This window comes from Vigna unguiculata, chromosome 10, assembly GCF_037176805.1.
Source record: "Vigna unguiculata cultivar grain cowpea cultivar isolate G323 ecotype 2 chromosome 10, ASM3717680v1, whole genome shotgun sequence".
In the NCBI taxonomy this organism is placed as follows: Eukaryota; Viridiplantae; Streptophyta; class Magnoliopsida; order Fabales; family Fabaceae; genus Vigna; species Vigna unguiculata.
The window spans coordinates 5637953-5710041 of NC_140801.1; the positions used below are offsets into that span (position 1 = coordinate 5637953).

The 72089-nt window shown below is 35.9% G+C and overlaps 4 protein-coding genes and 1 long non-coding RNA gene across 5 annotated transcripts; all 5 read right to left on the reverse strand.

Annotated features, from left to right (window-relative positions):
- Positions 1-3242: 3242 nt before the first annotated feature.
- Positions 3243-6429, reverse strand: LOC114184024 (uncharacterized). The gene is made up of 3 exons (XR_014985241.1): positions 5985-6429; positions 3541-5190; positions 3243-3433 (listed from the first exon to the last, which is right to left on the reverse strand). It is a non-coding gene; the product is annotated as an uncharacterized LOC114184024 (long non-coding RNA).
- Positions 6430-7533: 1104 nt separating this feature from the next.
- Positions 7534-11392, reverse strand: LOC114166412 (uncharacterized). The gene is made up of 3 exons (XM_028051145.2): positions 8627-11392; positions 8170-8514; positions 7534-7985 (listed from the first exon to the last, which is right to left on the reverse strand). Exons 1-3 carry the CDS (start codon positions 11310-11312, stop codon positions 7954-7956), a joined length of 3063 nt encoding a protein of 1020 aa, XP_027906946.2. The 5' UTR covers positions 11313-11392; the 3' UTR covers positions 7534-7953.
- Positions 11393-35035: 23643 nt separating this feature from the next.
- On the reverse strand, positions 35036-39157 carry LOC114166845 (TMV resistance protein N-like). The gene is made up of 5 exons (XM_028051708.2): positions 38578-39157; positions 37401-38481; positions 37080-37304; positions 36241-36969; positions 35036-35562 (listed from the first exon to the last, which is right to left on the reverse strand). Exons 1-5 carry the CDS (start codon positions 39081-39083, stop codon positions 35113-35115), a joined length of 2991 nt encoding a protein of 996 aa, XP_027907509.2. The 5' UTR covers positions 39084-39157; the 3' UTR covers positions 35036-35112.
- Positions 39158-47085: 7928 nt separating this feature from the next.
- Positions 47086-51036, reverse strand: LOC114167537 (disease resistance protein RPV1-like). The gene is made up of 5 exons (XM_028052639.2): positions 50473-51036; positions 49314-50382; positions 48890-49216; positions 48043-48771; positions 47086-47783 (listed from the first exon to the last, which is right to left on the reverse strand). Exons 1-5 carry the CDS (start codon positions 50979-50981, stop codon positions 47337-47339), a joined length of 3081 nt encoding a protein of 1026 aa, XP_027908440.2. The 5' UTR covers positions 50982-51036; the 3' UTR covers positions 47086-47336.
- An 8165-nt stretch (positions 51037-59201) lies between these two features.
- LOC146882042 (uncharacterized) lies at positions 59202-60713 on the reverse strand. The gene has a single exon (XM_085667250.1). The coding sequence runs from the start codon at positions 60711-60713 to the stop codon at positions 59202-59204; it is 1512 nt and encodes a 503-aa protein (XP_085523376.1).
- Between the last annotated feature and the right edge of the window lie 11376 nt (positions 60714-72089).

The window sequence follows — 72089 nt, forward strand, 5'->3', positions numbered from 1 at the left end:
AGGCGCTACACGCTCTAGGGATTTCCTTGGTTACTCCTATCGCTTGATGACCTCCCTTGTGCTGCTAAGCACTATACCACTATCGTGAATTTACTGGTTTAGCACCCAAAAATAGGTTATAATCACTCCAATATTATAAAATGCACATCTAGAATCAAGAATATAAGCTCCTTCATATCAACATGACTCAAATGTACTATCTCAACTCATCTGCCTTTACCATACTTATACACACGTGTATTACATTTTAAAACATGTATTTCACCATTAAAGAACTCGTATTCATGGGATCACTTTAAAACAGCAGACCACAACTCATGCCCTTTATTCACAATATAATCCAGCCCAAACATATAAGTTATTCTCCCTTCCCATTTCCAAAGCCCTTTCATGTATAGTTCACCCTTTAAAATTAGCACTTAATCTTAAAAAAGAATAATCATGCTTGTGGAAAGGACACAAATCCAATATCTGAAAAATAGCATATCTAATGCCAAACTACATACTTTACCAAGACTGCACATGCACAACTTCTTCACCCAAGATCTCCTCCCAATTCAAGTTACACAATCATATTTAGTGCCTTAAACCCACAACATTATAAGTGTCCAATTTTATCCCATTACCACATGCTTAAATCTAATCAAAACTCACAGGAACCTCACTCGCAGCCAAACTAGTTAAAATCACAGAACTGCAACTGCTAAAGACTTGGCATCCCTTCGCTGCCACTAGGCGGGTTTCTGGGCAAAAGCCCAAAAACTATGAAAAATAGTGTAACACAACAAAATGATCCAGACATAGAAAAATAATCATTTTCACGCCAACAATGTTTTGAACTCACATCCACACAATTACCATACATATGGATACCCAATAAGCTATTACATGATTCTTACTATTTCATGCACATACACAATTATCAATGCACCTCACACGTTCATGCATCGTTGCAAAATAATTAATTAATTAAATCATCACAATAATGACATACATAGGGCTCGAACTCAAGACCTCTCAACACCACTCAACACACTCAAACACTTAAGCTACCATTGTTCCTTGTTATAATTGACCCAATTAATTCCATTAAATGTTTCACCATTTCCTACTTATTGGTAAATTAAATATTTATTTATATTTAATCGTCTCGGATCTTACAACTAACATTGACACGTGACATGATGTTGACATGACACGTGGACAATTTTTTAAAATAAAAAAGATTTAATAAAAAATTAAAAGAACTCGGAATTGACATGTTGCATTCACAGACGTTAACTATTTGAACACCATTAGCAAAAAGGATCAAAGTGACCAAAATTGACAAATTATGACCTAATTGAATGCAAAACAAAAATGAGGACCAAATTGAATAAAGGCAACGAAAATAACGACAAAAAAAGTATTTAAGCCTTCTGTTTTGCATTTAGCATTTTGACCATCATTATAGGGAAACCATTTAACTACAAAAGACTGATGTGAAAACCAAAACTAGTACTTTGCATGATATTATAACTTGTTATTTAAATTTTTCAGGTTTTTGTGGTTGTGATATGAGTTATTGTTTTGAGCTAGGGAGGAACAAATCCTTCGATTAATAAATGTTCAAAGTTTTAAGAAGGGACCTGGATACCTAGAAATGGAAGGAAGATGAGGAATGTATTTTTTCTGTCAGGTCGGCCTACAATAAGCTACAAGGAAACTTTTGAAGAAGAAGAGGATAAAGTTTTTAAAAGGGTTAAGTATGTTTTTAGTCCCTGAACTTTGATCCAAAATTGGAATTCGTCCATGTCTGAAACTTCAATATATTTTTGTCCCTAAACTTTAAAAATAAATGAATATAGTTCTTTTAACCTAACTACGTTAACTTTTTTTGAAGTGTTGAATGTTTTTCATGTTAGTATTGAAGTTGTTTACACCGTTTGACACATTCCCAGTTCAATATTTTTGATAAATAATTTTTCATTCACATATATTTTAGAAATTTGATTATTATTTTTTCCCTACCGTGTCCAATAGTCTCACTTCGCTCAAAAGTTGATGTTTATAGACGATTTAAATACTCTTTCTTCCTTCTATTCTTCGAAGAACATAAGGTTCCAATTGAGGTCTAAGAGAAATGACCGATCATAAAACTTAACGGAACCAATATATTGTTCACTTTTAGAGTATGTAGCTCCGTAGTTTTAATAATTTTAAATCTTGGACTTTGATAATTTAAACTTTCGTCTATTTAATAATTCACATAAAAGATAAACAACTTAAAAGATAATCAATCCTAGTAGAACTTAAATAAATAGTTTCATAATTTTCTCTTATAATCAACTTAAAATAATATATATATATATATATATATATATATATACACTACTAGAATTTTCCATATTTCATGGAGATTTTCTTACGATATTTTTACAAAAATTAGCAGGAAAAGTGTTTTCTACCATTTTTTCTACAAATTTTGATTGATAGATAATACCTTCGTAGGTAATTAATTACCGTGGAATTTGAAAATTCGCAAGAAATTTTTTGCAAATTTTTTTATGAAAAATATTCGCAGCAAATTCTCTTACAAAAAAAATCTGCAGCAAATTTTTTTGCAAAAAAATCAATTCGAAAATCAGCAGGTACTTTTTCATACAAATTCAAAATTTGCAAGTAATGTTCTTGTGTATTTTAAATTCACAAGTAATTTTTTGCAAAAGAATTCCCAAATAACTTTTCTTGCGAATTTGAATTTGTAAGTATATCTTTTTATTTTATTGCAGGAAATTCCGCAAGAACTTTCTATAATAAATTAAAAAATATATAATTCTCTTCAAAACCTAGTATTGTTATTTTAATATTTATATAGTTTTTAATTGTAATTTTATCCAAATTTAAATTCTATACATATTGACATAGTTTATTCTATACATATTGACATAGTTTATATTTTAATTAAATGAAGTATTTTTCAGTAAAATATTTTATATTTTAATCAAATAAACTATTTTTCAGTATACTATAAATGAATATAACAAATTTAAAATTTAATTGAACTATAATATAAAGTAAACAAAAAAATACAAATTTAAAAACATAAAAAAATCATGAGAATAAAAATATGAATTATCTAAAAATATGATGTGGCTTATTATTTTTGTAGTCTTACTTTGGCAAGTATTTGTTTTCTCATGATTGATTGAAACCAAACAATGTACTGTACTAAATATGAGATAGATAACTAAAAATGTCAATTAAAATAAAACAATAGTAGATTATTATAAAGGTATTTCAACCAATAACAAATAAATATTTATTTCCAGATATTATTCATTTTCTATCAAAATATTAAAAAAATACACTACTCATCATAAAATACACTATTCAATTTGCCTTTTAGACTTGCTGCCACATATCCACATAATTTCTCAGCTATTTACTCAACCTACAAGAGACAAAATGTAAAGAAAATTAGCAAGCTTGATAAGAGGAAAAAAAAATAAACAATTGATAACCATTTACACATTAATTATGTTAAGGATAAATGCATACCACATTTATGGTCATGAATATGTCCTTCAGAGCTTTCAAAGACGATTCCAGTTTTGACTTCTCCAGATGGCCTGGGCATAAAGATGCAACATTGGAATAAAGTAGTAATTTGTTAAACTTGAAATAAAATGCATGCTACTATGACAGGACTACAATATTTAGAAATTCAAATGCATAACTTTAACTCCACTATAATACTTCAAATTCTACAATATCTACCCAAACAACAAAGATACAAAAGTTTCATAAGAGAAAATTCATTTTTAACTAGATAAATACATAAATAAACTGGTAGTGAAATTCTGGTAAATCAAAGGATGTATGCTTCTTATGGACTAAATTTAAAGTACAAAGTTAATGCATGATGAATCAAAAATAAAAAAACACAGCCTATTGTTTGTTAGTCAAGATCATATTCAACTATGTATGCATCCAATTTAGGGTACCGATAGAATATTAGAAAATTGATGAAGTCCTTATATGCAACAATGACAAGAGAATCAGTTAAGTAGCTAAGGTTGGCATTGCTTAGTTGAGGTGCGTCAGAGGCATATAAAATAGAGTATTAGTTTAGGCCAATAAAATTAAATGAACCAGTTAGTAGTCTAGCTTACTCTGCAGTAAAAGTGAAAATTTATCCCAATCTCAAGCACTTGCAAAATCAACCTCTGTTTCATTTTCACCAATTGTTCACCTATTTCACCATAGCCGCTGGAGGCATTACAGTTTAATCAATTCATTCTTACCAAAAAAAGGAAAATTATAGTGTTATTGGAGTACAAACTTATATGAGAATGATCCTAGACCATGTCCTTGTGAGACTGAAAAATTTAAACTAATAATATGATGATATCAAGGGTCTAAGTAGGCAAAGAAACCTCTTCAATCTCCTTCATAACTCAATTTCAATCTTAGGAATAGGTTGACAGAAAAATCATCTTTTTTATAATGATTTTCTTATTTTACTTAGTAGTTTTACTGTTACTTTCTAAACAATGTATACCTAACCCCCTCACTAATTCTTAAGGGTACAACTCCACTAAAGTTGTGTAGTATAAACACATGTGAGTACTAGAATTGATACAAGAACAGAGGTACAATAATTCTAATATTAGATATAACTCCAAGGTATAACAAGCTTCACTACATAACGAGGCAGACAATGATGAAATTAATACTTATGAAACTTGAACTCACTTTTTTCCACTTTGCTACAAGCTTCTCTCTAGTCGCTGATATTTTTATTACAAGTCTTAGTTCTTTGTATTTTGTCCTTGCATATATTTAAAATAAAAACAAATTTATATGATGCATATTATGAAGTGAGCCATTAATTTAAAGTGCAGATTATTGCATATTATAAACAAATTCAAAGTGTAGAGCATTGCAAGTGTGAAACTAGTTTCTCTATGGTTCAACTGAACAACTATTTAGAAAAATTACAAATTAGCAAATTTTCTACTTCTAAAACCAAACCATTGCAATTTACAGCTGACTAAATGAGTGATAAAGCATATTATTACATTGTTACTAGCGCCTTAAACAAACTGAATCATCAAAAATAGTATTGCTAAAAGAGTGTAAAAGCTAACCTCAATTGACGTCTCTATTGAGCCAGTGGATGGTGCATTCCTTCGTCTTCTTTAGCCTCTGCTTGAATAACAGAATATTGGATAAAGGTGAGAAAGATCACCCTTAGGAAATTATAGGAATAAATATACCAAGGCAGGCAGTATTTGGTGGGCTTCTAGCATACTATGGTATAGGTGATTCATGTTTAGATTTTTTTGCATGCTTTGTCGTGCGGCAAATACAATTTTGTTACGCAATAGTTGTTCCAAACAAAACAGGTATCGATGATTTTCAAATAGCTTAGCTTTAAAGAAGCAAAGGTTAGTAACATGGACTACACAAGTTTGTCTGTACATAAGAAAAATTAATGAAACAAAGACAGACAAAACACATGAGGAGGTAATGAAAGGGTAACAGTTTTAGTTTCAGAATGAATTTGATAGATAATGTTCACTAGAAACATGCATTAGATAGTATCCAAGACAATTACATTCAATATGAAGTAATGAAATGGTTAGATCCTTTTGCTAGGCAAGCTGTATATAAGGAAATTTCTCGTTTAATTATTGTTTTTCACTTCGAAGATATAAGGAATTAATTTACTGGCTAAGTGAACTAGACAAGTGAGAATTGTGACTTTTGGAATATAGCACAAAAATTACAACATGAATAAAATTCTCATCAAACAATTAGGTATTCGAAAGCACCGCAAAACACAAAATCTATTAACAAATTTGATTAGAGGAAATGCGCGTCTAAGACATGTCAATAAATTTAATTAATACCACAACCATAAAATGTATCTCCTTCAAATATCAAAGATACACACAAATCAAACAACAAATACAATCGAAGTAAAAAAGAAAACCTACCTGATTCACCCGCTCCATGACGACGATATGCTGGAGTTCTCCTTGGCAGAGTTCGAGTCGATCCTCACACTGTTCATCAATGTTGTCGGCTCCGACATCCTCAAGATCGCCAATCTTGCCATTGACATCATCTAAAAGGTCATTGCGAGTGGCTGCATCTGCGGCGAGGCGGAGCCAGACTCTGCCACTGCGGCACCAAAGGCGAAGATCCTATCCAAGCTCTTTGAATCGATCTACATTTTGGTGACGTCAATTTCGCTCCACATCTTCTCTGACTTCTCATCGTGCTGTGCTTGCCATGTCGTATACATTGCAAACTTGCAATGGTTCCAGACTCTCTTAGGTCTTGAGTTTCTTCACCCTCTTATTTTATACTCTTTTCTATTTACTCATACAAACTTAACAAAAAATGTTGCAAAATAATTCATGATTTTGGATTAATTCAAGGGCAAGACAAAAATAATATTAATTATATTAATTAAATAATTATTAGTTAAATGAATATAATTTATATTTATTACGTATCTTTCTTTATTTAAATATGGAATAAAATTATCTCATAAAAATATTATATTTTTACAAATTTTTTAATGATATAACTAATAATATTTATAGTTTTTGGTCACTTTTAATAAAAATATTTAAATAAAATAAAAATAAAGATTATCAATTTTGATTAAATAAATATTTAACATAAAGAATATTTTTAAAATGTTTTGCATGTTTAAAATATTTAAGATTGAAATGTGTATTCAGTAGTGTATTATAACACTTTTAATAGATGCAGTCATAGTGTTATTGAAAATATAAAATAACGTAGTGAAATGAAATTTCTATAACAATAAAGGAAAGTATACGGAAAATATGAAAAAAATTACTTCAAAATTTATAAATAACTATAGTAATTTTTTTGCATATATAAATTTTTAGAAAATTTTCTAAAAAATATATATAAATTTATTTGGAATTTAGATCTGGTATGAAATGAAATTAAAAGACAAATAAGTTTCCAGTAATTTTTTCATGAAGTTCTGAAAAAAAATGTCAAGTGAAAATTGGCAAAAAAATATTACTACTTTCCTGCCAAATTTTAAAAAACATTTAATATTTTCTTACTAATTTAAATTTGCAGAACAGTTTTCATGAAATTCCTGCGAAAAAAATGTCAAATGAAAATCGGTAAAAGAATTTAGCACTTTCCTGCGAAATTTTAAAAAACATTTAATATTTTTTTACTAATTTAAATTTGCAGAAAAATTTGCAACAAACATAAAAATTTTGTGTGAATTTTTTCAGAAATTTAAATTCGCAAGAAAAGATCCATACAATGATAAATTCGCAACAATTTTTGCACGAAATTCCTGTAAAACAATTTTGTAACAAATTTGGCAGGTAATTGGTAAATTTCTAGTAGTGATATAAATATATATATATAAATATATATATATAAATATATATATATATAAATATATATATATAAATATATATATAAATATATATATATATATATATATAAATATATATATATATATATATATATATATATATATTTGTTTGGTTTTAGGAGAAATATAATTATTAAAAAAAATTACAATATTTTCACTGTAAGCATTCAATTAAAGGTAACCGTAACAAACATGGTAGGTGTTAATATTTTTAATGATTTTCAACATCCGGTAATAAACTTGGTTACTGTATATATTTATCGATTATCAATAATGGACAATAATAGTTAGTTACCAAAACAACTTGACATACATTTTACAATAAAAAAGTAACCTCTAACAAACTAAAATTTAAGACTACAAAAACATATATATAATACACCAACCTATAATAAGGAAACTCACTTCATTTAAACCCACATTTTCCAAGTGACTTCGGTACTAAAACATCATTAGCAAGTAAATATTCATTTGATGATGTGCTCAACCTTCAACATTATCAACACCTTGACTCAGTAAGAAGATTAAGGATCATTTCCCAACACAGAGCGTGGACCTAAGAAGTTCAATTTTTTGGTTAGAATACATTCATCTAAACATCCATTTTGTATTTCTAATATAAATCCAAATACGCACAAGACACATATAAATCCTTATTTTTACTAATTTACGAATTTTAAAAAGAAAAATTTGATGTAACTGTCCAATAATTATTAAAGGATTAAAAAAAATAAACTCACCAAAAAAGGCTTTTTGAATTCGTTGAAGCTCCCTGCTGACATCAACCACATCCATTCTTTCTTTTGGTGATTCCATGGCACAGGCAAGTCCAATCCTAAAAAGTGAAACTAAGCACTTCTCAACATCTGGATTCAGATTCCAATCATTATCCCCAATTGGAATAAGTCGAAGATCCAAAATTTGAAAAAGTTCACTGGCAAATGACATTGCAACGAAGTTACAAATATTTTGACCATCTTCAAATATTTCATCTGTTGGTCTTCTCCCAGTAAGCATTTCCAACATCAGAATTCCAAAGCTATACATGTCGCCAGAAGTTGACACTTCAGCACCCACTCCATACTCTAACATATATATACAAAACTATGAACGCATAATACTAAGAAATAACAAATTCAAAGCACAAAATTATGAAAATTCAAAGCAACTTAATCATTCAAAAACACAAGAATATACCTGGGGGAGCATAACCAACAGTACCCTTTATTGCAAGTGTACTTGATGATTGTTTGGAGGTGATACCTTTGGTTGTTGAGAGAAGTCTTGCTATGCCAAAATCACTTACATGAGCAATCATCTCATCATCAAGAAGGACATTGCCTGGCTTCAAATCACAATGAATGATCGATTGCTCACATTCATGATGAAGATATTGTAATGCAGAAGCTACGTCAATCATGATACTTAATCTTTGCTTAAGGCTCAATGTTCTTGGCTGCTCAACACTTGTTGTGGTAGGATGCAACCATTGCTCTAAGCTTCCATTTCTCATGTACTCAAAGATCAAAGCTTTGAATTCCTGACCTTGATAATCTGTGCTGGAACAACATGTCAAAATCTGAACAAGATTTCGATGTTTGATATTTTTTAGAGTATTACATTCTGCCACGAAGCTCTTGTGAGCTCCTTTTCTTTGCAGGTTTAGAACCTTTATGGCAACAACTCTGTCTTCGAGCTCAAGAGTGCCTTTGTAGACAGAACTGAAATTCCCACACCCTATCAAGTTTGTAGTTGAGAACCCATCAGTTCCATTGTACAAGCTTTGGTAGGAAACTCTAGCATGTTGGTCATTTGTTGATGAATTAAAGGAAGTTTTTTTTCCCTTTCTCCTCGACCAATAGATAGCAAAGGTAGATGATAGTACAATGAGAAAAACAGCTACACCTAATATCACCACGATCAATCTGAACCTGTGGTTCTTTGCATGTTTCTTACTTTTAACAGGGCATGGTGGTAGATGCAATTTAGAAATACCTCCACAAAGCTTACTGTTTCCAGTCACCACCAATGCACTTACATTTCCAAAGACACCTTCAGTGGGTACCTCACCATCCAACATGTTAAAAGATACATTCAAATGTTGTAAGAAAGAAAGGTTTTGCAGGAAATTTGGAATTGATCCTGACAAATGGTTTTGTGACAGATCCAAAAGTACAATGCTTTTAAGTGATGCCAAAGAAGATGGTATGATTCCTTGTAAAGAATTTCCTTGCACAAAGAGGTACTCTAACATTACGCATTTTCCAACACCAAGAGGAATGTGACCAGATATCTGATTGTTTGACATATCTAGAATGTTAATATCGTGTATATTTCCCACTTCATCTGGTATACTACCACTCAATGAGTTATCTGACAAATCCAACTTTTCAAATAGAGAGGTAAGATTAAAAAGCTCTAGTGGTATGGTTCCTGTGAGATTGTTCTGTGAAAGATCTAAATGTTGGAGCATTTGACAATTTCCTATACTTGGAGGAATACTCCCTTCAAACCGATTTGCTCGGAGGTCCAAATAAAACAATTGACTAAAGTTTCCAATGAAGGGTTGTATCTTTCCTGACAACTTGTTTCTATATAAGACTAACACTCCAAGCTTTGTAAACTTTCCAAAAGTTGTTGGGATACTCCCATCAATGTGGGTATTGCCTATTGATAAGACAGTTAAGCCAACTAAATTTCCTATTGACTCAGGGATTTCTCCATATATCTCATTGTATCCGAGATATAGTTCACTTAGTTGAGTGGACAAATTTCCCAAAGAATTTGGCAAATGACCTCCAAAACTATTAATAGATAGACATAAATATTTCAACTTAGTACAATTAACCAATGATTTTAAAAACTCCAAATCATTAGTTGAGTTGTAACCTAAACTGTTTTCACCCAAATTTAGGAGATAAAGATCTTGTAGTTTTCCAAGATTTGGAATTCTTCCCCAAAAATTGTTGGTAGAGAGATCAAGGAATGAAAGGGTGGATGCATTTGCAATGGAAGGTGGGATTGGACCTGAGAATTGATTGCCACCAAATTCAAATTGCTGAAGATTATGGAGGGTGAGGAACATGTTGGGTGGAAGAGAGCCACTAAATTGATTTCCTAGAACGGAGATTGTAATAAGAGATGACATATTATAAACACAGGAAGGAAATGATCCACTCAGTTTGTTCATACTCAAAGATACAGCTGTCATGCTTTTGAGATGACATATTTCTGGTGGAATATCTCCGTCTAAATTGTTAAAACCGAGAGAGAGATATGTTATTGAAGAAAGATTCCCAATGGAAGATGGAATTTCACCTGTTAACTGATTTCGACCAAAGTTCAAAAACTGAATGTTACGGAGCAATCCGATTTCAGTAGGTAATTTTCCCTTCAGATTGTTTCCATACAAATGTAAAATTTTGAGCTGAGTACAATGTGTCAAATTCAAAGGAATTTCTCCCACCAATGTGTTATTTGTAACTCTGAATATCTGCAATTGGGACAATCTTCCCACTTCTAGTGGGATATTGCCATAGAAACTGTTGTTTGCAAGTTCAAATGTTGTCATGTAAGAGAGATTACCTATGTGAGGAGATATGTACCCTTTCAACCTGTGTCCTTGCAAGTTCAACTCAGTAACCCTTCCAAGTGTGGGATGGCATGCGATTCCATACCAATTACAGAAGTGAGTAGAAGTATTCCAAGAAAGCATGATTCCATTTGGATCACTCGATATTGATTCTTTGAATTTGGTAAGTGCCATAAGCTCGATCTCATTTTCTAAAGCGAAAACAGTGTGTTTGGAGTTGCGTGTAAAGTGGAAAAACAGGGGTACATATATAAACGAAAAAGCAAGTAACCTAAGGGAAAAAGGCTTCATTTTTTTTTTTTGGCGAACAATTTATGGAGACTCTTCAATGATGGTATTTCCATTCTTTGATAGATGTATTTATAGAGGTTAGTAATGAAGATGGGATAAAAACAGAAACATTTTGATGAGTTTCATGTTTCATAAACATGAAAGACATATTTTTGAAGGTTGGTGGGATGGGAGCGTAAATCACTGTTTGTTGGTGCTTGCATTGCGTTCATCACGTGGGTGCAGTTTAGAATCTTCTGCTGCTGTCTTTGCGTGTGGGGAGTGCTGACTTGGATTTTTTTTCTATCTGTCGCTAGTTTCTGTTGTAGCAGTAGTGCAGGATTGGTTTCCAAAGGATTTTTGGCTTAATCATGTGTCTTCACGTGGGACTGCGGTCTGGATGTGGTCTCCTTGGTGTGTTGAGCGTGATACACCGACTTCTTTGATGTGCTTGTCAAGTTGTAATGTCTTCATCTAACTCTTCGCGCTTTCATACTTCTTACAATTGTTTATATGATTTGGATTAGACAAAATATTTCTCTAAATGTTTTTCCAATATTTGAACATAAAAGTGTATTTTTGTCTAGATTCTTAATAATGTTAATAATGTGTATGATATTCTTTTATCACAGTTATTACATTTATCTTGTATCAAAGACACTATAAAAAAAACTTTAAATAATAATCAAATTTTAATAACAAAAATAATTAGTCATTATATTATTTATAGATCACTTTAGTGATCAATTCCGGTTAAGATCGAATTAGTACAACTCATAGAGGAACATACAAGTAACTGATCGATGTAGGCAAGGTAGAATTTTGGTGGTGAAGAATATATGCAGAGAAGGGATGCAAGAACTGGTTTGACAATAGTGTGGAATGGAGAGTAAGATATGAAATAAAGTCAAATTTTGGAAAGTTAATTTGATGGGAGAAATACCACTCTGTCATTTCATTATGATTGCTAATCTCTTTGGTTTTTGAGTCTTCATGTAAGATCATCCACTGTCTCCTCTGTAATATGTTCTATTAGGATCCAAGTGTGAGTCTAAGTCCCACATTGACCAGAAATGAGAAAATAGAGCACTATATAAGAATAAAGACCCATAAACCCATTGTCTTAAGGTTTTGGGTTGAGAGTGGTGTCAGTGTCTTATGTGGTTAGGCTCAGATCTCATTGGTGTGTTGTATCTCCCCAGTGAAACCCCCTCTGTAATCCTAACAAGTGTGGGTCAGGTAAGCGTGTCCCGTTAAGAAGAACGGCGGTACAGAAAAGGAGTACGAATATAATTTCCCCTAACTTGCAAGAATCTATGAGGAGCAATAATCAAAGAGCAGCACAAATAAAGACACCAAGATTTTTAACGTGGAAAACCCCTCAAATCAAGGGTAAAAACCACGAGTGACCAAAGAAATAGCTTCACTATGATCAACAAGAGTACAAAAAAGAGTCTCAATCAATAGCACAAATTAGTGCCAACACCCAACCAAACAACAAAGCAACAAAGCTTTCAAATAGAGAAGAACAAGATTGGAAAACCTCTAAAAATCACTGCTGCAGTGCGAAATTAATATCTCCCAACTCAGACCTCGTATCAAAGATCCGACCTGTCAGAATGAAGATCAATGAGTTCCGAACCTGCTGTAAAAATTTCAGCCCGATCCAACGGTGAACGAATCCGCAGCGCCGATTCTACTGTGACAACTCTGTGAAAAACGTGAACAGAAATCTCCCCCTCACAACTATGTGGAGAGAACCGCCAAACCGGCGATCTCACAACAAGCTTCAAACTTCCCTCTTGGCAATGCTTTAGTCATCATATCAGCACCATTATCATCTGTATGAACCTTTTCCAACTCCAACAACTTAGCATCCAAAGCATCACGTATCCAATGATACCTCACATCAATATGTTTGGATCTAGAATGAAAAGTTGGATTCTTACCAAGATGGATAACACTTTGGCTATCAACGAACAATGAATACTTATCTTGCCTAAAACCAAGCTCCTGCAAGAATTTCTTGAACCATAACAACTCCTTGCATGCTTCAGTAATAGCAATGAACTTTGCCTCTTCAAAACACTCAGGTTCTCCACCGTCAGTCAAGGTTATGTACTCATCACAAGAATACCTTGTAGAAGTTTGTTTCTGTCTATTAGACCTCCTGAGTTGGACTTGAGGTGATTCAGGTATATCACCAAGATCATCATCATCATCATGTTCCTTTTGAGCATCATCAATTGGAACCTCTACTCCACTTCCAAACTATTGATCATCAACATCACCATGTTGCTCATTGTTTTGAGCTTCCGTTTCAACATTCTCCAAATTGTGAGCGGGCAATGTAACATCCCGTCAGGATATTACGGATTTATAAATAATTAAATGGAATAAATAAAACAACGCGATTAATAATACCTCATTTTCCCAAAACGCGGGAAAATTTAAAACTTTATTAAATGAGCGGATAAATTTTAGAACGTCCATTACATAATTAAAACCACAATGTTATTAAGTCACCCATCCGGGTTTACAAATGTTTTCAAAACAAAGTGATACATGTAAAAGTTCCCAAAGTCAATCCCCTCTCCGCGACTAAGCTGCACCAGAGCCACCTGCATCACCAACATCTGCTCCCGTGTACCGCGTACACGATCATCGCCACACACACGCAGATAGGGTGAGCTTAGCAGATAAATCACATATATACAAGCTATAGACATATATATATATATATATATATATATATATATATATATATATATATATATATATATATATATATAAATCAGTATACATACACATAACAACACGTAACTTAACTTTCCACATTGCCCTATATTTTTATTTCCGCAATCTGATCCCCAATACGGTTATTCGTGTTCTACATCGTCTGATGATTACTTCAAGGTGACTTGCTGCCATACCTATCGGCCACAACCGATAGAGCACGTGCGGGAAAACATGCTACGGATCATACACCGCAACGCCAGGTAGAGTTCCCGTATACGAACATAGTCCGTATCGTCCCAAGACTACCAAACTCGTCAGCCAACAACTGAGGAGGGCAATCTCTCTGGACCCATCCGTACTGGCCACAACCAGCACACTCATACCGGCAACACTCGCCAACCCGAGCCACAACTCTAGGGTTTCTCGTGTTCATCCGCCATCCCGAGCCACAACTCAAGAGATGCTATTTCGAGCCACAACTCAAGGAATACCACGTGCTTAGCCCCTATCCCGAGCCACAACTCAAGGGATACGTTCCGAGCCACGACTCAAGGAACTCCAGCAATCTCACCTTTAAAGCACTACCAGAAGCCTTGTAGAACACCCTACAAAGTCCAACAACTAAGACTTACAACAGCTAAATCGCCTAGCGGGGGACACGTACCGCTAGGCGCCACAGCTTCCAGACCGCCTGGCGGGTGTCGCGTACCGCCAGGCGCAAAGTGCCTCAAATTATACAGACTTATCAGCTACCGCCTGGCGGGTCAAACCCCACCGCCAGGCGCCACCGCTTCATACCCTACCACTGTTCTCACTACCGCCTGGTGTAACACCCTCTATTTTATATTAATTATATTTAACTTTCTTGTTTAAATATATAGAGTGAAGTAATTTTATGATTTCATAAGTAAATTGACAAAGGGTTTTATACAATGTAAAAGATGATTTATTTTTTTGTGCTAACTACTTATTTTGAGTTGTGTAAGTAAAAGTGTGATTAAGGCTTCATTAACCATTGGATTAAGCTGAAATTTTTATAGAGCATTCTTAAAACATAGTTCTTCAATATGAACGGTGAGATTTTGAATTGGAGGTGTATGCAAGGAGCAGTTACTTCCACACTTTAGTGTAAAAGTAAGGTCTCCAGCTGCTGTCCAGTTCTGAGTTACCTTAGTAAATATTTTATTCCCGCTTCTTTAGCCGTTGGATCAAGATGAAATTTTTATACAAAGTTATTAAGACATAGCACTAAATGTTGACCGTTTGGATTTGTATTTAGAGATCTGTGGTGATAGAAATAATTCTTGCAGTTTGAACTAGCGTCAGTTACGTCCTGTTTTGGGTTATTTTAGTAAAAATTTGATTCCAGTTTTATTAACCGTTGGATGGAGTTCCAATTCGTTCGACCTGTTCTACAGACATAGGTCTTTAGTTTCACCGTTTGGATTTACAAATAGAGCTGTGTATTAAGAGATATGAATTTTACACTTTGGAGTGAAAACAAGTCTTCTAGAAAGTCAACAAGTCTTCTTGCAACTACCATGAAGTCTCCTACAATGAGAATTTCGACCAAGCTTCTCTATATGGTCAAGATAAACTTATCCTCACTAAGGAATCTCATAAATTTACCATCAATACATCCTTATCCCTTTGTCCAAGATTTTTCCTATAAATAGGACTTCACTTTACACATCTTCTTCACAAAATCCAAAACAATAGAGAAGGAAAGGTATAAACTCTTGGGAGAAAATTGAAGTAGGAGAGGAAAATCTAGAATCTTGAGGTCTTCATTTTCATCTTAGAGTATATTTAGCATCTTCAAGGTATGGGGGGTCTATCTCAAATCTCTAAGTCTTTATCTTAGCAAGTTTTCTTTAAGTATACAATCTATCTTCTTGATTCTGAAATTTTTATACATTATCTTGAAATTTTGAGTTGAAAAATGGATTCCTTGGGTATGAAAACCTAGGGTTAGGTTCAAGAATCATCTTATTTGGATTTTTACACAAAAAGTTACAAATAAAACAAGTTTGCTATTTTACTTATAAAATTTTATACGGAAATTATGTTTTAATTATGATTATTGTTTTGATTAATTTTCTGTAAAGTTATTGTGAAAGAATGATTTATGCTTGGTTGTTTTTACTATTTTGAAAATTGTGACAAATTAAAAATGCAGTTGTTATGCTGCCAAAATTTTGTGAAAGTCTCAAGAATTATAAAGATAATGTGAAAGGATGATTAAAGTACAGAAATAAAGAATAAAAAGGACTGTATGGATAGTACAGAGATACACTGGGTATAGAGTCCAGAGAAAGGTCTGATAGACCTAGGAGAATCGAGGGTGGTGATATAGATACCCTGGATTGACGTATACAATTAGCCGGGTATTCGAAAATTCACAGGCCTCACACTCTATTCTCGACCGTCCTCTTGACTATACTTTAAGACCAGGAAGGTGGAATAACGTACACGTTGTATCCGTGAGAACGTTTAGCCTGCTGGCACTATCCATATTGGCATAAGACCATTATGATTCGGAAAAAAATCTAATGGCAGTGTTTGGGGCCCAAAGTATATAAAGAAATAATATGAGATGAATATACTGATGAGTTGAAACTCGGAATTATACAAATATGATTATTAAAAGATTGATAATGAGGATTTTGATATCCTAAATTTAAAACATACGGAAATGATTATTTTATTGATTAATTTGATTTTGATATTTTTGGCATGGTTAGTTATGACATTATGGAGATTTAAACTTTTGTGAAAATGTTTCATTCAATTGAAAGTTTATTCAAATGACCATACTTTGAAATGTTATGATGAAGTTTTGGAGTTAAGGGAAAGACTCACCCTTACTTTCTTTATTTTTCAGAGGAAGAAATTGGAGACCTAGAATGTAATAATGAGATTGTTTAGCCTAACTTTTCTTGTAACCTTGGATTATGTTAAAGCTACAACTGATATGGTGTAACTTGTTTGTGATGTATTTCAAACTAAAAGTACCTTTAGTTGGTTGTAAAAGTATAAACAAACATCTGTTACAAACACTTATATGTATGTTAACATTTTATTCGCATAAATATCATGTGTGTCTAACAGATGATACATTCGAGTGATGTATTATTATTATTTTTTGTTTGGTATTTATTAATTGAATACAAATAAATTTTTCCTTAAGTAAATGATACATTAGACAAGTAAAGAACATCTAGTAGCACCGAATTCTAGTTGGGGTGTTACATTAGTGGTATCAGAGCCTGGTTCATTCCAAGAGGACTGGGTAGGGACTAAGTTTGCTTGTGATGTGTGTTTCTAGATTCTTTAGGAAATAAGAATGTAGAATATTGTTGTAAAACTTACTTGTTAATCTAAGTAGGAACTATATGATTTATTTATTGAAAATATGTTTTCTTATAAAATGGTAAGTAAGTATGGTATTAGGTTGGTCTGAAGAACGCAAAGTTACATAAGCAACATATATGCCGACCGAGGAGACAGAGGATTGGTGAAGGTGTTATCCAAACAAAATTACCACATGGACAAAGAATAATACCGTGAATATATTGTACAAGTATGAAGATAATTTTAAGTTAAGGTAAGGAGTTTCATGTTTTTGTTACAAATAGAGGTTGATAATGAGAGCTAGATAAATGGTATGTTAATAAGTAGAAATTTGCAAATGGCTTTTCAAAGAAAAAGTCAAGGTTACATCCCAAGATAGAAGTACAGTTCTCTTTGGATTTGGTGTTTGGAAGGGAATTAGAATTAGTGACACTTATGGAGTAGTTTTAGTTGAGAAGTAAAGTTTAAAGTTGGTGGTTTAACATAAGGAACATGATCAAGGATTAAGTTGGTTCATTTTATATTTTTGAATATGGTGATAAGATTCCCACTAGACATTAAGATAAGAAGTTATCTAAATGTGAAGGTGCACTTCAAAAGGCTAAAAGAGAATGAAAGTGATGGATTGGTTCAAGAAAACAAACAAAATGGACAATGTAGCTTCAAAATCGAAGTAAAAAAAAAAAAGAAAAAAAAAAGAAAGAAACAAGCTATAAAATGTAAAGTGGGATGATGGAAATGGAAGGTAGCACATCACTCATAGGTGAGGACCAAAAGGCCAACTCTTTCCTAGAGATGAGTGATTGATGTCGCCACTTGCTATGCAAGATAAGGCCAAGGTGAAGCCTTTACTCATTAGAGAAGAGCTCAATTTTTGTGGTTGAAAAACAAGTGTATAAACTCAAAATTATCAAACCTTTTAAAAGCTAAAGAGCACCCCTTGTATAGAGAGTTTTAAGGGCCTCTAGGAAATAAGCACAAAGTTCAAAGGGCTAACTAAAAAAAAAAATCCTACATTCTAGAAACCTCTCCTAAGAGGTAGCACAAACGTGCATTGTGGTGGGAAATCCTAAAGGAATTCGGCCAAGCTAAAAATGATACAAGGAATGTCTCTACAAAAGGCCCAAAAGGTGCTAAAGACAAAAAAAAAAGGGAGACCAAAGGTACAATATGCTTTTGCTTTATACTTTTTACTTTATGTTTTCCTCTCTCCTCCACCTAGGCTCTACATCATTTTCATTCCACCACTACAATTGCGTCACATATCCATGCTTCCTTTCGCCTAATTAAACATACAAAACATATAAACATGGATTAGCATGTTAGCTTAAGTCATGTCAACTCAAGTCAAATCTAGTCAAACGTCAATAAGTCAATTAAGGTTAAGTCAACTAAGTCAACTTATGGAAACTCAAAAAAAAAAAATGAAAAACAATGAAAGGGATGAAGTATTGGTGAACTTCCTTTCTAAGCGTGCTTAGTCTTCTTAAGCATCATCCTAGGTTGGGCTCAATCCTTTATCGGAACAAATTTATGTTAGGTATGTCAAATTGAGAAACAACGATGTATTTGGTAAAGAAGAAAGATATGAACTTAGCTTGTTTGTAAAGTGTTGAGACTTAAACAAGATTGTTGAGGAATGATAGTTTGATGGGTTAAGTTGCATGAGGTCATTATAAGTATGTAGTGATATTGTTTTGAGAGATGAACATTGTAGGCCATATTCATAGAAAAGTGTATTGTAGTTTATAAATGACATGTTTATATATATCTTATGCTCAGGAGGTGCATGGGGGTTACTTAAGATTAGTAATAGAATTCTTGAGGAAAAATAGTAGAAATTACGAGTCTAGTTTGGAAGAAGAAGAAGTGGATACAAGAGTCAGTGGACCAACAAAAATTGACATGAAATATTAAGGTTATGTAAACAAAAGCCATATCAGAGACTTGATCTTTTTCTAGTTGAGAGAGAAACACAAATCATAATGGCAACAATAATATTAATTAGGACATAAAAGCTTTTCGATACGGAGGACCACATTTTAAGAAGGATAGCAATCAAACTTTTCTCTCTTACAATTATTATGGAAAGACATGTCATCTTGCTAGAAATTGTTGGTTTGTACAACAAAATACTGACAATACGAAAAGAACAATAAAATATACACCACAAAACAATAATGGCACTAAGCAAAGAATTTGGGAAAACTTTTTGTCATGACTGGAGCTGAAGTAGCAACATAGGATAATCTCATTCGAGGTAAGTGCATCATAGTTAATATAGTTAGTCATCCATTCATTCATATCTTTAGTTGTTGTGAAAAATAAAATTCTTGACTTGGCTATCACATCCATGCCTTATATGATAGTATCTGCTCCTACTAATAAATTGGTTACTACTTCTAATTGATGTTTGGGAACTTTGATTAGAGATTTTTGGTTAGAGTAGTTAGTCGTGCACAATTATTCTATTCTAGATTTCTCTTTCAAGGTTTTTCAATTTTTAAGAACACTATTACTTTGATGTGTTGGAGGTGGTTAGACACTCATTTGTGTTTACTTTGAAAGAAGAAAATTATATATTGGAAATATGTGATTTGTAATAAGTGCATTTGAGTTTGTTGGATTGGTGGAAAATTAGTTTAAGAGGTTTAAAGACTTTTAGAGATTTTTGTGATGGAAGATTTAATATTTTAGTTGAAATATGTACGGGGTATAAACTTATGATTTTTGATTAGTGAGTAAATAGGTCAAATGAATTTTGCTTTGACATGAGGACATCGTGAATGTTATTGGACCATTTTTGGAGCGTTAAGTGCTCATTGCAAGAGATTATTCTAAATCAAATTTGTTCAGTTATGGATCAGGAGTGTTTAAGAATTTTATTTTTTTTTTTGAGAAGAAAATAATGAATATTATGTAGTATGAATATATGGTGATATATGAAATCATGATAAATGGTGTAAGATTAGATTCTCTTAAAGATTGTAAAGATTAATGTGCTTAAGTTTGAAGGATAATCAATTAGTTTTGTTTAGATGTAGTGAAATTGACTCTTTAAGGTTAGATGAAAGAAAATGAGTTAATTAAAGCAGAGTTGAATCAATTGAGAAAATTAGTGATTAGTTGTAAGAATTGAATGGAATGGATTTCGAGTTTAATTATATGATATTTAGTTATTCTTAGAATTTAGGAGTCCTAGAGCACATTTTTAAGGTGATGAAAAACACTAAATGAAAGAGGGTAAAAGAGAAGTATCTCCATCTATTTGAAACTAAATAAATTTCGGGGACGAAATTTCTAAAAGGGTGGGAGAATTGTAACACCCTCTATTTTATATTAATTATATTTAACTTTCTTGTTTAAATATATAGAGTGAAGTAATTTTATGATTTCATAAGTAAATTGACAAAGGGTTTTATACAATGTAAAAGATGATTTATTTTTTTGTGCTAACTACTTATTTTGAGTTGTGTAAGTAAAAGTGTGATTAAGGCTTCATTAACCATTGGATTAAGCTGAAATTTTTATAGAGCATTCTTAAAACATAGTTCTTCAATATGAACGGTGAGATTTTGAATTGGAGGTGTATGCAAGGAGCAGTTACTTCCACACTTTAGTGTAAAAGTAAGGTCTCCAGCTGCTGTCCAGTTCTGAGTTACCTTAGTAAATATTTTATTCCCGCTTCTTTAGCCGTTGGATCAAGATGAAATTTTTATACAAAGTTATTAAGACATAGCACTAAATGTTGACCGTTTGGATTTGTATTTAGAGATCTGTGGTGATAGAAATAATTCTTGCAGTTTGAACTAGCGTCAGTTACGTCCTGTTTTGGGTTATTTTAGTAAAAATTTGATTCCAGTTTTATTAACCGTTGGATGGAGTTCCAATTCGTTCGACCTGTTCTACAGACATAGGTCTTTAGTTTCACCGTTTGGATTTACAAATAGAGCTGTGTATTAAGAGATATGAATTTTACACTTTGGAGTGAAAACAAGTCTTCTAGAAAGTCAACAAGTCTTCTTGCAACTACCATGAAGTCTCCTACAATGAGAATTTCGACCAAGCTTCTCTATATGGTCAAGATAAACTTATCCTCACTAAGGAATCTCATAAATTTACCATCAATACATCCTTATCCCTTTGTCCAAGATTTTTCCTATAAATAGGACTTCACTTTACACATCTTCTTCACAAAATCCAAAACAATAGAGAAGGAAAGGTATAAACTCTTGGGAGAAAATTGAAGTAGGAGAGGAAAATCTAGAATCTTGAGGTCTTCATTTTCATCTTAGAGTATATTTAGCATCTTCAAGGTATGGGGGGTCTATCTCAAATCTCTAAGTCTTTATCTTAGCAAGTTTTCTTTAAGTATACAATCTATCTTCTTGATTCTGAAATTTTTATACATTATCTTGAAATTTTGAGTTGAAAAATGGATTCCTTGGGTATGAAAACCTAGGGTTAGGTTCAAGAATCATCTTATTTGGATTTTTACACAAAAAGTTACAAATAAAACAAGTTTGCTATTTTACTTATAAAATTTTATACGGAAATTATGTTTTAATTATGATTATTGTTTTGATTAATTTTCTGTAAAGTTATTGTGAAAGAATGATTTATGCTTGGTTGTTTTTACTATTTTGAAAATTGTGACAAATTAAAAATGCAGTTGTTATGCTGCCAAAATTTTGTGAAAGTCTCAAGAATTATAAAGATAATGTGAAAGGATGATTAAAGTACAGAAATAAAGAATAAAAAGGACTGTATGGATAGTACAGAGATACACTGGGTATAGAGTCCAGAGAAAGGTCTGATAGACCTAGGAGAATCGAGGGTGGTGATATAGATACCCTGGATTGACGTATACAATTAGCCGGGTATTCGAAAATTCACAGGCCTCACACTCTATTCTCGACCGTCCTCTTGACTATACTTTAAGACCAGGAAGGTGGAATAACGTACACGTTGTATCCGTGAGAACGTTTAGCCTGCTGGCACTATCCATATTGGCATAAGACCATTATGATTCGGAAAAAAATCTAATGGCAGTGTTTGGGGCCCAAAGTATATAAAGAAATAATATGAGATGAATATACTGATGAGTTGAAACTCGGAATTATACAAATATGATTATTAAAAGATTGATAATGAGGATTTTGATATCCTAAATTTAAAACATACGGAAATGATTATTTTATTGATTAATTTGATTTTGATATTTTTGGCATGGTTAGTTATGACATTATGGAGATTTAAACTTTTGTGAAAATGTTTCATTCAATTGAAAGTTTATTCAAATGACCATACTTTGAAATGTTATGATGAAGTTTTGGAGTTAAGGGAAAGACTCACCCTTACTTTCTTTATTTTTCAGAGGAAGAAATTGGAGACCTAGAATGTAATAATGAGATTGTTTAGCCTAACTTTTCTTGTAACCTTGGATTATGTTAAAGCTACAACTGATATGGTGTAACTTGTTTGTGATGTATTTCAAACTAAAAGTACCTTTAGTTGGTTGTAAAAGTATAAACAAACATCTGTTACAAACACTTATATGTATGTTAACATTTTATTCGCATAAATATCATGTGTGTCTAACAGATGATACATTCGAGTGATGTATTATTATTATTTTTTGTTTGGTATTTATTAATTGAATACAAATAAATTTTTCCTTAAGTAAATGATACATTAGACAAGTAAAGAACATCTAGTAGCACCGAATTCTAGTTGGGGTGTTACACCTGGCGGAATACCCCTCACCGCCAGGCGCCTCCTGATATTCAGACCCACTGTACCGTTGCTACCGCCTGGCGGGTTCAATCCCGCCGCCAGGCGCCATCTCAGAACGTCGTCACGTGCTGGTTTATCTGCACTCCACTCCTAGATTATTCTCCATACTTGCTTTGTACTATCTGAATCACTCGTTTTTGATGAATATGTTACCCCAATACTAGTTTTATTCATTCAAGTCTTCTCATCCTATCTTACCTATGCGTTACACTAATTAAGGTTATTTAGAAGATTCCCCTAGTCTGACCACAGCATGATTAATCCTTCCATTATGCTCACATGAAATCCCCCTCTATTTGGTACCCAGTCTGACCAAAAAGCACTCCCTTCACTATGGTATTTTTCAGCCTTAAGACCTATCTGTCAACATTCTCTTCTCATTGTCCACCCCATAATTGACCCCATCTTATTAGTCATACTTAAGTCTACACTCTCCTAATTTTCCAATTCATCCCGTAGTTAAATTTGTTCACACCCAATATTATTACTCCCACTGCACGAATTTCCACTCCTCCAGCTTGAACCAGTCCCACCAGACCTCCAGTCTGCCACTGCTGCAACGCCACCGCCTGAAGATAACCGATCTCCCGTCAGACGATGCACCAGACCTGAGAGCCATCCTATTCTCTTTTGCCACTGCTAACCCTCTCAACCATCACCTATCATCTATCTCACTGCAATTCCTCCTATTTTGGCATAACAACTCCGATAATGTCAGTCCCTCCATCACTACCACCGTACCCCGCAAGGATCACAACAATTTCATTCCAAGAGCACTCCGCTTTCATCTCCATCACACTAAATCGCTGTTTCATTCATTCTTACCTACTAATGCGTAAATTGTACATCATGTAATATCCAATTCATCTAATGTTAATCACCAACAGCTTTCTTCCCGATTAGATTAACTCAGCGTTCCAGAAAACCCCAAAACAGGAAAAATGGTCCCGCGCTGCCTGGCTGTTCAACCAGCCCCGCCAGGTGCTTCATCCACAACCCAGAAATTTAGTGTAACTCCAAGCGTCGCCTGGCGGCCGGGAATGTGCTGCCAGGCGGTTCCCCTCCCAGAACCCCCAAAACTCGCATAAAAAGATGAGCCGCCTAGCGGTGATTCATCACCCGCCAGGCGGTTTCTGGAAAATTTCCAGAAACGCAGAAATTCAAACATACAGCAGCAAATAGACATTCAATCATCATACATCACATGTTATTATTCTTTTTAAAGCAAAATCGCGGAGTCCAGCTCCCCTAACCTGGAATCCCTTCGCTTAAATTGAATTGTTTGAGATACTCCAATGATCACTACGTCTCCCCCTTCTTGATGTAGTCACTCGAACCTCACCAGAACCTCACTCAAACCTCACCAACCTCTCTGATTTTCGTGCTCTAATTCAGGTCGCTATTCCAGCTTGCCAAAACCTTCCCTATGGCCACTTTTTACCCTTTTAAACTTGGCTTTTAGTAGAGTTTAATTACCCAAAACGAAATTTACTTAATGGTACTGTTAACTACCATTTAATTGACCTTTATGATCTGTTTTTCAGCTACCCAAGGCTGCCTCTCAACTATCTAGGGTTTTTCCCAACCTTTCATATTCAATTCAAAGCCAAAATGCCAAAAATAATGTTTTTAGTTTGGTTCTCCAAGGTTTGAACCCATAACCATTCAATCACAAAGTAATTACACCACCAATTCAACCAAGTCATGTTTCATGCTTAACAAATGCAATTCAGACATCATAACATTCCAGAACATAATTACATAGATTTAAATAATAAAACAATAACACAAAAGTTAGCATACATAGGACTCGAACCCAAGTCCTCTCACACAATTTAAGTACTCTCAACCACATGAGCTAGCACTTTTCCACGTCATACTAACCATAATTTAATGTCATAATTATTTCCCCTCCCGTATCTATTAATTAATTAATTAATTAATTAATTAAATTCTACGGGTCTTACAGGCAACCTCATCGGATTACCATCAGTGAGATTACTATCTTTCTCGGGTGTGATCTTCTCCACCTTATTAATGTCTTCAATGGTCTGGTCTTCCATGAATTGTACATCACGACTTCTAACAAGCTTCTTCTCAACAGGATCATAAAACTTGTAGCCAAATTCATCCTCTCCATAGCCAATAAAGATACATTGCCTTGTCTTTTTATCTAACTTGGATCTTTCATCCTTAGGAACATGAACAAATGCCCTGCAACCAAAGACACACAAATGATCATAGCTAACATTCTTACCAAACCAAATTTTGTCTGGCACCTCAGTATTCAAAGCAACTGCGAGACTGAGATTAATAACATGCACAGCTGCAAGCAATGCCTCTCCCCAAAAGTGCTTAGGCAACTTTGCTTCTGAAAGCATACATGTAACCCTTTCAACCAAGGTCCTGTTCATCCTCTCCGCTAGACCATTCAACTGAGGAGTTTTAGGAGGAGTTTTCTCGTGTCTAATACCATGCTGCCTGCAATAAACATCAAAAGGTCCACGATACTCACCACCATTATCACTACGGATGCATTTCAGCTTCTTGCCTGATTGCGTCTCAACCATAGCATGAAATTCCTTGAACTTTTCAAGTACTTGACCTTTCCGCCGAAGAGCATAGACCCATAGCTTCCTGGAACAATCATCAATAAAAGTAACAAAGTAAAGTGCACCACTAAATGACTTTACCTTTAATGGGCCACAAACGTCAGAATGCACCAATTCAAGCAATTCTGACTTCCTTGAGGGAGAATGCTTCTTAAAAGATACTCTGGTTTGTTTACCAGCCATGCAATGAGAACATTTCTCCAATTCTGCATTTCTCAATCCCATAAGCACATCCTTTTTAGCTAAGCAGTTAAGCCCTTTCTCACTTATATGACCAAGCCTCCGGTGCCACAAAGATGCCTCCATATACATAGCATTCACACTGTCTTTAGCAACCAAAGCTTTAGTCTAGTACAATTTAGATTGTTTCTCCCCTCTGGCCATAACCAAGTTACCTTTAGTGAGCTTCCATTTACTAGAACCAAAGTGATTGTCATAACCACAATCATCAAGCAACTGCGCAGAGATTAAATTAAAACGAACATCCGGAGCATGTTTGACTCCTTTAAGCAACAACTGCACTCCCATGTTGGTTTGCAGGCAAACATCACCAACACCAATCACTTTAGACTCACCATCATTACCCATCTTCAACACTCCAAAATCACCAGAAGTGTAAGATGTGAAGAACTCCTTCCTAGGTGTAACATGCAGTGTAGCACCACTATCAATAATCCACATGCTCTCATCAGATACAAGATTAACGGACTCAAAGTCACGAAGAAGAACGAGATCACCATCTGTAGCAGTAGTGACACTATCATCATCATCATCATGGTCATTCTCTCTCTGCTTGCCCTTCTTGTCTTTGTTCTCCTTTTTCCACTTAAAACAATATTTCTGAATGTGCCCAGTTTTATGACAAAAATGGCACTCTAAATTCTTGTATCTTGACTTGGACTTGCTCCTACTCTTCTCTCTACCACCTTTATGTTCCTTTTTCTGACTTCTCCCCCTAGCTTCTGTAACAAGCATCTCAGACTGAGATGAAGAACCATGTGCCTTCCTTCTCATCTCTTCATTAAGAGCGCCGCTTTTTGCCATCTGAAAAGAAACAACACCATTCGAGGCAAAGTTTGTAATTGAAACCCGAAATACCTCCCAAGACTCTGGTAAAGTATTAAGCAACCATAATCCCATAACTTTGTCATCAAACTTTATGCCCATTCCTGACAATTGATTTAGGAACCCTTGAAATTCATTTAAGTGATCAGAAATAAAAGAATTCTCCCTGTACCTCAAATTCATCAAGAAATTTAACAAATACAATTTATTATTGCCCGACTTAGAAGCATACAAAGACTCAATCTTCTCCCACAAAGCTCTAGCATGCGTCTCATTAGCAATATGATTATAAACAGTATCTTCAACATATTGCCGAATAAAACCACATACTTGTTGGTGCTCAAAGTCCCATTCTTCTTCAGACATAGAATCTGGCTTTTGTGTAGTAAAGACCGGAAGATGCAATTTCTTGACAAATAATAAATCTTTCATCTTGCCCTTCCACAAATGATAATTTGTACCATTCAAAGCAACCATCTTTGCATTTGCCTCCATCATTCAAGCAAGTAAATATAGCCCAACCAAGAGCTCTGATACCACTCTGATGGGGAAAACAACAACAAACAATATACCAGAGAATGCAGCGGATATAATTTCCCCTAACTTGCAAGAATCTATGAGGAGCAATAATCAAAGAGCAGCAATAATAAATCACCAAAAGCACAAATAAAGACACCAAGATTTTTAACGTGGAAAACCCCTCAAATCAAGGGTAAAAACCACGAGTCGTCAAGACCAAAGAAATAGCTTCACTATGATCAACAAGAGTACAAAAAAGAGTCTCAATCAATAGCACAAATTAGTGCCAACACCCAACCAAACAACAAAGCAACAAAGCTTTCAAATAGAGAAGAACAAGATTGGAAAACCTCTAAAAATCACTGCTGCAGTGCGAAATTAATATCTCCCAACTCAGACCTCGTATCAAAGATCCGACCTGTCAGAATGAAGATCAATGAGTTCCGAACCTGCTGTAAAAATTTCAGCCCGATCCAACGGTGAACGAATCCGCAGCGCCGATTCTACTGTGACAGCTCTGTGAAAAACGTGAACAGAAATTTCTCTCTACCTCTCCCTCTATGTGTTAGGGCTTTCCGTGTGTTCTGACTCTATTGTTCTGTCTCTCTATTTATATTGCAGCCCCCTCTCCACTAGGTTAAGTGAGACATGGGCTTCTTAAGTTTTGGGCCTTTTCTCCACATAGGAAGGGAGCCCAATACCCAACATGTTCTTTCTAACATTTTTGTTTTTAATTGTGTAAGAGAGAACGAGTTTGTTTATTTTCTCTAGGTAGGTTTATTTGAGTAAAGTAAAATAGCTTAAAAGAGAAATAAATTTTTTTAAAAACTAAATGTAGGAAAAGTGTGACACATACTCTTACGAGAAAATCAACTTTAAGATAAAGTTTAATAGTAGGGTTGGAGCGGATGAAAAGAAAGAAAAATTGTAAAAATAAGAAAATATAAGATGTTCGATGTAAGGCAAACAACGTGTTTACACCATGAAGGAAGTCTCTTGTTGGACTCTAAGAGTAAATTTAAACTTCAAGGAGCGTTGTTTCGATGATGATATTTATAGCTTTCATTGCTTGCGTTTAAGTGTTTCACAGATAAGATATTCACAAGAATTTCAATTTAGTAGACAATAAATGTTAAAATTAACCAACCAATAAAAACATGTGAAAAATATATTTTGTTTGCTTCAACCAATTCAAGTTGCAATAATCCTTTAAATGATTCTTAATGTTTCAAAACAGAATAATTAATTATCTGCTTTGTTAAGTGGTTTCTAGCAATGAAAGATGAGATCAAAGAAGAACCTGATGGTAATAAAAGATACAAGGCTAGACTCGTAGTAAAAGGGTTGTAACAGAAACAAGGAATTGACTTCACAAAATTTATTTTTTTCTGCCGTTGTTAAGATGACTACCATCAGAGTTATATTGAGTATAATAGCTATAGAAAATCTTCATCTAAAGCAGTTAGATGTCAAAACTGCATTCCTACATGGGGATCTTGAGGAAGAAATTTTTATGACAACCAAAAGGGTTTGAAGTACAAGGCAAAGAGAATCTTGTACGTAAGCTTCATAAAAATTTGTATGGATTGAAACAAACACCGAGACAATAGTACAAGAAGTTTAATGAGTTTATGAGAAACTCAGGATTTCACAGATGTGAAGAAGATCATTGTTGTTATGTGAAGAAATATGTTGACAGCTACATCATACTTGCCTTGTATGTTGACAACATGTTGATTGTTGGTGCTAATAAGGGAGAAATTAACAAGTTAAAGAAACACCTATCAAAAAATTTGAAATGAAGGATCTTGGTCCAGCCAAACAAATTCTTGGTATGAGAATCTTCGGGGATAGATCTGAAGGTATTCTGGCCTTATCTCAGAAAAAATATATAGAAAATTTGCTTAGTAGATTTAAGGTTGAAAATGCTAACACCAGGAATATACCTTTGGGAACTCACTAAAAGTTTTCAAAAAGGAAATATTCTCAGACAGAGGAAGAAGAAAGTCACATGTCTAAAGTGCCATATCCATATGCAATTGAGAGCTTGATGTATGCTATGGTTTGCACCAAACCTAACATAGCACATGTAGTTGGAGTTATGAGTAGGGTTCTATCATATACAAACTTGGGAGGTGATCTGAATGGTAGAAAGAGCATAATAGGTTATGTTTTTACATTGGGTTCGACATCTATCAGTTGGAAGTCTAAACATGAAGGAAGAGTCTCTCACTTAACCACAAAAGTTGAGTATATAACTATCTCAGAAGCAAGGAATGAAATGATAGGGTTGAAGAACATTCTAAAAGAATTAGTAAAAGAGAAAGATGACTCTCAGTTATTTAGTGACAATCAAAATGTTATTTGTCTTTCTAAAATCCAACTATTCATTTAGATGGAAGCACATTGAATTGAGGTATCATTTTATCAGAAACCTGATAAATGATAGAGACTTGTTTTTGTTGAAAATTCCAGGTGCAAAGGATCCAGTTGATATGTTGACCAAGATTGTCACAACAAATAAGTTGAGGCTTTGTATTGCCTCAATTGGCCTTCAAGAAAATTGATGATGATGGCACAATCCTAGGTGGTATTGTAAATCAAACTCTAAGTGGGAGAATTGTTAGTATTATGTGTAACATCCCGACTGGATATTACGGATTTAAATAATAAAATAAATAAATAATAAATAAACTGCATTTAATGAAATATCATTTCCCAAAACGCGGGAAATTTAAAACATTTATTTACTCCAATTGTAGTAAAAAATCCAGAATTTTAAACTAAATTAAGATACCAAAGTCTCATAATGTAAAAGTTTACAACTGATTCAAACACATAATAAAAATTCTGAATACAATCTCCATAGCCAGCCCCGCTTTGGATCTATGCCTTACCAGATCACCTGCAACATCATCTGCTCCCGTGTACCGCGTACACGATCATCGCTAAACACAAGCAGATAGGGTGAGCTAATATCAAACCATCATATATATAAGACAATTATATATCAACATAAATATACCAAAGGAATACCATTCTTTGATTTGATGCCATATGACCACCACCGTGTTAACCGTGTTCTACGTCTTCTGATGAGTACCTCAAGATGTCTTGCTGCCACACCTACTAGCCACAACTAGTAGAGCACGTGCGGGAAACTATGCTACAGACCACACTCCGTAACGCCAAGTGGAGTTCCCAATATGAATAATCATTTGTAATGTCCCAAGACTACCAAACTCGTCATACTGAGGAGGGCAATCTAACTTGATCATCCGTACATGCCACAACGTGCACACTTTACCGGCAACACCAACCAACCCGAGCCACAACGCAAGAGTTCCTCGTGTTCATCCGCCATCCCGAGCCACAACTCAAGAGATGTCATTCCGAGCCACAACTCAAGGAATGCCACGTGTTTAACCCCTATCCCGAGCCACAACTCAAGGGATACGTTCCGAGCCACAACTCAAAGAACACCAGCAAACCAACCTTCCAGATATCACCAAAGCCTTGTAGACCATTCACATCAAAGTAAGCAAACTTTATTTCTACTATAGTAATGTCGCCTGGCGCTGCTCACGAGTCACCAGGTGCAACGGGCTTCCACACCGCCTGGCGGGGGACACGTGCCGCCAGGCGATAAGCACCTCTAAAGCCGTTGTTCTTGCAGGTATCGCCTGGCGGGACAACACTCACCGCTAGGCGCCACACGTCCAATACCCCTCTGTTTTGTAACTTCGGCTTGGTGGTTCATACCTCACCGCCAGACGCTACACCAGTACAGCGAATTGTACTGGTTTAGGCACCTCAAACCTAATTGCTCACTCTACCTAAGCACCAAAAACCCACAATGAACTTCACTAAGTTAATTAAATGAATTTCCAGATGATTAAATCTTGCTACCAATCTATTTTAATATCATTTAGATTCATGACCCAAGATTACCAATAATGGAACTTGCTCAAGTTCAACATTGCCATGTTACAATATACCAATGTTAAGTTTATACCTCATATACTATAGTATTTACCCTAATTATTACCTAAGTCTCTACCAACTTTCATATAGCATAACCATCATATCTTAACAATATTTACACTACAATTCCAACTAGAGCAATTCCACTTAACCTTACCATTCTAACATTTCAGTTTGCCTTACCACCAAACCAACTTCTGGTTTTATTAACCTGAACTCTACTATTATAGTATCCAAACCTAGCCAAGACAATCATAGCTTATTGATCATAGATAACCTCATCTCACTCATTTCCTATACTCTTAGTCCTCATCCAGCATATCCAAAATTCTCATTTGACACTCACATGATCTAGTTTAATCCCTAACCTTCATTGCACACCAAAACACACGAACACAATTCTCTTGTATAGCGCCTGGCGGCAAATTGGGTGCTGCCAGGCGGTTCCTGCAATTCCAGGAACCCTGAACTCCCCCTTGCACCTATGAACCTCAACCAATCTCTATCACCTTGGTTTCAATCAATTTACGACTCAGTAGGCTGTACTCACGTGTTTAGATTCACGATTCATTCCTAAAACTTCCAATATTTGTAATTCCATTAACATTTCCCCCTTAAGTTAGTGTAGATATAAAAATCCCCAAAATCATCAACCCTAGCTTAATGTTCATATAGTTTTTCATTCAATTGAACCTTCAACTACATATAATTCCACGAAATCTGACCTCCAAACGTTTACCAAGCGTTAGTACTATCTTTTACCCCGATCAGAATTAACCTAGAAACCCCAAAACACCAAAATTGAACCAAAATTGGTTCACGTCGCCTGACAGGTGTTCATTACCGCCAGGCAATTCATCAAAAACCTAGAAAACTAGGTGGCAGGCATGTGTCGCCTGGCAGCCAGGGATATGCCGCCAGGCGGTTCCCCCTTCAGGAACCAAGAAATTACTCCAAATGCATGAGTCGTCTAGCGGCTATGAAAAGCCCGTCAGGCGGTTTCTGGAAAATTTCCAGAAACACAAATTTCATGAAATGAACAAGTTATATACATCCAATTGAACATACTTTTCATACAGATTAAACAATACAACTCAGAAAGAACGCGTTCAACTCCCATAACCTGGAAATCCTTGCTTAAACTTGATTAATCTTTGATTCTTCCTTGCTCCCAATGGCTTGCCTCAGTTCTCTCCAATTTAGCTTCTATGCTTCACTCACAGCACCAATTTCACTATGAATCCACTCTCTCTAATGTGCAGAACAATGTCAAACTCAAAACTCTCCCTTTCCTTCTCAAATGTGCAGATTAATGGTTCTAAAATGAAAATGGCATTAAAAGGGGTGTAATTGCCATTCAAGGTCCATCATTAGTTGTTTTTCCAGCCCCTTTGGCTACCCGCACGAGGTTGCTAGGGTTCCCAGCCCTTCTCATCCTTGTCAAAAATAATTTTAGCAAAAAGAAGGCTTAATTTGTGTCTACCATGATTCAAACCTATAACCATGCCAATGTCAAGTCAATGCAAAATCATTCAACCAATTTATGTTTCATGATAATTCTTAAAATTCTAAGATTGTGTTATCACTCAACATGATCAAGCATTTTATTAAAATAAAAAACAATTAAATAACACATAAATGACATACTTAGGATTTGAACCCAAGTCATCTTAACACAATCAAGTACTCTCAACCACTTACACTTGTCAAGTCATAACCATGCCAATGTCAAGTCAATGCACAACCATTCAACCAATTCATGTTTCATGATAATTCTTAAAATTCTAAGATTGTATTATCACTCAGCATGATCAAACATTTTATTAAAATAAAAAGCAATTAAATAACACATAAATGACATACTTAGGATTTGAACCTAAGTCATCTCAACACAATCAAGTACTCTTAACCACTTGAGCTAATACTTTTTCATATTACATTAGTCAATAATAAATGTTATAAAGGCTCCAACTACCGGCATCTATTAATTAATTATTTATTGAATTAATTAAATTTCACGGGTCTTTATATTATGCACATCGCTTAGTATTGTGAGATGTGATTCTTTATTTTGCTATATAATAAGCAACCCTATATAAAGTTTGAGATACACAGAAATAAAATACTTCCTAGTGTAGTCGTGAGACATACACGTTATGCGCTAAACTACGTTAAATTCTTGTTCCTTTATTTTTTAAAAGTTTACGATGGTTTGGTTCCACATTTAGTAAGGATGACCTTGAAGAATGATATATAAATATAAAACTTCACCTATTTATTTTCTAAAAATTTTAGGTTACATTTATCTATATTTCTCAAAATTTTGAATTCAAAGTGATATCGTGATTATGTATAGTTTATTGTGTGACTTGGGTCATTAAAGTCATTGGGAATCATGGAAAAGAAAGCTTTTGTCAAGAAAGTCTTTGGGAATATTAGCACAAAACTTCTGCATCACCAACCAAAAGCTTGTCCTTTTGGAATTGTTATGTTGAAAATGCGTAGTGAGAGAAGACTTACATATGAAATGTATGAAGCTGGTCAAAATATGTGTTACTTCGTTGCAATTTCATTTGCAGTAAAGTTTTCCAAATTTTCGGTCCTCGACTTATTCCAAGTGGAAAATGATTTTAATCATAATCAAAACTTAAATTGTTTATACCTCTCCCAAAATGAAAACTACAGTGGACATTGAAAAAGATGTGTACAAGAATTGTGTTCGTTATAATTAGAAAATTGTAAATTGTTATGTGGGGACAAAAATCACTAAAACAAGACATTTTTTTAAATGCCTAATTTTTCAAAACTTAGCTAAGATTATAACCAACCACTAGAAAGTAGGTGAATATGAAATTACTTTTAAACTTTTTTACGAGGATTCTCAGTTTTAAAGCATATAGTAAATGAACTCTTCATATAACCAACATAGTGAACATTTTAAATTATCGTAACATATGTCAATTTTACATTCGATATTAATAAAACTGTTGTCCAATAATATTAATTATAGTTGTACTAGGCTAGAAGATTTTCTTTTTAATTTTTCTAAAAGATTATATTTGGAGATATCGAATGAAAATTAATTTATGAGAATTAAGTATCAAATATTTTTAACAAAATTAAAATAATTTGTATAAGATCATGACTATATTCGAAAAGAAAGTAGTTAAAAACTGAAAATTGAAAACTACAACCGAAAACTGTAATGAAACTAGAAAATGTAAAATGAGAAATTTGGTATATTTAAATTAAACATACATCAAATAAAATAAATGTTAAAACTAGAAGTAAAACTAAAATATGTTAGGTTTTGTCTTAAATAAAAGAATATGGCTACGGTGCTTATTATCTTGAAACAAAAACAGAGACTACCAATCAGATATCAAAGCAAAAGACCTAACAAACAACTATCTTTATTTCATAATGTATGTGTCTTTTTAAGAGGATTTCTTCATGAGATATTATATTGGTAGAAGGGAAAGCCGTTGAAAAACAAATTGCAAAAGGAAAAAGAATTGACAAAAGTAACCACAAGAAAACAAATAAAATAAACAGCCCAAGTAAAGCCGAAGAAGCACAATATGAAGAGTGAGAAACAGATTAAACTAAACATGAATTTCTTAACTATAAGCTATGCTCTAAAGAAAAAGCATGGAAAGGATGGGAGAAAAGAAATAGCAATGAAGGACACTAGGATTAATTCCATAAAGTGATCACGCTGTTCTTAAAGAAGATAAATGACTTTCCAAAAGTCACTTTACAATTTTCTTTATGAATCTAATGAGAGAATGTTTCTTTGGCAGAGACTCTTTGTCCATGTTATTTGATTCACCACAGATCAGATAGACAACTGTGTTCTTAACCACCAATCCAGGACCAAAACTCACAAAAATCTCGATCTTATCTTCAGATTCTAAATTTGACTTTATGGCATTCCAATCGTCATCGTTAAAGGAAATTACTGGGCCATGGTAGTGTATTTGGAATGTACACTTTGTGTAATTAACAATTAAGACACATCTAAGACATTCACTTACCACGATTTCAAGGGTTGATAAATAAATACACAAAGCCATTCCCTTCATGTCAAGATCTTGAGGCACGGTGAAAACAACAGAGTGTCCCTCACCCATATGGGCCAAACAATAAGGATCATTTACAATTGGGAGAAAAACATCACAAGACTCTCTGCTTGCCAAAATCTGTACCATGAGATAAAAAACATAGTCATTTATCTGATTTTGCTATTGAGATTGTCTGCTGCAATGCCTATTTTTTATTCAAAATCATAAAAATGTACGTAATGCACCATTAAAACATACCAATGGTAATTAACTTTACATAAATCTAGTTAATAATTTTGTTTTGTATAAATATATCGCCATCATGTGAATTTAGAATGCATTTCTGTTTTCCTCTCTTTCAGTTTATATTTCTAGTAAAGCAAGGAAGTTCAATTTCGTAGTTATTAGTATAAGCAAAATCACTTGGTTGTGAACAAAAACAAGATTCCTGAGAAAAATTGCTCACTTGTGATCTTTTCTTCATTGCATAGCTTAATACATTATTATAGCCAAGCAAAGCCAACAGCCAAAACAAAAAACTAAACCCACTGTGTCAAAACCGCTAACAACTAAGTAGCTAAAATTTAGCTATTCTTCCCTAATTAAACAAAACATAAATACTAAATATCAACATTGGTTAGTCCATTATTAAACTCATTCTTTTGGACCAAGTTGTGTGGCTGTAAAAGATAAGGGTGCTAAAAGTTTAGAATTGTAGATACTTTTAGATACTTCATAAAGATTATTTTTTGTTCTCTTAATGAATAACTAAAATTAGGTGAAGGTGATAAACGAAGGGAAAAGCTAGAGAAAAACCTCAAATATGTTATCGCCAACAGCATTGAAGAATTCATGGTATCTTCCAACACCAATCAAAGAACACCTGAAGTGCTGCTTTGAAATTCCTGAGTGTGTAATATTTGAAAAATATTCGACCGAAACATTTTTAATTTGCTTAGATAGTTGAAACTCGGTGTCACATTGTACCAAAACACTTCGAAGATTTGCGAGGGAGCTAAGCAATGGCGCAATATCATCCCAACTATTATCCGTATCCATCCACAACGAATGAATATAAGATATTGGATTCATTGTTGGCGATATCCAAGACCGAATGATGGAAGAAAAAAGATTATGTGGCAATCTCTCAAATCCAAGAAGGGATATATATCCAATGCTTTTTGAGCATACAATTGAAAAAGGCACTTGTCTCACAGCTGCATTTTCAGCAATTAGAGTTATCAAGGATTTCATTTGTTGCACTATATCTTTTTCTATGAGGTCAATCTTGGAACACCCAGAGAGAATGAGAGTTCTTAAAGATTTCAACTTATATATCCCTGTGGGCAGATTGCTTATACTCGTACAGTCCTTCAAATTTAGCAGTAAAAGGTAGCAGAGACATCCGATAGATTTGTGTACTTGGCGCAATCTCGGACAATCTTTAAGAATGAGTTGTTCAAGACTTGGTAGTCCGGAAAAGTCAGGAGTTTCTCTTAAATACTTGGAGTGACTAAGATTGAGGACTTTTAGCCACCTCAAAACCTACACAAAGAAAGTTACTTGAAAAACATTAGAGAAGAAACAATAGTAGGTTACTATTTTTATTTTAGTTAAGGTTTGCGTTTTAATAGAAAATGAGAAGTAATAAAAACCTGGGGTTGTTTCCAGAGTCGTAGAAAACAGTGCTTTAAATAAATTGCTATTACATCATGCAGACAAAAGTCGTCAGGAACGTATTGTGAAGAAACCCCATGCAAACTTATCCCTCTCAGTTTCTTAGAGGTGTTCTCTGAATTTCCATCGAGTTTCAGCAGTCTTGATGGTTCTAATCTGGCTGAACGTAGTTTCATAAGCAGTGCCTGAGAGACTTTTGTTTCCTGTGATGAAAAGCAAAGAATAACAAATGTATTAGACATGAGAAACCAAACCCTTCGAAATGAAGTTGCAAAACCATATATAAAGATTGTTCTTACTGTATTATCTATCAACACATATTCTGCATCGTCAACACACAGTTGGTTGTCCATCAAAGACTCATTTCTTGAAATTTCATGAATAATTGCTCTTCCCATTTCTTCTACCAAAGGATGCATTCCAAATTTCCTGTTCTTTTTAACTTTTATGAGGCTACGTTCTATGAGAACTCTTATTCCACTATCAGCGTCTACCCCACAACCATTTAGGATCTTCGTAGCATAGGTTCTGCCCTTACCAACAAAGAAACAACATACATCAAGGAATAAATCCTTTTCTATTTGATTGCGTAAACCGTCGAAGCCTATTTTCAATTTCTGTTCAGCATTGTGCGAGGGAATTTTCTCTAATTCAAACAATACACTATGCCATTCTTCTTTGGTCCTTTCAAATAAACAGCTTCCGATGACTTCAAGAGCTAGAGGTAGTCCTCCACAATAATGAACTACTCTTTTTGCCAGTTCATTGTATTCTTCTTTTGGTTTTGGTTCTCTAAATGCGTGCCAACTAAGAAGCTCAAGGGACTCTTTTTCGTTCATTAGCTTTACCCGAAAGACAGAATCGGGTTGACCTCTCCTGAGTTCTAGGATTTCATATCTTGTTGTAACGATTATCACAGTTCCTTCACCAAACCATTTACAGTAATCCCATAGATCTAGGAATATACTAAAGTAAGGAACATCGTCAAGTACTATGAGCATCCTTTTTCCAGAAAGTCTTTTCCGAATCATACTTCTTCCAATATCAGCCTTAGGTATCTCCACCTTTGCTTTTAGGATGTCTAAAAGAAGTTGTTCTCGTAAACGAAGATCCCCTCTTATTTCGCCAACTTGTCCTTCGATGAAACTTTTCTTCGTGAATGTATCCTGAATTTGATTGTAGATGGCTGTGGCAAGGGTGGTTTTACCAGATCCTCCCTCTCCATATATCCCTATTATACAAACTTCTGTGGATTTACTTCTGATAGTTCGAATCACATCTTCCACGCGAGAATGTAGTCCAACAGGAAATTTAGTAGCAGACATAACTGGTAAATTAAGGACGCTCTTAACAATTTTGTCCACTAATTCAGCATCACTCCTTCAAGTTCAATAGCAGTTATGGAAGAAGTCATCTGTTTAAAACAAAAAAAAAAATCTCAGGTTTTAAAGATGCTTGAGTGAGTGAGTGATTTACCTGTGATTGCTCTCATCCCATCCAAAGAAATCTGCAGCTTTGGTGAGTGCTTGGCTCCACCTGGACATGCCAAGCTCCAGTTGTTGTGTTGAGAATGTTTGATATGCAGTTGCTTTGAAGGCTTTTCCAAAATCACCCTTTTGAAGACGTACATCAGATGGCTCAACTTCGTAATATATAGGCAGAAGATGTCGGGAATAAGTTTGGTGCCATCGAATGATTTGCCGAAGTTGATGAAGACACCAAGCAGATTGAGCATAGGTTTTGGTGAAGACAACAATTGCTACTTGATAGAGATCGAGAATAGGTTCTTGGATGTGCATTTCATTCACTGCGTTCTCCTCGTGAAAGAAAGTGGTGAAGCCGACAGCAGAGAGGGCAGAATCAAGATGAGAAACAAATTTCTTGCGGATGTCCTCTCCAGAAAAGTTGATGAGCACATCGTACCTCTGTTGGAGTTTGGATGATGAAGACGTGAATTCCATGGAAGGAATGGATGAGGCCATCAACTGTTAGAAAAGAATGCAATAATGCTAATACGACACAACCTTTCAAAGAACACGAAGATTAATATGTTCTTTTTTTTTTTTTTCAATCATGGAAGCGCGACCATTAAATAATCTCTATGCCATCTTTGAAAATAAAAAAGTATATTATTTATTTAACATTTTTCTTTTGTTCTTTTTTACAGAGTCAGGTTGCCATCTTTGAAAATAAAAAAGTATATTATTTATTTAACATTTTTTCTTTTGTTCTTTTTTACAGAGTCAGGTTCTGATACGGATTCTGCAACTTCACCCCACTGTGTAAACAACAGCAAGCCCAGCTGCTGTAAATAATTTCTTTCATGGACGATACTGCCCCTCAATTGCATCCCAATTACTCTTCTAAATTTTCAGTAATATCATAAACCATAATTAATTAATCACCTGCAGTATTTAACAGTAAGAACATGCAGTGGACCATATTCACATTATTTTTTAGTCAATATTGCATCGGTTTGTAAAAAATTCAAAAGCATCATTCTCATGGGTCAATTTTGTCATTCTACCGAAAATTAAAACAAAATTTGCCTTGGAACTTGGAAGTTTCTTTAAAATAATCTCTTGTGCCACCCACGATAGTATTTAAAAAAAATAACAGTCCATAATTTTTATAACAAATATTATATCAAGAAGAAATTGCATTTATTTTTGTCTCGGTGCTGAATGACGATGAGGCCTACTTTTAAATAATATATATTACTTTTAAATCTTTAATAAACACATCGAGGTTTCTTCTATTTATAGTAATAAATTTTATTCATTTATTTATAGAAAATAACTTTATTAACTTTTAAAATATCTTAAAGTAGGTGAATATGAAATTACTTTTAAACTTTTTTAACTTTATTAACCAACCTCTATAAAGTAGGTGAATATGAAATTACTTTTAAACTTTTTTACGAGGATTCTCACTTTTAATGCATATAGTAAATGAACTCTTTATATAACCGACATAGTGAACATTATAAATTATCGTAACATATGTCAATTTTACATTCGATATTAATAAAACTGTTGTCCAATAATATTAATTATAGTTGTACTAGGCTAGAAGATTTTCTTTTTAATTTTTCTAAAAGATTATATTTGGAGATATCGAATGAAAATTAATTTATGAGAATTAAGTATCAAATATTTTTAACAAAATTAAAATAATTTGTATAAGATCATGACTATATTTGAAAAGAGAGTAGTCAAAAACTGAAAATTAAAAAACTACAACCGAAAACTATAATGAAACTAAAAAATGTAAAATGAGAAATTTGGTATATTTAAATTAAACATACATCAAATAAAATAAATGTTAAAACTAGATGAAATTAAAATATGTTACGTTTTGTCTTAAATAAAAGAATATGGCTGCGGTGCTTATCTTCAGATTCTAAATTTGACATTATGCCATGCCAATCGTCATCGTTAAAGGAAATTACTGTGCGATGATTGTGTATTTGGAATGTACACTTTGTGTAATTAACAATTAAGACACTTCTAAGACATTCACCTACCACGATTTCAAGGGTTGATAAATAAATACACAAAATCAATCCCTTCATGACAAGATCTCAAGGCACAGTAAAAAAAATACAGAGTGTCCCTCACCCATATGGGTCAAACAATAAGGAACATTGACAATTGGGAGAAAAACATCACAAGACTCTCTGCTTGCCAAAATTTGTACCATGAGATAAAAAAACTTAGTCATTTATCTGATTTTGCTATTGAGATTGTATGCTGCAATGCCTATTTTTTATTCAAAATTACAAAAAGGTACGTAATGCACCATTTAAACATACCAATGATAATTAACTTTACACAAATCTAGTTAATAATTTAGTTTTGTATAAATATATCGCCATCTGAATTTAGAATTGTTGAGATTTTTAGGGCTTTTAAAAATATGAGAGATATGAAATATATGAGAGATATATGTGATATGTTATACGGATGAACATATTTTTGTATTTTATTGATATACTCTATATATAGAGCAAAATATAACAAAATATTAAGTATAAAATATTTAGAATATCTCACTCCTAATCTAAAATAATAACTAATTTCCTAAAACTGTAATATATATTTAAAATTGAAATATTTTCTAAAAACTAATTTAAATAAAAAAGATATTAAGTAATATTCTCAACAAGAATACATTTCTATTCTCCTCTCTTTCGGTTTATATTTATATGACCATTGGGAATAAAACAGTCGTGAATCTAGTAAAGCAAGGAAGTTCAATTTCGTAGTTCTGCTTACTTGTGATATGTTCTTCATTGCATAGCATAAGCAAAGCTAACGACTACTAAACCCAATATGTACCGCATCTAGTCGGCCTAAGCCAAATAATAGCAAGCACCATGTATATGCTAAGGTACCCGAACTAAAATCACTAAGAAGCGACATTGATTTAACAAGCCGAAAACAACTATAGCGGCCTATGCCGTTAAAGGGTAAACGGTTCAGGCCGACAACTCTATATAAACAACCAAGGACTTAGTAAAAAACAGAACACTCCAATACAAGTCACCAGTCTCCAACAATCGAACTAAGGGCCTGGGCTAAGGCCCAGACCCACCTACAGCCCAAAAGGTTGGCTTGTCTTGCAAATGAACACATACACGATAAAAACAAAAAGAAAATTTGGTTATGGCATAGAAGATTGGGGCATCCCTCTTTTGGTTATCTAAAAAAATTATTTCCATCACTATTTCATAAATGCAATATTTCTGATTTTATTTGTGAAACTTGTGTTATGGCAAAAAGTCATCGTGCGTTTCCTTTAAGCAATAAAAAAATAGATTTTCCTTTTTCATTAATCCACCAACCCACAATCTACACATAGTGGGAAAAATGGTTTATCAGTTTTGTTGATGATTGTACTCGGGTAACTTAGGTGTATTTGCTTAAACATAAAAGTGATGTGTAATGTGTTTCGTTCCTTTCATCATATGATAGTTACTCAATTTAATACACACATTAAGGTCATTCGATCAGACAATGGAGGGGAATATTTTAAGACTGAGTTAATCGAGTTCATGAACTCCAAAGGCATCTTGCATCAAACTACATGTCCTTATTCACCACAACAAAATGGGGTGGCTAAGAGAAAAAATAGACATATATTAGAGGTGATAAGATCACTTTGATAGATGGTAATGTCCCATCTCATTTATGGGGTGAGGCTGTGAGATCTGTAGTTTATTTGATTAATCGAACACCTTCTAGTGTGCTTAACTTTTGAAGGCCTTTAGATGTGTTGTCTGATCATTGTATCCTTCCTTCCATAGTCTCTTTACCGCCTCATATTTTTGGATGTGTTATATATGTTCACTTACACTCACATCAACGTACAAAACTTGAAGAACGAGCTTTAAAATGTGTTTTTGTTAGGTATGGATCAACTCAAAAAGGCTATTGTGTTTACCATCCACCATCAAAGAAATTTTATATCTCTATGGATGTGACATTTAATGAGCATAGTTTTTTTTTATGTTCATTCTACACTTCAGGGCGACAATGAAAGTGAAGTGCATAATCATGATGTTAGTATGTTTGATATCCTAGATATAAAATTATACTGTAAAGATAAATTATCGTGTGAGGATCATTCTGCAGGAAGTGAGCCAATCCTAAATATGGAAACTTCTCTTTTGGATAATACAGTGTCTTGTGATCTTAACCAATTGGCTCAATCTTCTCCACAGGTTCGACTTGACTCTTTAGAGGTACCTTCTGATCCTATATCTGATAATACTAATGTAGTTGAAACTTATCATGGAATTGTTTCTCTTGATCCTACCCTTGATAATACTAATTTAGATGAAACCGATCATGAAATTGATCCTTGTCTGCATGAGACCACCAACACACCACACATTGAGTCTACTACTATCTAGTATAATCTTCCACCTCATTCTAACAATGGTCAACCTCCAACTAAATATGAACCAGACCTCCAAGCCAAAGTTAAATATCTCATTAGTAAATATGTGTCATCTCATAGGTTATCCTAGTCATATGCATCATTTGTATCTTAATTATCTTCAATTTCTATTCCTAGTAATATACAGGAAGCTTTGGCATATCCTAGATGGACCAAAGCAATGGTTGATGAGATGGCAACTTTAGAAAAAAATAACACTTGGGATCTTGTGTCCTTACCAAGAGGGAAGAAGAATGTGGGCTGCAAATGGGTATTTAGCACGACTTGTGGCTAAAGGTCACACTCAATCTTATAGTGTAGATTACCAAGAAACGTTGGCACAAGTAGCCAAACTCAATACTGTGATAATACTTTTGTCACTAGTAGCAAACCAAGATTGGCCTCTTCTACAATTTGATGTGAAAAATGCTTTCCTACATGGTGAAATTTTAGAAGAAATTTATATGGATTCTCCACCAGGTATGACAAATTCAATTGGAATGAAGGTTTGGAAATTAGAGAAGGCTCTATATGGATTAAAACAATCCCCAAGAGCATGGTTTGGAAGGTTTACAAAGTCTATGAAGGCTTTTGGCTATAAAGCTAGTAACTCTGATCACACCTTATTTTTTAGGAGAGAAAAAGGAAGAATTACAACTTTGATTATATATGTAGATGACATTTGTTTTAGGAAATGACCAAGATGAGATTTCCAGTTTACACAATACCTTGCATATGAATTTGAGATGAAACAACTTGGAAACCTCAAATATTTTTTGGGTATTGAAGTAGTTAGATCAAAACATGGTATTTTCCTATGTCAAAGAAAATATACTATTGATTTACTATCAGAAACTGGACTGCTTGGAAATAAACCAATTGATACACCAATTGAACAAAATCATAAACTCTTTCAATTCTCAAATTGAGCAAACATAGACAAAGGGAGATACCAAAGGCTGGTAGGAAAATTAATTTATTTGTCTCATACACGTCTAGATATTACCTATTCATTGAATGTTGTTAGCCAATTTATGCATGACCCACGAAAGCTTCATATGGATGTTGTTGAGAAAATTTTGAGATATTTAAAGTCCACTCCTGGAAAAGGAATTTTGTTCTCAAATCATGGAAACTTAAAAGTAGAAGGGTACACTGATGCAGATTGGGCAGGTTCAAAAGATGATAGAAGATCTACCTCTAGATACTTTACTTTTTGTAGGAGGGAATCTTGTAACTTGGAGGAGTAAAAAACAACATGTAGTAGCAAGATCTAGTGCTAAAGCAGAATTCAGAGGCATGACACTAGGTTTATGTGAACTTTTGTGAATTAAAAATGTGTTATCAGATTTGGGCTTTAAACAAAATGAAACTATGAGTTTGTACTGTGATAATACGTCGGCTATAACAATTGCTCACAATCTAGTGCAACATGATAGAACAAAGCATCTGGAGATTGATAGACATTTCATCAAAGAGAAACTTGAAGCTGGAATAATTTTCTTTCCTTTTGTAAGATCAAAATTGCAGTTGGCTGATGTTCTCACTAAAGAAGTGTCAAGTAGAGTGTTTAATGAGTCTCTATTCAAGTTGGGAATGTGTGATATCCATGCACCAACTTGAGTGAGGGTGTTAAGATATGTCAAATATTCTATTAACAAATATTATGTAATCAAGTGGTGTATTAGCTATAATTTAGGCATTATTATCTTTGTGAGCAAAACTGTGCACTCATTCCTTTAATAGATGAGAAATTATAGCACTCTTGTATGTATATATATGGTACCTTATTCTTTGAAATAATATATCAGAATTATTCTTTAAATCTTTTCTATAATATATATATATATATATATATATATATATATATATATATATATATATATATATATATATATATATATATATATATATATATATATATATATATATATATAAGAATCAGAGATGGCAAATAAACCCGCCCCCGTGAGTATTGCCCGAACCCGTCCCCGTTTTGACGGGGAATTCCCGCATTGACTGGGTATGAGTAAGGGTATGGGTATGGGGAATCCCCCGACTTTTTCAATTGGGTATGGGGATGGGTATGTGGATGTACATATCCTTGCCATAATACCTGTCCCCGCCATTTTTATGTCCTCATATTTGAATATTTCTATTATTTTTTAATATTTTTTAAAAATTTATTATATATTTTCCTTTTACATGAGAATGTTTAATACTCTCAATTTAAGTGTTTAATAGCATAAACTTTTCATTTACTAGGTAATATAAAAAAGAATTACTTATTATTATTCATTCTTGTTTCATTTGAAGAACTTTTTTGTTTCACTAAAATAATTTTCGTTATTTCTCAACCATTGAGTATATATGTTGATATTTGAAAAGTTTTCTTAGATCTCTAAGGTATTTTTTAGATCTCTAAGGTATTTTTCATCTTATCATACTCTTAATTATACATTTATTTTTCTTTGTGCAATTTCTTTCAATAGTCTCTCAAATTATTTTTAAGACACACATTTGTTAATTTTTTAATATTTTTATTTGTTGTTTATTTTTTTCATATAGAATACTATTTTGATATATTTTATCTAATTATTTTTTATTTTCTAACTCATTATCAATCATACTATAATCTTTTTCACTATAATTGTATAAATAACTTTTATTTACTACAATATAAAAATTTAATGTAATTGTCATGAATATTTTTTATCACCATCCAACATATATTGGAGTTCAAAAGATACAAGATTTATGTCAAAATTTTATTATTATGTTTATTATTTTTTCTTTGCATCATTTTGATCAAGTGATGTATTAGAATTTTTATTAGTGTATAAAAAGATATTCATTAGAATTTAAAAAATTGAAGTAAACAAACATTTAAAATATATTTTAATTTGAATATTTGTTTTCCTTTCATTTTTTAAATAGTTTTAAACATTTAAAATATATTTTAATTAGAATTTATATTTTAATGTTTGCAAATTTAATAAATGTTTTGGTTCTCATGAAATTTTATTTGGTATTTTAATCTAAAATGTAAGCAATTATAATTTATTTCAAAGTATTGGATATTGAAGAAACAATCATCCTCCTAATAATGAATATTTGATGATATTATGTTTACCGTAATTTTTTATCATTTTATAAAAATTAATTAAAGTTAATATTGAAGTAGTAAAATAACGGGTACAGGGTATAGGTATGAGATTATACCCGCTATTCGGTAAGGATGGAGATGAGACAAAAGTTTGAAACTCGTTGAATTTGGATATGGGGATGAGGATAGATTTTTTCTACAGGGATGTGTATGGGATAGCGAAACCCGTCTCTCTCCCGTGTCATCCCCAATAAAGATAAATAAATCATAATTAAAAATTGATTTTAAAAAATATAACAAATAATATTTTATTTTATATTCCTAAATGGGATTTTCATACTAAAATATTTTTAAAAAATTAAGAACAAACATAAAATTGGTTAAAGCTAAACACTTAAAAAGAACGAAAAATAACTATTAGAATTCTTATATTCTAAACACTCTCCACAAATATAAAAAAAATTGCATGACAAACAATAAAAACTCATGTATATAAACTTTTATACTAAGAAATTATTATTTTACTTTCAAATAGGGCAAGAATGTATTTGTAATTTTACTTATTTTTAGTAATGAAAGAAAATATGTGAGAAATAAAAAGAATGACCATTTTTTCTTCATAAAATGAAAATGAAAGTACTTGATATTCTAAACATTCTCCACAAAGCGCTCATTTTTTAAAATTATTACTAAAAAAATATAACTATTTTAAAACTGAAAATTGAAAAATTATAGTGAAATTTATATACAAAGTTAAGTGAAAAAAATCATATATTTAAATTAAAGAAAAAAATATATTTAAGTGTTATATAAAACAAATAATAAGTGTAAAAACGTTAAGTGATATATATTAAACTTTGTTACACTTAGTCTTAAGTAAAGGTATGAAGCTACAGTAAAACGAAAACAGAGTCTAACTAGAAGATAGCAAAACAAAAGCCGAACAACATCTGCCTTTATTTCGTAACGCATATCTTTTTCTTTGAGAGGAATTCTTGATGAGAAACACAACGCCAGAGTGAGAAACATGACTAAAATAAACATGAATTTCTTAACTGTAAGCTATACTCTAAAGTAAAACATGGAAAGGATGAGAAAATATAAATAGCAATCAAGAACACCAGGATTAATTCCATAACTAAAGTGATGTTGCTGTTCTGAAGGAAGATAAAAGATTCTCCAAAAGTCACATTACAACTTTCTTTATGAATCTAATGAGAGAATGTTTTGGCTCAGACGCTTTTTCCATGTTCTTTGATTCACCACATATCAGATAAACAGCTGTGTTCTTGACCACCAATCCATTACCAAAATTCACAAAAATCTCCACCGTGTCTCCAGATTCTAAGTTTGACATTATACCATGCCAATCTTCATCATTAAAGCAAATTATTGTGCCATGGTTGTGTATCTGGAATGTGCACTTTGAGTAATTAACAATTAAGACAGTAGTAAATTCAGGTTCAATGATTTTAGGAGTTGATAAATAAACAACACATAAAACCATTCCCTTCATGTCACAATCTTGAGGCACAGTGAAGGAAACAGAGTGTCCCTCACCCATATGCGCCAAACAATAAGGATCATTGACAACTGGGAGAGAAACATCACAAGACTCACTCCTTGCCAATACCTGTACCATAAGATAAAAGGCTTCGTCATTTGTCTAATTTTTTGTATTCAAATTGTCTTCTGTAATCATTTTTATTAACATTAAAAATTACAAAGTGGGCATTTATAATCAAACAAAGAACAATGTATGTAGTACATAATCAAAACGTACCAATGGTAATTATTCTAAACAACTCTGATTAATACTTTTGTTCTGTACATATCATTATTATGGCAAATGATAGTGAAGGTAAGAAACAAAGGCAAAGCTAGAGAAGAACCTCATATATGTTATCGTCGACAGCATTGAAGAATTGATGGTATGCTCCAACACCAATCAAAGAACAACTGAAGTGCTGCTTTGAAATTCCTGCTTCTGTAATATTCGCAAAATATTCGACCAAAATATTTTTCACTTGCTCAGATAATTGAAACTTGGTGTCACATGCTACCAAAACACTTCGAAGATTGGCAAGGGTGCTTAGCAATGGTGCTATATCATCCCAACTATTATCCGCCATATCCATGCAAAACGAATGAATACAAGATATGGGATTCATTGTTGGCGACATCCAAGACCCAATGATAGAAGGAAAAAGATTACTTGATAATCCCTCAAATCGATGTAGGGAAATGTATCCAATGCTTCTTGAGCTTACAATTGAAAAAGGCACTTTTTTCACAGCTGTATTTTCAGCAATTAGAGTTATCAAGGATTCCATCTGCACTAAATCATTTTCCATTTGGTCAATTTTGGAACAACCAGAGAGAATGAGAGTTCTTAAAGATTTCAACTCATATATCTCTCTTGGGAGATTGCTTAGACTTGTACAGTCTTTCAAATTTAGCAGTATAAGATTGTTGAGTGATCCAATAGATCGGTGTACTTTGCGCAATCTTGAACAATGTTTCAAAATGAGTTGTTCAAGACTTGGTAATCCGGAAAAGTCGGGAGTTTCTTTTAAACACTTGGAGTGACTAAGATTAAGGACTTTTAGCCACCTTAAAACCTACACCAAGATGGTTTTTCTGACAATTATTAGAGAAGAAATAAAAATGAAACAATAGTAGGTTACTATTTAGTTTTAGTTAGTCTTTGTGTTTTAGGAAATGAAAAGTAATTAAAACCTGTGGTTTTTTCCAGACGAGTCGAAGAAGACTGTGTTTTAAATCAATCGCTATTGCATCATGCACATAAAATTTTCTATGAAGGTATTCTGACGGAAACCCATGCACAATGGTCCATTTCAGTTTCTGTAAAAGGTATTCTGAATTTACAGACATTCCTACTTCATCCTGTATTGGAGGAAACCTCTTATTGGCTTTTGTCCCCTGTGATGAAAAGAGCAAAGAACTGATCCATCTTAGTTTCTTATGACGGTACTGAGAATTTTCTGTCCGTTGTACTCTTCTGAAGGAATCTTCCACGGGCAACCACTGCATGTTTTGTGTTCCCTGTGATGAAAAGAGCAAAGAAAAACAAATGTATTGCACAAGAGAAAGCAAAAATTTTCGAAAGAAGTTTCAAACGATATATAAACAGAGTTCTTACATATTTTTTATCCTTATCAAACCAGAGTCGCCTGTTCTTCCCAGGTTCCTTTACAGAAATTTCACGAATGATTGTTATTCCCATTTCTTGTAGCAAAGGATGCATTCCCAATTTGTTGTTCTTCTTAATTTTTATGAGGTTGCGCTCCATGAGAACTCTTATTCCAATATCAGCGTTTACTCCACAGCCATTTAGGATCTTCGTAACATAGCCTCTGCCCTTACCAACAAAGAAACAACATACATCTAGGAATAAATTTTTTTCCATTTCATTGAGTAAAGCGTGGAAGATAACTTCAAATTTCTGTTGAACATCATACATGTGAGTTTTCTTTAATTCAAAAATTACACCTTGCCATTCTTCTTTCGTCCTTTCAAATAAACTACTTCCAATGAGTTCAAGAGCTAGAGGTAGTCCTCCACAATAATCAACTACTTTTTTTGCAAGGTCGTCGTATTCTTGTATTGGTTTTGCTTCTCTAAATGCGTGCCAACTAAGAAGCTCAAGGGACTCATTTGTGTTCATTAGCTCTAGCCGAAAAACAGTATCAGTTTCAAATGCACTCGGTAGGGTTTCCGCTTCTGTTGTAATGATTAGTACACTTCCTTCACTTAACGAATGACGATATGTCATTAGGTTTAAAAGGGCACGAAAGTAATACGCTTGGTCAAGTACAATTAGCACCCTTTTCCCAGAAAGTCTTTCCTGAATCATAGTTCTTCCCACATCAACGCTAGGTATCTCTACCTTTGTTTTTAGGACATCTAAAAGAAGTTGTTCTTGTAAACGAAGATCCCCTCTTGTTCCGCTAAGTTGATCACTATCTTCAATGAAACTTTTCATCCTGAATTTACATTGAATTTGATGGTAGATGGCTTTAGCAAGGGTGGTTTTACCAGATCCTCCATGTCCACATATCCTTATTGTACAAACTTCCCTGGATTTACTATTTATAATTCGAATCAGATCTTCCACGTGGGATTGTAATCCAACTGGAAATCTAGTAGCTGACAGGACTGGTAAATTAAGAAGGCTCTTAACAATTTTGTCCACTAGTTCGGCATCACTCCTTCAAGAGTAACAATTATTGAAGAAGTCATGTATTAACAGAGTTAAATTTTATAAGCTTAAAAAATGCTTGATTAAGTGAGCGATTTACCTGTGATTACTCTCGTCCCATCCAAAGAAATTTGCAGCTTTGGTGAGTGCATAGCTCCACCTGGACATGGCATCCTCCAGTTGTTGTCCTGAAAATGTTTGCTGTGCAGTTGCCTTCAAGGCTTTTCCAAAATCACCTTTCTGAAGACGTACATCAGATGGCTGGATTTCGTAATATACGGGCAGAACATGTCGGAGATAAGTTTCATGCCATTTGATTATTTGTTGAAGCTGATTAAGACACGAAGCAGATTGAGAATAGGTTTGGGTGAAAACAACAATGGCTACCCGACAGTTGTTGAGGATAGGTTGTTGGATGTGAGTTGCCTTCACTGAATTCTGGTGGTGAAGGAAAGTGGAAAGACCAACAGTTGAGAGGGCATAATGGAGGTGAGAAACAAATTTTCTGTGGATGTCTTCTCCAGTAAAGTTGATGAGCACATCGTACTTCTCTGGGAGTTTGTATGAAGAGGAGGAATTATCCATGGAAAGGAATTGATGAGAGGTCATCAAGAGGCAGAAGAGAACTCAATACTGCAAGACACTGAAGGAGAAGAATGCATCTTATAACAATTATGTTTATTTTCATTCCAAGTTGCGGTTAAATATTTTTCCTTAACTTATCTATTTTTATTTTTGTCCCTGAACTTTTATTCTTACCCTTATAGATACTACATAGTTTTAATCTTTTATTTATAAATGTTGAATACAGTGTTAACACACATAATCAACGGCGGAACTTACCCCCATTTTTTTTTTATATTTATATAGTTTCATATAATTTTTCTAAAATTTAAAATTTTAATTTTTTAATATATATTTATATTCTAATAAATTCTCATATATTTATATTTATAGGTGAAGAATAATTTTTTTTTTCACATTTTTTTTTAATTTTATCTTTTAAATAAAAATAATTATTTTATTAATACTATTTTTTTATTTGATTATTTTTAAACTTAATTATTATAAATGAAAATTAATTATAGTAAAATAAAAATCATTTTATATTTAATTTTATATTTATAATGATAACAATAATTATAATTTTATTACTTTTTATTATCATAAAAAAAGTAAATACAATATTTTTATTAGTTCACATAAAAATTTTGGAATTATTCTTTTGATTTCTATTTTTATTCAAAAATAATAAGTTGTCATCAAATTTTTTTTAGTCTCAATTTGATCGTGATTTTGGAAAAATTGATGCAATTTTATCATTTTTTAAATAAATTTCTTGAATCGGACCAAGGTTTTTTCATCAAGATTAAAGTTGTGTATAAGAATGGTTTGTTTCTATGGTGTAATTGACATAATCCTAGCATAAATTTTGGTAAAAAATTCTTGCCCACTTTAAGAAATTTAACAATAAAAGATCTAATTGCATCAATTTTTAAAAAAATCAAAACCAAATTGAGACTAAAAAATTAGACGACAAATTTGATATTTTTGGACAGAAAAATTGACCAAAAATTATAATTTAACCAAAATTTAAGCACCACAAGCATATTGACCGAAGATCCGCCATAATCACATTTAAAATTCTCTTTAATTATTGTAATACTGTTAAGTCAACACATATATATATATATATATATATATATATATATATATATATATATATATATATATATATATATATATATATATATATATATATATATATATATAAGGTTTTGGTTCTTAACGTCAACAAGTCTTGGTCACATTTTTCTTGGACTTATTTTATTGCATTACGTGATACGCTACGTGATATTGACTTTAACGCGTAGTATTGGCTATTATCTTGACTTTAACAGCTCGCTTCTTTTCTTATCCCATCTTATTTGCTAACCTCTATCAATAAATCTGTCAAAGAATTGAGATACCAGCATTGAAGAGTCTCCATAAATTGCTCACGACAAAATGAAGCATTTTTCTATCAGGTTACTTGCTTTTCAGTAATTATATTACCCTATTTTTCCTCTGTCAATTCAACTCCAAACACTGCTATTTCGGGTGTAGGGACCAAGCATCTATTGCGAACCACTTCAATTTTACTCCTTTTTCTTTTACGTCTCTTCTCTTCGCAATTTGCTGTAACTTCTTCGTCAAGAAACCTTCCTCCTTGCTCGATCGGTTGAACAGACGATCGGGGTACTTGTCTAAAAGGCTCTGATGCTTAAGTCAGTTGATGGACCGATCGGTGTATAAGTATAACTGATGTAATAAATGCGAATTCAAGATTCTCACCAACCTACCTCTAGGCCCTATTTATAGTTTTCGGTGTGGGCCTATAATTAGAATTCCTTAATCATAGCCCAATGATCCCTTAATCATGATTACTGACTTGTTTAATGTTAATTAATTCAGCTGGCTGGCTCAGATTTTCTGTTTGGCCGATCGACCGATGGCCTCTTGGCTAGGTGGGTTATCTTCTCTGAGTTTAACAACCTTCACTGAACATTTAATCTATACGGCCGATCGATTGATGATCATATGTAATATACTTCGCGAATCACCTATGGGGTTGCTCGACCGATGGACCTCTATAGGGTAACGCGTGGTCTATCTGGGGACCGATCGACCAATGGTATCTTATGAGGTGACGCGTGATTCGTTTGTGGGATCGCTCGATCGATGGTCAATGGGTTCGCATGGTTTCTGTGGGCCGATCGACCGATGGTTCTGTTTCATATGAGCCCTCCCAGCCTAGTTCGATGGACCGGAGGACTGTGCATTGCCGATGGTCCGATGGGACATACAGTACACAAGCCCTCCCAACCTTAAGTGATGGTGAAGGTGAAGCTAGAAGGTTTGCAAAGACTGTTGCGCCAATAGGCCGAGGGGGTTCCCTGACAGTTATTTGGCTTCGTAGATCGTGCCTGTCAGTTAGGATGCGAAGCGTCGCGATGTTTGGATTGTTGATCATCACGTGATCGTTTGGCCCAGGTGCTGCCACGTGATCGTTTGGCCCAGGTGCTGTCGTTATTTTCATGCTTTCTTTTCTTTTTCTACCCGAGTCACCGATCGTCCTTCTCTTTCTACAGGTAATAATGGCTTCTAGTGCGTCGAGTGGGCACCATATGAGCCGCGTTCGCATGAGACGAGTTTTCGATGAGGGAACGACCTCGGGGACTTGGTGGAGCGGACAAAGGATTTTGGAGACGAGGTGGAGGACGGGTTCCTCCGGGTGAAGGTTTGCGCGGGCAACGAGAGGGTGTGCCATGGTAAGGAAGGAGCGAAGCTAGATTTTTTCTATGTCTACGCTTGCTTCTTCCACGATTTGGGCCTGACGGTGTCGTTCGCCGATTGGCAGATGGCGGTGCTAAAGGAGATCAGTTGTGCTCCTACCCAGATACACCCGAACGCCTGGGCGTCAATGCAGGCCTTCGCCGTCCTCTGCCGAGCGGCCGGTCTGACCGTCACCATGCCGCTATTCCTGCATTTTTACAAGACCCGACCCACGACATCCAAGGGTTGGGTCTCTTTCCTTGGTGCGAACAAAAGTTTGTTCAGCCTTTACCTTGCTTCGTACAAGGGTTTTAAGATCAGTTTTTTCAAGGTCTCAATACCCGGTCGGGGCAGGAAGTATATTTTTGATGAGGAGAATCAGCCGAAGTTCCCCCTCTATTGGACGCAGATGCCCTCGCCAATCGATCCTTGGACGGAGGACCGGTTGACCCTTGCCGAGCGGGCCGACCTCGTCGTTCTCAAGACTCTTCCCGACAAGATTCCACCGAGGCCGCTGATTCAATGTCTCCGCTCTCCAGACTTACCAAGGGCGGTTTATGGTTAGTTGTTCTGATCTTCCCGATCATTTTAGGGGTCGCATTAACTTATCCAAATTTCTTGTTTGTTTGCAGATATCATGGCTCGTACGACGGTCTCCAATGTTGAGTTCATAGCCCGTGCGAAGACTCGGCGAAGGGACGATGATCCAGCGGATGACGTTGCGCCACTCCAGAGCGTCCAAGGTGATCCTTCGATGGCCCCCTTTCCTACAACCAACGCGCCGACCGGAGCCTCAGGTGTCGGGGCTAGGCCTCGAATAGTCGTCATCCCCCACCCTCTCAATACCGTTCCTGCAGCCACAGTGGATAAGGGGAAGAAGACGAAGAAAGACGACTCCCCCGCAGGCCGCTCGTCCAAGAGAAGCAAGAAGGCCGAGGCTTCGGGATCATTGGCCACTACCTTCCTCGGTAGCGAGGTTCGGCTTGATGAGGAGGTCTCCTTCCACTTGGGCCCTCGCGTGAAGGACATGTTGAAAGACGTGTCTGAGGAAGTGGCTTTGCGAACGGCCGGGGAGCTGAGTATGAGGTTGTCTACGATTTGCACCAAGTTTCCAAGGGCCGACCGGAGCAGGATTGATAGCCTGGAGAAGGAGCTCGCGGCGGCCAAGGTGGAGTTTCAGGAGGTGAAGGCCTCCGCTTCGGACTTGAAGACCCAATTCGATCGGCTGAACGTTATGAAGGCCGAACATGCCAAGTGTATCGGCCTACTCAAAGCTGCCGACGACCAGGTGAAGGAAGAGCAGCTGAAGGCCAAGGAGGCGGCCGACGAGCTGCGCAAACTTTAAAGACACTTCGACGACTTGTCCTTGGAGCACCTGGCTATCGTTGGATATGCAGAAGAAGGCGAAAGAGTATCAAGCCGAGCTGCGCATCGTCGACGAGCAGGTCTTTGCTTAGTATAAGACGGGTTTCCTGAACGTCGTTGACCAAGGCGTCTATTTCTATCGCTGCTCCCCCGATCGGTTTGACGTTCACTTGGGGGTTGTTGACGGGAAGCTGGAGAGGGTTTACGAAGCACACGATGAAGCGACCATTCCAGCTCTGACCTCCGCTCCTCCTGCGACCGATTCTTAGTTGTATATCTTAGCTTTTTGATTTTTCGTATATTTTGATATAACCGATCGAGTTCAATCGACCTTGTGGTCGATCGCGCTCGATCGATTATTAGGCCATTTTTTGTCAAACAACTATATGTATATGGCAAGCATGTTTTCCTTTAGCTCTATCGGATTTGTTTCTGTTTATTGTTGTCGGTGGCGACCGACCTCTCGTGAATGTTCAAGCGATCGGCCTTGTCTATCCTTATATTGCTTGCGTCGAATACTTAGGGCGGTCGGCCCATTTTATCTTGGTTATATTCGTGTTAATGTGCGGGGCCATCGGCCTTTTTCTTTTTAGCTAATTGTTGGGGTGATCGGCCCATCTTTTAATAGTTTCGCATCGAACAGTGAGGGTGATCGACCCTTTTTCGTGTTTAAAATGTTTGGGCGATCGGCTCATGCTTACCTTTATTTGATTATAGCACTTTTTGACTTTCGTTGGTTCGGCGTACTTGACTTGGTTTAATTGCTGCGCTTAAGGCCCGAACGGTCATGCTTCATTCTTATGCATTTATTTTTAACCAGTTTAGATCGTTGGCGTTGTGCCTTGATCGTAGCCGATAGCTCGTGTCACTTATTTTACCTGTAGGGTTAGCTAGATCGCTTGGATCGGTGCTGACCGAGTGGGGCTTCCTCATAGAAGCCCGCACCTTGATCGGTCAGGCTTTTGCTCGGGTCCCGTAGGGAGCCCCGTTGGTTAGTTAGTTAGAGTTGCATGAACCGCTTGTTTTATTCATAGTGGCATCAAATGTAGTAAATTTTTAAATGCAAAGTGTTTCACGTGTTTGGTATTTCCCTGCCGCTCAGGTATTCTAGCTGGTAGGCTCCGTTCTGTAGGCTTTCGGTTACGCGGAACGACCCTTCCCAGTTCGGCGCCAGCTTTCCTTGTGCTGATTTCTTGCGCGCTTCATTGGTCTTCCTCCACACCAGGTCTCCTCGGATGAAGCTCCTCGGTTTCACCTTTGCATTGCTCCTTCTTGCCACCATTCTCTTGCAAGCTTCAGCTCGCACGGCCGCTCTTTCTCACCGCTCGGTCATCCAATCCAACTCTTCTCGCATGCGCTCGCAATTCACGTCGAGGTTTTGGATTTCTCGTCGAAGCATCGGTTCTCCTACTTCAACTGGCAGCATAGCGTCCGTTCCGTACGTCAGATTGAAGGGGGATTCTCCGGTAGTCCCATGCGGGGTGTACCGATAGGCCCAAAGGATCTGCGGTAGTTCGACCACCCATGCTCCCTTAGCTTCTCCCAATATTTTCTTCAGCTCTGCCACTATGACCTTGTTCATGGCCTCGGCTTGACCATTAGTTTGAGGATGCTCAACCGAACTGGTTAGGTGGTGTATCCCTACTTGCTTATAGAAGTCCCTAAGCTTTTTGTCGATGAACTGTCGGTCGTTGTCGGTGATGATGGTGTGGGCCAGGCCAAAACGGCAGACGATGTTCCGCCAAACGAACAAGTGGACCTGCCGAGCGGTGATGTTGGCCAAGGCCTCTGCTTCGACCCACTTGGTGAAGTAATCTACGACGACTAGTATGAACTTCTTCTGCACTCTACCGATGGGGAATGGCCCGACTATGTCCATACCCCATTGTGCGAACGACCATAGGGCCGTTAGGTTGTGCAGCTCGGTAGGGGCTCTCTTGACGTCGTTCCCGTGCGCCTGGCAACCTTCACATTTTCGTATCATCACCTCGCAGTCCTGCTCCATAGTTGGCCAGTAGTACCCCGCCTGGAGTATCCGTGCCTTCATCGTTCTTCTGCTGGTATGCATCCCACAAACGCCGTTGTGGACCTCGTTCATGACGTAGCCTACTTCTTCCTCTGATAGGCATTTTAGGAGCAGCACGGTGAACCCTCGCTTGTACAAGTCTTCTCCGATTATGACAAATCGGAGCGCCTGACGCCGCTCGATCGGCTTCATATCTTCCCCGGTGTCGCTTCTCCTAAGAAGTTCCCGAAACTGACTTCTCCAGTCTGCCGGCCGGTCGACGGTTGAGCATTCTCCCGCCGAGGGCATCATCAAGGTTTGCCTGATGATGGTCTTGAGATGACCCTTTTCCTTTCCTTCTGTTAGCTTGGATAGCCTATCGGCTCGGGTGTTCTCTGCTCGGGGTATGTGATGAACTGTCACTTCCTCGAACTCTTTCATGGCTTCGACCACCTTGTGGTAATATTGCAGTAGCAGATCATCTTTGACCTGATACTCCCCTTGCACCTGCCCGACCACGAGCCGTGAATCGGTGTTACATTTCAGCCTTCGTGCTCCCAAGTCCTTCGTCAGCCTTAGACCAGCGATCAACGCTTCGTACTCTGCCTGGTTGTTCGACGCCTTGAACTTGAATTGCAGGGAATGATCGACAGTGAAGTCGCCTGGTCCTTCGATGACTATCCCCGCTCCTACGTTACGTTTGTCTAACGAGCTGTAGACAAAGAGGACCCACGTCTGTTCCTGATGGGAGGCCGATCCATGGAGTTCTGCCACAAAATCTGCCAAGTGCTACCCCTTGACGGACCCCCTCGGCTCATACTTGAGGCCGAATTCGAATAACTCTACTGACCAGGCTATCATCCTTCCGGCCAGGTCGGGTTTTCTGAGTATCTTGGCGATGGGATGATCGGTTCAGACGATCAATTGATGGCTCTGGAAATATTGGCGTAACCGACGTGCGACCGTCAATAACGCCAAGTCTATTTTCTCTACCAACAGGTACCTGGTCTTCGCTCCCTGCAATACCCTGCTGATGAAATATATCAGTCGCTGCTTCGGGTTTTCCTGCACCAGCGTCGCGCTGATTGTGTCATCCGAGACAAACAGGTATAATTGTAAAGGCAGTTCCTCCATCGGTCGGCTCATTATCGGAGGGCTACTGATCATCCCCTTTATCTGCTGGAACGCCTCTTCACACCGGTCGTCCCACTTGTCAGCGGTCTGCTTCTTCATGATCTTGAGGATCGGCCTTATCCTCTCTGTTAACTTTGGCAGGAAGCGTGCGAGGGACGTCAGACGGCCGACCAACCGTTGGATCTCCTTGAGGTTTTTGGGACTCCTCATCTCAGTGATGGCGGTGCACTTGTCAGGGTTGGCCTCAATCCCTCGGGCGATCAGCATAAAGCCCAGGAACTTACCGACCGGTACTCCAAATACACATTTCTCCGGATTAAGACGCATGTTATACTTGCGTATTTGGTGGAAGACCTCCTTGAGGTCACGAGCGTGGTCCTCGGCTGTCTGCGATTTTACGACCATGTCGTCTACGTATACCTCCATGGTTCGACTGATCTGGTCTCTGAAAACTTGATCCATGAGCCCTTGGTACGTCGCCCCGGCGTTCTTTAGGCCGAACGACATGACCTCGTAGCAATAATTAGCCTTGTCGATGATGAACGTCGTCTTTGATCTGTCCGGACTATACATCGGGATTTGATTATATCCTGAATATGCGTCCAGAAAACTCAAGAAGTTGTGTCTGGACGCTCCATCGATGAGCCGATCGATGCTGGGTAAGGGGTATGCGTCTTTCGAGCATGCCTTACTGAGATCCGTGAAGTTTGTGCACATTCTCCACTTTTCGCTCGCCTTCTTCACCATCACCACGTTCACCAGCCATGTGGTATACTTTATCTCCTTTACGAACCCCGCTCCCACCAACTTCTCCTCCTCTTCTTTGACCGCTCCTCCCCGCTCCTCCCCCATCTTCCTCTTCTTCTGGGCGACCGGTCGTGCCTCTTTGAAGATCGCCAGCTTATGGGACATAACGTCGAGATGGATGCCCGGCATGTCGGCTGATGACCATGCAAAGAGGTCTCGATTCTCCAGGATGACCGCGCCCAAGAGTTCCTCCTCGTCCGGCTTCAGAGCCCCCCTATCTTAGTGACTTGGCCCGGTTGCGTCCCAATCGAAATCTCCTTGGTATCTCCGCCGGGCTGAATCTGATCCTCCGTGTTTGTTCGAGGTTCTAGATCAGTCATGGCGACTTCTGATCGGTGTTGTTTTTTGGGGCGGTTGTAAGGAGCGATCCTTAACCCAGCTGCGTAGCACTGCCTTGCGATCAGTTGGTCCGCGTGCATGGTGTATATCGTCCCCTTGTCCGCTGGGAACTTCATGGCCATGTGTAGGGTGGAGACGATCGCTCCGAAGGCGTTCAGACAAGGTCTTCCTAGCAAGACATTGTAGGAAGTGTTAGCTTCAACCAAAAGGAATCTAACCCTTACCTCCAGACCGTCCTTCTGCGAGCCGATCCTGGTGCGGAGATCCAGGTAGCCCCTCGTGTCTACCAGCTCGCTGGGGAATCCGACGATTTGTTCGTTGTAGGGGACGATCAGGTCTTCAGACAAGTTCATCCTCTGGAACATTTTCCAGTACAAAATGTTGACAGAGCTTCCTTGGTCTACCAGAACCTTCCCAATCCCATACTTCGCTACTTCGATGGAGATGACCATCGGGTCATCATGATCGGGGTCTAGGGCTTTGAAGTCCTCATCGGTGAAGGTTATATGGGGCATCGATCGCACCGTCTTCTCCACCAGGTGGACCGACTTGAGTGCTCGGACATGTCTCTTTCGAGCAGACGAGCTCGATCCTCCTCCAGCGAATCCTCCCGAAATGGTATTGATGTAACCCCTTAAGGGTTTATCTCTGCTTCGACTGCGACTCCTCCTCGGGCTTCGGTGGGCTGTAGACGACTCTCTCCTTCGCCTATCGGGCTCCCGCTCTCGCCGCTTTTCCCACTTAGCTTGGGCCTGTCTTCGTGCCAGGCTTCTGTTCCTGATCGGGCTTCGTTGGGGGCGATCCTGCTGGATGTATTTCTTCAAGTGCCCTTGGTGGATCAGCTCCTCAATCTTATCACGGAGCGTATGGCACTCTTCCGTTGTATGGTCGATTGTCCGATGGTACTGACAATGCTTGCTCCCATCGGCGTCGGGAGGTGGAGGTTTCTTTCTAGACGCTGGAAGTGAGTCGGTACTGAAGGCCTCTTGCAAGATCTTCGCCCGGGGAACGACCAAGGGGGTATACGTGGTGAACTTGGGTGTTTTCTTCTCGTTGGGCAGAGCAAGGGGTTTGCTCGGTCGGGGGGCGCTTTTATGTGAAGCTGCATCTTCCTTCTCCCTTTTCTTCACCCTAAACTCCAGCATATCTTCCATCTGGATGAACTTGGTCGCTCGCTCCCTCATCTCCTCCATCGTCTTTGGCTTTTTGTGGCTTATCTTATCTGCGAACACGCCCGACTGCAGACCGTATGAGAAGTGATTCCGAGCGATTTTGTCGCTAAGGTCTTTTATCTTGACCGACATGCGATTATACCGATCGAGATAACTTCTCAGCGATTCCCCATCCTCCTGGCGGATGTTGACTAAGTTATCCATCGTCAGTATGGCTGGCCTCAAGGGGGCAAACTGCGTGCTGAACCTGTTGGTATCGCGCAGCGGAATGACTAAACAATGGTCAAAAATCAAGAGGGGGGGTGAATTGGATTTTTAAAAATCTTGACAGGTTTTAAAATTTTTCTCAAAATTTAATTAATTAACTTAAAGTAATAGATACTTTAAATACAAGTGCAGATAAATAAAGAGTTTAAGGGAAGAGGAGCACACTCATATTTATACTGGTTCGGATCAAAAGACCCTACGTCCAGTTGTTAATCTCTTAAACAAGAAGATTAACTCAATCACTATAACAATCAAAAATTACAACAGATTTATATGAGAGAAAAGATTAGAAAACACTTCTCTTGAACAACCACAAGAGATGAACAAAACTCCCCCTGAATCACACAGAGGATGACCAGCTTTCCTAGCAACAACACAACACTCAATCTTCTAAGAACTCACTTAGAAAAAGTTATCGCTCACTCACACTAGGTTTTTCAAGCTTTCTTTAAGAATCTCACAGAGCCACACTTTGCAGTCACAGCTAAAGAACTCTGAATCTTAAAAAGGTATTTTTCAAGTTGAACTGCAGTTCTTTAAATAGAGTTCTCGAAAAATAGAGCCGTTATGTTCCAACTGCCAAGGATAATCGATTATCACTAAGGATAATCGATTATTCCAGTAGGTTTTCGAAATTTAAGTTAAAAACTGAACCTTTGTGTTTCAACTGCCAAGGATAATCGATTATCACTAAGGATAATCGATTATTCCAGTAGGTTTCCTGAAAAATAAATTTTGAACAGGATAATCGATTATTTCAGGAGATAATCGATTATTCCAGTAGGTTTTCGAAAAATACAAGTTCTGCACAGATAATCGATTATCAATAGTGATAATCGATTATCACTGTAATTTTTCTAAAAATAAGAAACCTTCTAGAAAGACGAATGCCATGCTGCTGATTCTAAGTTTAATTTAAACTATTCTACAATACACTTATTTTATTTTACAAGATAACATTTGCATAATTGAACACTTTGTCTTCATCTTGATCATCATTCAAAATCACTTGACTTCCTTCTTTTTGCCAACAATCTCCCCCTTTTTGATGATGATCAAAAATATGTTTAAGGACTTGTTGCTACCTGCAATTTAGAGACTTGCAAAGAGAATGGTTAAGATAAAATAATGTGTTTTGAGCATTTAAACTTATTCTCCCCCTTTTTTGATCATATGAGAAAAGGGTAGAACTCCCTTTAAATGAAATAATGCTTGAGGGCACACAGCAGGAAAATAAAAATACTTAATCATTTATTGATTCAGAAATGAAAAGAGACTACAAACAGTGGAAAAACATATGTTAGAGAATTCTCCCCCTAAAATTCTGCACTCATGTCATCATCATGAGTGAATTCCTCGTCAAACCTATTTTCTAAGTTGGAAATTCTAGTATCAATCCCCCTAATGAGTCCGACAACTTCTTCATGACGAGAGGTAGACAGAAGAAATAATTCTTCTAGTCGTTTGTTCATGTTGGCTATGTTGTCTTCGATAGAGAAAGATGAGCCAGCACCACTTGAAGAGCCAACATTGTGTGTAGCAGGAGGTATGGGATCAGCAGGAGGAAGTTCTTCATCTTCAGCGTCATAGTTGGGCATATCATCACGATGGACATAAGTATCACCAAGAGGAACAAGTTTCAGCTGTTTGAGAGAGCTTTCAACAATTTCATTGGCACGTAAGGTACTTTGACAAAGCTCCCCGGTGGTATTAACTCCTTTGTATTCGCAAATCCTGGAGATTAAGAGGGAATATGGAAGAGGATATTGTGGATACCTCTTTGCTTTGAGCATAGTGTCTAGGATTAGACTAGACCATTTTATCGGAACGCGATTTAGAATCGCATACATGATGAGAAGGTCAGCCTCTGAGCACTGAGCATGATTGGTTCCTCTAGGACACAAAATCCAGACATTTAAGTAATGGATCAGTCTTTCATCCATTTTTAGTCCTCCAGCCAATAATTGTCTCCCAACATCCTGTGCTGGGTTGCGTAAGAAGGATTGATAAGCCAAGATTCGATTGAAGCCAGCAATGCCATGGAGAATTGATTCTGCAGCATCATTGATGGGAAATTTAGCCACATTTTCCCAAATGTCATTGTCGATGATGATGTCCACTCCCTTCACCTTTGATAGAGCAACTTCATCTCTGATCTTGAGATTATAGTAGAACACTCGTACAAGATCAGGATAGTAGTTTCCATGCATTTCCACAAATGGTCTGATGCCTTGAAAATTAAAGAGAGCAGGAAACTCAAAACCTGCGGTTGTGAATTTTCGAAAAGTAATGTACTTTGGGGAGATGAGTGCTTTGTTTTTCCAAATCTGAACGAATTCATCTCTTCGATCTTCATCAGAGATCCAACCTTCGATGGATGCTGATCGAATGGAAGGTTGGGTTGGACGTGAAGCAGTTCGTCTACGTGTTGGGATCTTTCTGCGAGATGATTCTGCCATGGTGCTGATTGCAAGAGCAAAGGATGATATGTTTAGGGTTTTGTTTGAAGAAAAAGGGGTAAATGATTGAGAGGAGTTCGTTTCTGCGTGAATAGTAAAAATTTGGACACAGAATTTATAAAGAGAAGGCTCCCAACGGCTAAAATGTGAAAATCAAAGCAAATCTAGCCGTTACAACGGCTATTTTTTCGAAAATTTTGACATAACGACGTGCAATAATCGATTATCCTGAGTGATAATCGATTATTGTTTCATAATATGAATTCCAGAAGTGATTGGTATGAGCAGATAATCGATTATTGTAAGTAATAATCGATTATTCCAGAACGATTTTGAGTATTTTGATCAGGGTCATGATAATCGATTATTCTGCTTGATAATCGATTATTCCAGAAATATAGAACTTTATTTTGGGAGAAGATAATCGATTATTCTGCTTGATAATCGATTATTCCAGGAGTGTAGAACTTATTTTGGGAGAAGATAATCGATTATCATGAGTGATAATCGATTATTGAGTGTTGATTTATGAAAAAATGAAGATTATTGCTCTTTCAAGAGACTTCTAATATCCCTAAATCTCTCCTAAGCTCATAAAATCTGTCTTTGGCTAAAGGCTTTGTGAAAATGTCTGCCAATTGATGCTTGGTGTCTACATAGTCTATTACACAATTTCCTTTACTTATGTGATCCCTTAAGAAGTGGTGTCTAATTTCTATGTGTTTTGTCCTAGAATGCATTATTGGATTCTTAGTTAAGTTTATGGCACTAGTATTGTCGCATTTTAGAGGTATATGATTTAGATAGATACTGTAATCCTCTAATTGTTGCTTCATCCATAGGATTTGAGCACAACAATTGCCAGCAGCAATGTATTCAGCTTCTGTAGTTGACAAAGCCACACAGGCTTGTTTTTTGGAGTGCCAAGAAACTAATGAGCTTCCTAAGAGATGACAAGTACCACTGGTACTTTTTCTATCTATTTTACAGCCACCATAATCAGCATCAGAGTACCCTATTAAACTAAGTGAAGCCCTAGAAGGATACCAAAGTCCAAAGGATATAGTTCCTTTAAGATATTTTAAGATTCTTTTTACTGCTATAAGATGTGATTCCTTAGGATTAGCTTGATATCTAGCACAAACGCATACAGATTGCATAATATCAGGTCTACTTGCAGTAAGATATAAAAGAGATCCTATCATACCTCTAAACATGATTTGATTTACCTCAATACCTGATTCATCTTTATCCAAATAGCAGGAAGTTGCCATAGGAGTACTTGCTGCTTTAGCACTATCCATTTCAAATTTTTTAAGTAATTCCTTACAATATTTGGATTGAGATATGAAAGTCCCTTCATCCATTTGTTTAATTTGTAAACCAAGGAAGAAGTTTAATTCTCCCATCATTGACATTTCAAACTCACCCTGCATTATGCTTGCAAAACCTTCACATAGAGATTTATCAGTTGATCCAAAAATTATATCGTCAACATACACTTGAACTAATAAAATGTGTTTATCTACTCTTTTAATAAACAAAGTTGAGTCTATTTTACCTCTTTCAAAATCATTTTCGAGCAAAAATGTGCTTAAGCGTTCATACCAAGATCTAGGTGCTTGTTTCAAACCGTAAAGTGCCTTTTTCAATTTATAAATATGATTTGGAAATTTGTAATCCTCAAAACCAAGTGGTTGTTCAACGTACACATCTTCTTTGATAAAACCATTTAGGAAAGCACTTTTGACATCCATTTGATATAATTTAAATTTCATAATAGAGGCATAAGCAAGAAGTAAGCGTATAGCTTCTAACCTTGCAACAGGGGCGTATGTTTCATCATAATCTATACCTTCTTCTTGTCGATATCCCTTTGCCACAAGCCTAGCTTTGTTCTTAGTAATATTTCCATCTTCATCCATCTTATTTCTAAAAACCCATCTTGTTCCAATCACTTGAAGTGATTCATCTCTTGGAATCAATTCCCATACTTTATTTCTTTCAAATTGATTGAGCTCTTCTTGCATTGCAATGCACCATTGATCATCTTGAAGAGCTTCTTGAACATTCTTTGGTTCAATCTGCGAGACAAAAGCAACATTCATACAAAAATTGTTCATATTTCTAGTGATTACCCCTTTTGAAATATCACCAATGATGTTGTCTAGAGATAGTCCTCTTGGTGACTTCCAGCATTTTTCAAGATCTTCAGATTGATAAGGTGGATTCTCATTTAAATACATCTCATCAAGGGCTTCCTGAATATATTCTTCATCACCTGTAATTTGCTTATTTGACTCAAGAGGGTTCACCTCAAGGTCCACAACTTCATCAAAGACAACATGCATGGATTCTTCAACATTCAAAGTTCTTCGATTAAAGACTCTATATGCTTTACTAGTAAGAGAATATCCTAGAAATATTGCTTCATCAGCTTTAGAATCAAATTTTCCTAAATTTTCTTTTCCATTATTTAAAACAAAACACGTGCATCCAAAAATTTTAAAATGAGCAATATTTGGCTTTCTACCTTTAAATAATTCATAAGGAGTAATCTTTAAAATAGGCCTAATAAGCATTCTATTTAAAACATAACATGCAGTACTCACAGCATCAGCCCAAAAGTATTTAGGAACATTATATTCATTTAGCATTGTTCTAGCTAGTTCCTCTAAGGATCTATTTTTCCTCTCTACAACTCCATTCTGTTGAGGTGTCCTAGGTGCAGAGAAATTATGCAAAATTCCATTTTTATCACAAAATTTTTCAAATGACTCATTTTGAAATTCCCCACCATGATCACTTCTTATAATCTTAATTTTCAAATCTTTTTCATTTTGAACTAATTTTGCAAATTTTTTAAATGCTTTAAATGCTTCACTTTTTAAGGTAAGAAAGAAGGTCCAAGTAAACCTAGAGTAGTCATCCACAATAACAAGAGCATAATAATTTCCTCCATAACTCTTAATCCTAGAGGGACCAAATAAATCCATATGCAACAGCTCTAAAGGCTTTGAAGTAGATAAAATACTTTTTGAATGAAAAGATGATTTTACTTGTTTTCCTTTTTGACAAGCAGCACATATTTTATCTTTTTCAAATTTTATTTTTGGTAAACTGATTACTAATTCCTTAGACATCAACTTATTCAACTGTTTCATGTGAATATGAGCAGCCCTTTTATGCCACAACCAAGGATTTTCTTCCTTTACAACTAGACATGTTATATCACTAGATGATGCACAATCAAGATCAATTAAATAGATATTGTTGTGTCTCATACCTTTCAAAGCAATTTCATTAGAATCCTTTTGGTGGATAGTGCAGTAATCACTTTCAAAGATGACTTTGAGACCTTTGTCGCATAGTTGACTAATACTGAGAAGATTGTGCTTCAGTCCTTCTACAAGTAGCACATCCTTGATCTCCAAGGTATCTCCTCCACCAACATCTCCAATTCCAATTATTTTTCCTTTGTTGTTATCTCCATATGTAACAAATCCTTGATCCTTTCTTTTGAGATTCTTGATCTTCCTTTTATCACCCGTCATGTGTCTTGAGCATCCACTGTCAAGGTACCACAATGATTTTCTAGCTTTGGAAGTCAACTACAAAATAAAAATAATTTCTTTAGGTCCCCATTAACTTTATTGGGTCCTTGGGGTTAGAGAGATATAAGAATTATCTAGCAATAGGCATCCAAGTATACTTCCCATTTGGAACATCATAATGTTTAATATTGCATTTATTTGATGTATGCCCCTTTTTCATGCAATAAAAACAAGTAGCTAAACAAGTATTTCTATAGTGAGCAGTTCCTTTTTCTACCCATACTCTGCGAGTCTTTTTATTTTTAGGAACATATTTATTTCTACTTAGATTCTTCTTCTTAAAAGCATGTTTTTCAAAAGATTTATTTTCTGAAGCATCTTTAAGTTGTTTTTCTAAAATCATTAAGTCAAACATATAGCTTTTGCGAGATTCACATTCAACTGCCTCAATTTCTCTATTTTCTAAACTTAAGATTTTATTTTTCAAAACAATTTCTTCTTCTAGAGATTTTTCAAGATTGTCTTGTAATTCTTTAAAATCCTTTTTCAATTTTTTGTGAGCAATATCTAATTTACTGGATTTAGCAAGCAATTCTTGAAAAGCATCATAAAGAGAATCATAATCATTTTCATTGTCAGAAGAGCTTACCTCACTGTCAGAGTGATCACCATTGGCCATTAAGCAAAAGTTTGCCTCTTCCTCATCGGATCCTTCAGAGTTGGATGAACTTGAGGCATTATCTTCCCACGCAATGTATGCCTTTTTCTTAAAATATTTCTTGCTTTTCTTTTCATCACTCCTTTTTGAATTTGGGCAGTCTGCTTTTACATGACCAGTTTCTCCACATCCATAGCATTTAAAGTTTGAGGAGCTTCCTTGATTCTCCTTCTTATTACTCTTGAATTGATTTCTTCCTTTAGACTTCATGAACTTTGTGAATTTCTTTATCATTAGACTGAGATTCTCATCATCATCAGAATCTTCTTCCTCTTTTTGCTTTTTGCCTTTGACAACCTCGGTTTTGAATGCAATATTTTTCTTTCTTCCTTGATCTTCTTCATCATTCAGTCTTCCCAGCTGAAGTTCGTGCTCTCTCAGTTTTCCAAACAGAGCCGCCATTGTCATTGTTGCAAGATTCTGTGACTCCGTGATAGCCGTCACCTTTGGCTGCCAAGTCCTATTCAAAGATTTAAGAATTTTTATGTTAAGTTCATCAGTATCAAATGTTTTACCTAGCCCATTGAGATGGTTGACAATGTGTGTGAACCGCTTCTGCACATCGTAGATGGTTTCTCCCTGCTGCATTCGAAACATCTCATATTCTTGTATCAAGGAGTTCTTTCTAGCTCGTTTAACATCGTCAGTTCCTTCATGAGTCACTCGAAGGATTTCCCACATCTCGCGTGCAGTGGTGCAAACAGAAATTCTGTAGAACTCATCAAGAGTTAGAGCAGATGATATAATGTTTCTGGCTTTAACGTCATATTGGGCTCGCCTGTTTTCATCAGCAGTCCATTGAGCAAAAGGCTTTGGTTCCTGCACTTCATTAACAACGTTAACAGGCACAAATGGTCCATTCAAAACAGCATCCCAAATACCCCTATCAACTTATTCTAAAAATATTTGCATTCTGACTTTCCAAAAAGGATAGTTTTCACCCGTAAAAAGTGGAGGTCTATTAATAGACGCACCTTCAGCAAAAGTTTGATTTGACCCTACCATTTTCGAAAAATTTGAATGACTATCAAAGCAAGCTCTGATACCAATTGTTGGTATCGCGCAGCGGAATGACTAAACAATGGTCAAAAATCAAGAGGGGGGGTGAATTGGATTTTTAAAAATCTTGACAGGTTTTAAAATTTTTCTCAAAATTTAATTAATTAACTTAAAGTAATAGATACTTTAAATACAAGTGCAGATAAATAAAGAGTTTAAGGGAAGAGGAGCACACTCATATTTATACTGGTTCGGATCAAAAGACCCTACGTCCAGTTGTTAATCTCTTAAACAAGAAGATTAACTCAATCACTATAACAATCAAAAATTACAACAGATTTATATGAGAGAAAAGATTAGAAAACACTTCTCTTGAACAACCACAAGAGATGAACAAAACTCCCCCTGAATCACACAGAGGATGACCAGCTTTCCTAGCAACAACACAACACTCAATCTTCTAAGAACTCACTTAGAAAAAGTTATCGCTCACTCACACTAGGTTTTTCAAGCTTTCTTTAAGAATCTCACAGAGCCACACTTTGCAGTCACAGCTAAAGAACTCTGAATCTTAAAAAGGTATTTTTCAAGTTGAACTGCAGTTCTTTAAATAGAGTTCTCGAAAAATAGAGCCGTTATGTTCCAACTGCCAAGGATAATCGATTATCACTAAGGATAATCGATTATTCCAGTAGGTTTTCGAAATTTAAGTTAAAAACTGAACCTTTGTGTTTCAACTGCCAAGGATAATCGATTATCACTAAGGATAATCGATTATTCCAGTAGGTTTCCTGAAAAATAAATTTTGAACAGGATAATCGATTATTTCAGGAGATAATCGATTATTCCAGTAGGTTTTCGAAAAATACAAGTTCTGCACAGATAATCGATTATCAATAGTGATAATCGATTATCACTGTAATTTTTCTAAAAATAAGAAACCTTCTAGAAAGACGAATGCCATGCTGCTGATTCTAAGTTTAATTTAAACTATTCTACAATACACTTATTTTATTTTACAAGATAACATTTGCATAATTGAACACTTTGTCTTCATCTTGATCATCATTCAAAATCACTTGACTTCCTTCTTTTTGCCAACAGAACCTGGCTTTCAGAGTGGCGAAGGAGTCGATGCTGTTAGCTGGCAGCTCGGAGAACCACTCCAACACCTCCCCCGTCAGAGAGGTTGAGAATACGCGACACCAGATCGTGTCGCTCACTGCATTAAACATCATCTGGTGGGTGAATACCCGCATGTGATTGTCAGGGTTTGTCGTGCCGTCGTACTTGTCGAAGGTCGGCATCTTCCATCTCTAGGGTAGGGGGTTTCCAGTATGAATTGAGTGAAGGGAAAACTTCCTGAGGCGTGGATCGGCTGCCTGGATGGGTAGCCCCCATCGTTAGCCCCGAAACTCTCGGCCATTGTGTGGGGAGCATTCCCCCTCGACGCTTGCGTTCTCTCAACCTGCGCGGGCTGCGATTGCTTTGGTCCTGTGGGGGGGAGTCGGCTCTCCGCCCGCTCGGCTTCTCGATGCTGCCACACCCTGCTCAAGTGGAGCGGGTCGGGCACAGTGGGGGTTGAAGGGATAGCCTCATCCTTTCGCCGAAGGGCGGCATTCTCCTCACGCAGAACTTGCATCTGCACTTCGTAGTTTCTCTGCATCTCATCCATCCTCTGCTGCATCGCCCTGATCATCTCTCTCGTGTCTGCCTGATCGTCCGCCATTCTTCACCCGTCCGCGTTGCTGGTTCGGTTTCTTGTGGTCACCATAAGGGTATAAGGTCTGTAGTATACTGCTCGGCCCCATGGTGGGCGCCAAAATGTTTCGGGTGTAAGGACCAAGCACCTACTGCGAACCACTTCAATTTTACTCCTTTTTCCTTTATGTCTCCTCTCTTCGCAATCTGTTGTAACTTCTTCGTCAAGAAACCTTTCTCCTTGCTCGATCGGTTGAACAGACGATCGGGGGTACCTGTCTAAAAGGCTCCGATGCTTAAGTCAGTTGATGGACCGATCGGTGTATAAGTATAACTGCTGTAATAAATGTGAATTCAAGATTCTCACCAACCTACCTCTAGGCTCTATTTATAGTTTCCGGTGTGGGCCTATAATTAGGGTTCCTTAATCACGGCCCAATGATCCCTTAATCATGATTACTGACTTGTTTAATGTTAATTAATTCAGCTGGCTAGCTCATATTTTCTATTTGGCCGATCGACCGATGGTCGCTTGGCTAGGTGGGTTATCTTCTCTGAGTTTAACAACCTTTAGTGAACATTTAATCTATACGGTTGATCGATTGATGATCATATGTAATATATACTTCGCGAATCACCTACGGGGCTGCTCGACCGATGGACCTCTATAGGGTAACGTGTGGTCTATCTAGGGACCGATCGACCGATGGTCTCTTATGAGGTGATGCGTGATTCATTTGTGGGACCGATCGACCGATGGTCCCTTAGGAGGTGACGTGTGATTCGTTTGTGGGACCGCTCGATCGATGGTCAATGGGTTCACATGGTTTCTGTGGGCCGATCGACCGATGGTTCTGTTTCATATGAGCCCTCCCAGCCTAGTTCGATGGACTGGAGGACTGTACGTTGCCGATGGTCCGATGGGACATACAGTACAACTGCTTTTTGGTTTAGAAACCGAGATCACGAGAGCTCAATTTAGTTTTCTTCAATTTATAACATTGTTTCAATGTCATTTTGTTACGATAAAAGACCCTTATTTACTTACCATAAGACCCTTGTCGGTTTTTTTTGCCTCAGCCCACACATGGGTCGGGGCTGTGGACTAGACTAAATTGATAGTTCTAATTATTGGACCTTTATCTTATTTTCGAATCGATGATTTCAACAATTTCAAAAAATTGAAATATCTAATAATTGAATTATTTTATCTTTATTTTTTAAATAATTAGTTTGAACAAAGTAATTGAAATGTTTTAAATTTCAATTTTCTTGTTTGGAAAAAATAAATAAATTTATATTTTACAGTAAATTCAACTCTACCTTTGAGTTTAATTGAACTTAGTTCAATCTTTAATTTGATAGGACTTGGCTTAACTTTCCGTTTAAGTTAACCTTTGGCCTAACTCAACATTCAGCTCGGCTCGACTCGATACGACCTTTGGCCCGGACCGTTCAGGCTCGACCTCTAGCCAGGCTGACCCAAATAAACCTTCGGCCTGGCTCGATTCGACCTTTACTTCGACCTAGGTTGACAGTCTTGACCTTTAATCTGAACTAATTTGTTTCAACCTTTTATCCAACTCGACTCGACTCATTTAACCTTTGAACCTTTTTTTTATCCTAATCAATGAAACTTTTCACAACTTGAGGAGTTTTGATTTCCTTCTGTTTTGAATGAATTTCAAATTCTACTATTTTAATTATTTGAAATATTTTTTTACAATTTCTGAATTTATAAATGTTATGTTGACTTTAACGTGTAGTATTGGTTATTATCTTCACTTTAACATTACGAGGTTCTTTTCTTATCCCATCTTATTTTCTTACCTGTATGAATAAATCTTGTACTTATAGCACTTCTTTTTGTCACCTCTATTCT

Bases quoted from the DNA above. Each gene is read 5' to 3' on its own strand.
- LOC114166412 (XM_028051145.2), bottom strand. From the start codon at position 11,312: ATGAAGCCTTTTTCCCTTAGGTTACTTGCTTTTTCGTTTATATATGTA. The intron at 8,515-8,626 runs GTATATTCTTGT...TATATATGTTAG, and splicing joins TGTTGGTTATGCTCCCCCAG to AGTATGGAGTGGGTGCTGAA. The intron at 7,986-8,169 runs GTGAGTTTATTT...TGAACTTCTTAG, and splicing joins AATTCAAAAAGCCTTTTTTG to GTCCACGCTCTGTGTTGGGA.
- LOC114166845 (XM_028051708.2), bottom strand. From the start codon at position 39,083: ATGGCCTCATCCATTCCTTCCATGGAATTCACGTCTTCATCATCCAAA. The intron at 36,970-37,079 runs GTTTTTATTACT...TTCTTTGTGTAG, and splicing joins GACTCTGGAAACAACCCCAG to GTTTTGAGGTGGCTAAAAGT. The intron at 35,563-36,240 runs GTTTTTCTCTAG...CTCATGGTACAG, and splicing joins TTGGCGATAACATATTTGAG to ATTTTGGCAAGCAGAGAGTC.
- LOC114167537 (XM_028052639.2), bottom strand. From the start codon at position 50,981: ATGACCTCTCATCAATTCCTTTCCATGGATAATTCCTCCTCTTCATAC. The intron at 50,383-50,472 runs GTAAATCGCTCA...TTACTCTTGAAG, and splicing joins TGGGACGAGAGTAATCACAG to GAGTGATGCCGAACTAGTGG. The intron at 49,217-49,313 runs GTAAGAACTCTG...TTTTCATCACAG, and splicing joins TTGATAAGGATAAAAAATAT to GGAACACAAAACATGCAGTG.
- LOC146882042 (XM_085667250.1), bottom strand. From the start codon at position 60,713: ATGGATAACTTAGTCAACATCCGCCAGGAGGATGGGGAATCGCTGAGA.